Source organism: Condylura cristata, unplaced genomic scaffold, assembly GCF_000260355.1.
Source record: "Condylura cristata isolate star-nosed mole 26May11 unplaced genomic scaffold, ConCri1.0 scaffold00015, whole genome shotgun sequence".
Classification (NCBI taxonomy): domain Eukaryota; kingdom Metazoa; phylum Chordata; class Mammalia; order Eulipotyphla; family Talpidae; genus Condylura; species Condylura cristata.
The window spans coordinates 17,713,044-17,777,475 of NW_004567116.1; the positions used below are offsets into that span (position 1 = coordinate 17,713,044).

The window sequence follows — 64,432 nt, forward strand, 5'->3', positions numbered from 1 at the left end:
GACGAAGTACACTGCTGAGGGGAGCAGCAGGCCTCAGGAGAGGTCTGCCACACCATGTGGTCACCTCTGGGACAGGCAGGAAGCGAACACTTGCTGAAGTGGCTTTAGCTTCTCAGTGCAGTGCTTTAACCCGCTGTGCCACCAGGGAGGGCCCCCAATACTTAACCTTTTAAAAGATATACTTACTTATTGATGCATACAAGAACTGGGTATACCTGAGATGGGAGGGTCGGTGAGAAGGATTTTAAAGACAAAGTGGAGAGCAGGACAGGTGGATCTACTGAAATACACTGCTGAGGGGAGTAGTGGGCAGGACAGGAGAGGTCTGCAGCACCATGTTGGTTAGTTCCCCAGCTGTGGATTGAACTCATACTGCAGAGGCTAGGTAGCAGTTTGATAGTTTGACAGCACTGAGATAACCTGTGCCACCAGGGAGGACTGGAAATAATTTTTAAAATGTTCTGTGGAGGCTGACAGACTTTTGTTTGAAAGTGAAAGGCTCAGCCAGGACAAATGACTTATCTATTCCACAGTGTATATAAATATAGTGTTAGCACTAGCAGTGACTTGTAGCTATGCACCATTTTCAAAAAAATTAGGTGACTTTATGAATTTATACTTCTTTATTGGTGGGGAAGGGCAAAAGTTGTATTTAAACAAAAACACAAATATTTTCTGAGATTTTTCAATTGAAGCTAACTTAATCACTTGAGAAAGCGTGGACTCTGAAACACGTGTAGTGTGTGAGCATTTTATAACATGTTTTTGTGTAATACTTCAGTTTTTAATTCTTAAAAAAAAAACCAAACATTCTGATTTTGTTGCTTAAAAAAAGTTTTCATTTTAATGATCTGAGTTAGTAACAAACAAATATACAAAATTGTCTTTCACATTTCCATACATTGTGTTATGGACCACTTAAAACTCTGGACTACAAATGCAGGTTTCTTTGTAGCCTTAATTTCAATTATTGTCACATAAATAAAAGTGATTTGCAAAGACATGCATTTGTGAACATAGGTGCCAAACATTGTACATGTAAGTTAATGCACAACCAATAATGTACATTATTCATTTGTGCAGTTATATGCCAAGAGTAACTGACATAGAAGCAGTTATTCTGGGGCATTTCACACTATTTGAAAAGCATTTCTGAGAAACAGATGAAAGTACAATTTAAAACAAAAATTGTATTCTACAAATACAATAAAATTCACAACTTGCACATGGAAACCACTTTTGGGACTCAAAGCTGACTCATTAACCCAGCTGCTATATTGGTTTCTGAGCATATTTCCAATGTCATAGGTTGGAAAGTAACTTCCTTAATGGGAAAAAAAAAATATATATATATATATATATGAGTGAAATTTTGGAAACAGCACTAATGTATGAGTCACTATGTATTATGGTAACTCATAAGTAATTATAAATTAATACTTTAATAGAGGGTCAATTACTTAGAAACCGGATTATCATGGAAATAAGAGCATGGAGGCCCTGTCTCCAGCCACTAAACTGAACAGGAAATAAACAACATCAAGTGATTTTTTTTTTTTTAAATGTTAGTTCCAGATATCTGTTGGTAGGAAAAGCCAGTCTGTTTTAGAAATGTTTTCCTATGTTGTGGCAACATGTGCTTTACTTCTTTTACTACATACCTCTTAGTTATTTGTATGTTATAAATTCCAATGACCTGGCAAGGGATGTGATTGCTAACTAACTAGGATTTTATTCAACTCACACACAAAAAAGACTAATGTATGGTTTTCATAATCAAACCTCTAAGACTTGGGGTTTGATGCCTTTGCCTATGTTGAGTCAAATGAGAACATGGTGGAAAACAATTGTGTTTCATCCAGGAATATCGCAGACTTGGCCTGATACTGTGAAAACACTTGTTTTAACTTAAATGAGTACAACTGGAAACAATTTGAGGGCAACAGTAGTTGAAAATTTTCTACAGGAAACTTAAGATCAGCTTTAAGGAAACATGTCTGTTTTCCATGGGTCTTATGGAAGATAATCTGACTAGTAAGTTTAAACATGCACTTCAAAGTTACCAAAATACACGATGGCTTTTAAAAATATTTAAGTCATTAATGATTCAGGAAAGTAAAGAGAAGTTATGTAAAGATAAATATTTATAACACTTTCTTAGGAATTGTAGTTATTGTCTCTTCATTTTGGAAAGAAACCAATTCTGTCCAGAGTCAGTATCAGAAAATATGGCTGCTTCCTGCTCATTCAGATAGCAAAATTTATTTTATCATACTCTGCTGATATTCTCTTATTTGAGTTAAGACAAAAGGAATCCAAGTGGTTACTTTTGTTTTTGAAATAAGCTGCCAAAATGGTTAAAAAAACAAACAAACATACAGAAAGGAAACAATGAACCCTTAAGTGAAATTTCTACTAATGGGTATTTTGTCTGATGGCAGGTACAAGGTTTGTTGGATTAAGGATTATTGCTTTTAATAAAACCATCAGAAATAAACACGCAAGCTTAACTTAAAAAACCATTTTCAACCAATGCTATGTTTTATTCTCAAATCAAGTCACATGTTACCTTCAATTCTTTGCCAGTTTACTGAGGTTGTTATTAAAAATCTGGGCATAAGTATGTCTTATTTGGGCACCGGGCAGTAACACTGCTTTCTTGCTAAGACTTAAGGCACTAAATGGTGGTAAAATAAACAAAAGTATGATGATTAATAACTTCTTCAGATAGATTCTAAAAAAGGAGATCATTTAGGACACTAGTAAACCTTTTTCTCAAATAAGGCATCCTGTTGGCAAACACAAATAAAACACAAGGTCATGTTGAACCTAGTACATTCACTGTCTCAGCTAATCTACTTGAAATACTAGCTATTAAAACTAAAGAAAAGTTACAATAATAGCATGTATAAAGGTTGGAAAGGCACCAAAGGATAACTCTACTACTTCCAGTTCTAAGAGTTAGGTAAGCTGTGTTTAACACTGCATGTAGTCTGATTATCAATTTTGTTCTTTAGGATGTATAATGTGGTTAGAATTTTATTTCAACAAATTGGTTAATCAAGTGCAAGTTTAGTAAGAAATTTATTTTCATGAATTAGGAAATTACTGCAGTGTATAACACATCCTCATTCATAAAGCTAAACTAATTCTGGTATTGAATGCATATTCTGGATAACACTGAAGCAAACCTGTATAAACAAAAATGGTTACCTCAAGGTAAAATTCACAATGGAAATTCAATATATAACTAAATAAGATTTACTGAAAACGAAAAGTGTAGCACAGATACATCAAACATAATCATAATCACATTTTTCTTGTGAAAAATACAACTATTAGTGAAATAAAATGTACATTTGAAAAAATTTCCAAAGGAAAAACGGTATAAAGGAAAATACTTTTCTTTATGATAGGGAAAACAGTATGTTGTTGTTGTTTTTTTTATCACAATATAATTTGACACAAAAGCAGTTATAGAATTGCACCAATTCCACATCCAGTTTCCTGAACATGTTAAGAGTAAGAGGAGTTCATAAAGCAGAATGAAGTTTCTGAGTTTTATATTTTAAATTGATGATATCCTCATACACAATGTCACATTACATTAGATATGTTTACATAATATACAATACTTTGTTTTGTGGCCAGACATGAATGCATACATATGCTTTCTGCCACTTTTCTTTTATTCTGGTACTCAGGGGAAAAAATCATCAAGTTAACTTAAGTGTTATCTCTCTAGCAATAAAGAAAAATTATATTTAGTGCATGCTTTATAATTTTATTTCTGAAAATAAAACTCAGTTATCCAATGGTTCACAAAATAGAAAAATCAGTCAGATAAAAGTGTGGTGGATGTCGGTCCATTTCCAAAGGACTGACTCCCTGGGTAGCACCACTGTCCTTTAACAGAGGTCATGATGCAAGTTCCACGATCAGGCCTGCAGGAGACCACTGCCTGATATTGTATGAGGTCCCAGACCCTCTTTGACAACCCCTCTCCGCCATTTCATTAGTGCTATGAAATAAATGGGATTTTTGTGGAAATGTTAGGAACATCTCTGCTGTACATGATTTAGAAGTTCTCCAAATTTTTCAAATAGGTCTTCCACCCATTTTACATTTTTCATGCAAAGTTGAACAATTTCTTCCTGTCCTAAATCTTCATTTTTTTTCTGCACAGAAGAAATCTAAAATAAAGATAATTGTCATATTAGCTTATACTTAGCACTTTACAAGTGGTCAAAACTTTCTCAATTCCTTCTAATGGTGTTTAAAGACAACAAAATGTGGAAATTAATTCTGCATTTCAGAACACTGTGAAATAGTCAACTATTTTGCATGACCTTTTTTAATTTCCTCCTTTGCTAGTAAGATTTTTATGAATATCTTTCCATACCAATACCAAATATACCAGGTATAATCTTAAGCCTACTTAGCCCTTTTTAATTGGAAAAAAAAAAAAAAAAGTGGTTGTCAGAAAAAGCGTAATGATTACGTAATGATAATATGTAATCATTAGAAGTCTCAGGAAATCAGTCTTTATAGCACTCACAAAATGGTATTACTGTCATATATTTTTTTTTGGCAACAAAGTTATGAATACTTAAAAGTTGCAATTAATTTTAAGTCATTTTTTTCATTCGGCACCCACATTTCACTGCAGTTAAGTGGGAGGAGTTCATTCAAGTGATAAGACAGTGAGATAGCAAAAGCATAACTAAAGTGATTTAAAGTATCATTATGAGAGAAGAACATACAATAAAGTGTTGTTTATTATGGTGATGTGAATGAAGCAAGCACTAACAACTTAAAAACACTGCCACTTATAGCTCCTATAAGATGTGGTAAGCCTCAGTTTAATCTGGGCACAATATGTAACAGAGAGACTCACAACAAATCTTTCAGAATTATTTACAGGAGAATACAGGACCATATACAGAGGCCCACATATATATAGTTAACAATTCTCATAAAAAAAAAAAAAACGTTCTACAATCTATTTAGGTTTGGAAAACTTCCCTTTTAAAATAAACGGGAAAAAATTACCTCATCTTTACATATCAGATAAACATGATATTTATAATGATGGAGTGAATGATACAAAGAATACAACTGTATTTTCTCTGGATCAACAGCAAACTCCTATAAAGAGAAAAAAGTTTATAGATTATTTCATGGAGCATATGGGCTAAGAATACTTTTATGAAAATACTTTTGTTAAGTATTTACAAGTCTCAATGGAAATCTTAAAAGTGACTTGTATGGCTAATAGCATTTTTTAAAAAAGATTTATTTATGCACACAAGAACTGGGGTGCAAGCTGGAGGTATGGATGTGGGGTGAGAGGATTCACCAGAGACAAGAGTGAGGAACAGGACAGGCGGATGTGCTGAGGGGAGCACTAGGGGAGACAGAAGAGGTCTGCTGGGCCATGTGGGTTAGCTCCCTGGACGGCAATAACTTGATAGTGCTGATACTTAACTGCCTGCACCACCAGGGAGGCCTTAACAGCTTGTATTAATATGGGCAAGAGGTTTGTTTGAAGGGGAGGAAGTTAAAATTTAAAATTTTTATCCTTTTTGTTGAATATAAATACATGGTATTTAAAATTTTTGCTTCCCCGTGTATAATATTAGTAAGACTGATACCATACTGTACATATTGTTCTGTAACTTTAGTTTTTATAACATAACATATTTCATCTAACTGAAGCTTAAGTATTTTTCAATTTATTTTGTATATTCCTCCTCCCATATAAACAATAAGGAAAGGGCTTTTTGACCATTTTTCATTTGTATTCTTGATATGGAAAGAATGAATCAATTTATCCCATCTTTTAAAAAAATACATAGTATTACATTATCTGGATGGATTTTTAATTATCTAATCTCCCACTGCAAACAATTCTGCAATGCAAAGACAAAGATTTTTATGTACTTGTGAATGTATTTCTACAGAATACTTTTTTGATATATTCTGTAGTTCATCTTATTCCCATTGGGATTAATATGTTGTTAAACTTTTCTGAAAAGGCAGTAATACTGTTTAAAATGAATGAAATTAAAGTGTGAGTATTTTGCTGATATGGAATCAATACTGAATCTTCTTATGGAATATAGTCTTATTTACTTATCTGTACACATTTGTATCCAGTGGCAAAAAAACCTGTATCAAAACACAAACATGGACATGGGGTAACCTTACTTATTAATCTATTAAATAAATATTTGTGAGCATTCATGGCTATACTGAGTCCCTGAATCAGACTGAGTCCTTGTTTCTTAGGACAGACCTGACCATTCCTACCTGAAAAGGCCACACATTTAACAATAGTACTTGTTTCAGTGATATAAGCAGCAATTATACTAAGAAGGGGAAAAGGTATAATTACATCAATTAATATACACTTACTTGTGCAGATTTAGTGGTTTTAGAAGTCCTTAGAGTTTTCTTATTATAAGCTTTGCCATTCATTTTGATTTTAGAAATAGCAGATCCCCCGTTCTTTGCTTTAGAGTCTCGAGTAATTATTGTCAGTTCAGGAAAGCTTTCCAAGGCATTCTTTAAAATGAAGCAAAAATAATTGACTTTTAGAAGAAAACTGAATTATTTCTAGATTCAAATTTCTTTTTTAATATAGGGGAAAATACATAATGTGAGGAGATACTGATGGTGTATGATAAATATATACATATACAGAGATGTACATATTCAATTGTAAGCCTGTTAAACATGGCCACAAATTTTTGCAGCTCCTCTTATTAAGATGTAGAAACTATCCCCATCCCTTGAATCTGGGCTAACCTTATAACCTGCTTTAGGAAGTTCTTTCTAGTAATGGTTCTTCTGGCTTCAAGGTAGGGGAAAGAGGGACATACAAAAATCTCTCCAAAGTTCTACCAATTAAATCACTGTCCGGATCCTGAAACTTGGCCTAGTCTTGCTATAAGAAGTCATCTGATCCTGAGATGAGGATGAGAACAGAGGAAAACATGAACCACTGTGATCCTTCCCTGGCTTCCTCAATTCTGTTACTTCTTTTGATTACAGGAAAAGTGGTTGTGAGATAAGGTTGTAAAACAGAACTTGATGAATTTTCTGACCACAGTGACATAGTGTCTACCACTTAAAATTTAGTGGCCACAGAGCAGAACCAACTCTATTCCATTTTTTTAAAAGCCAGTGACATTTTATGACTTTACCTAGTTGACAAATCCTAATAGGAAAGCTATAACTAACTGAATATTTGCAGCTAATTTTAACCAGTTTGATTCTGATTTAAATTAAATTGAGCTACCAGTAGTTATTATTTCGACAGTAAATGGATTAAGTGCTCCCATTATATTATCAGAATAGATTCTAGTTCTTGTTTGATAAGCTCAACCTTTTTATAAATAGTTACAACCTTGAAAGTCACTCTTTCAAATACCTAGGAATTCCCAAATACCTGGTATTGTGTGCCACCCCCCACCACAGTACATTTTAAACCAGTAACCTAATACTTTCGGAGATATATGTATATAGGAGAGAACTAAATTTCATTTAATAGAAGGAATTTTTGGCATATCCTACCAGAGTAAGCTATCATTAGTTTCTAGTTTTATTTTCTTTATTGGAATATCTGTGCTTTTTATATAAAACATGGTGTTTTCCTTATAAAACATGCCCAAGCTTAAAAAAAATTGGGGACACAAAATTCTTTTTACAACAAATGGAATTTAAAGACAAAAAGTTGCATTCTAAATTTGGAAACAATGAACACTAGTCAATGGTGATGAAAGGAGAAAATTTAAACGAGTTAATAAATGATACTGCAAGTTTGTACGTAAATTTCAGAGAAAAGAGAATATCTTTAACTTCAAAAGGTTTTAGGATTCCTAAAGTTACCAAAATTTTTATGGGAAATGGTGTTAATTATTCCTAAAGAATAGAAAAAAAAATCTCTTATAATCTATTAGTAATATTTTATACACATATTCTAACTTAATATTCTAGCTTTGAAATGCTAACTGCTATAAATAAAATTAATCAAAATTAATGACTAATTTAAAAAGTATTAATTTTGCCTTTTGCTGTGCAAAAAAAATATGAAAACTAATTCTAGTTGTTCAGTTTAGTGGTTTAGAAAACTAGTTTTAGTTGGTCACAAACTAATACATAACCTTCAGGTTTCTACTGAATATTCAATTCAAAATGTTGGCTCTATTTTAATATCAGTAATTAGATGACATTTCTAAAATGAATAGCCAAAACTGGTCACTTTTAAGGCTTAATAAATCTTTCAAAATATATACACAACTAATAACTTCCCTTGTCTTTAGAAAATAGGATTATTTCCCAAAAGAGTATTTCATTTGAATATTGCATTCAAGAAGAAATTACTTGACCATAAATTAGCAGATCAAATTCTTATTCTGAGTATGGCCTCTGACTAACTTTCCCCAGTCCTCTGAGAAGTGTATGTTAATGAAGAATAGAGTACTACTAGTGTAGTCTGTAGTCACTTAACTTTAATTTCGGAGCTTTAATTTTCACCTAGCTAAAAATAAAGTCAATTTTCACTATTATACGGAGTTAGCTCAGCTAAAACAGGGAAGTCATAAATCTGTACACATTACGCAAGGAAGGTGAATGAAAGCTTATGTTTACAAGAAAAACTTGCAGCAGTTTTACTGACAATTGTCAGGATTAGGATGCAATCAAGATGTTCTTCAGTAGGTGAATAAACTGAGGTACAACCATGAGGTATTATTCAGTGCTAAAAAGAAATGAACTATCAAGGCATGAAAAGACATGTTAAATATATTCTATTAAATGAAGGAGGCCAACCTGAAAAAGTAATACTGTGTGTTTTCAATCATGATTTCCATAAAATGTAAAGATATGGAGACAGTAAAAAGATCAGTGGTTGCTAGGGGTTGGTTGAATGAAGGGTGGAAAAAGGCAGAGTACAAAGATTTTTAGGGTAGTAAAATTATAGTAGATACATGTGATTATATGTCTGAACTCATAGAATGTATAATACCAGAGTGAACCACAAGCTGGAATATGAGTTATAATGATGTTCAGTGTAATTTATCAACTGAAACAAATTTAATTCAACACTGTGATGGGAGAAATTTATAATGGAAGCTATTCTTGTTGGGGACAGGGGCTATACAGGGATTTTCTATTTAATTTTGCTGTGAATCTAAAGTTCCTCTAAAAAATTGTCTATTAATTTTTAAAAAGCTATCCAATATACATATAATCAAATGATTCTAAGTGACATGGTATACTTTGAAAAAGAAAAGCTGGGCATTTCTATCTACTAAGTAGCATCTATAAAATGTTTCTGACTTAAGTGCAGAAACTCAAAATGTTCTACATTTTTGATAATACCAAAACCAATTTATAGTACCATGATAAACTATTAGAATTAAACATATTTTCTCCCATTATATCTGATCAGTACTTTCTCAGATATTGGGTAAATCAAATAAATAAATGGAATTTTGATAACTATGCTAAGAAAGGCCAACTATAATTATAGATAAAATGTAAACATTTAAAAAAAATTTTAGAAAAAGATTAGAATATGATCATTTGAAGGATGAATGTTCAGAAAACATTTAGAAATTATTACATAGAAAGAATATTAGATGAACATAAATGCCTGAAAAATGAATTTACACAGTGAAAAACAAGTAACACTAAGAAGTTACTCTATAAAGATTTTAATTTTAGTAAATAAATAAAAACAGAAAACTGATTCACAATTAAAAAAATTCAAATTACTGGTTGGGTGAAAATTTTTATAAATCTGAAACTAACTCATGAATTTTCCTTCTCACTACATTTAAGATTATGATTGCCATTGAGTTTTGCTAATAAACCATCTGATGGAAATACCTTGAATGACTGATCCAAATGAAGATTCAAAAGAAGTCTCTTTCGGTTATCATTCAACATGCTATCTATTTTTTTCATATGAGGCAAAAGTAGCTCATCTAAAACAAAATAAAAATTTATTGGAATAAAATATACCACAACACAAAAGCTTGTTAAAATTCCAACTTTTTGTATAACTATTAATATATTAGGACATTAAATTCATTAGTTTAAAGTACTGCTTTTAAAATACTGTCATACATATACTTCAGAAACATCTTTAATGACACATCACCCAATGCACAAGATAAACAACTAGGACTACATCAAATTAAAAAGCTTTTGTACAGCAAAAGAGACATTAATCCAACAAATAGACACCCCACTGATTGGGAGAAAATTTTCTGCACACAATACTAACGATAATGGACTGATTATAAATATCTACAAAGAGCTGAGGAAATGCAACAAAAACAACCCAGTCAAAAAAAAGAGCAAGAGTTAAAAAGATACTTCTCTAAAGAGGAAATTCAAATGGCCAGCAGGCATATAAAAAAATATTCAATATCATTAGTAACCAGGGAAATACAAATCAAAGCCACAGGAGATACCATCTCACTCCAGGGAGAGTGGCACATAGTAAAGATCCAGCAATTCCACTCCTGGGCATTTACCCCGAGGACCCAAAAACATTAATTCAAAAGAGCACCTACACATCTATGTTTATTTCAGCACTATTCACAATAGGTGAGCTATGGAAACAACCCAAATGCTCCAATATAGATGACTAGGTTAAGAAGAATTGGTATATATATACAATGGACTATTACCCAGCAATCAAAAAAGATAAATTTATGCCATTTGCAGCAACATGGATGAGATGGAAGAGATCATGCTCAGTGAAATTAGCCAGAAAGAAAAAGAAAAATATTGGATGGTTTTTCTTATAGGAGGAATGTATGGGAGCCAAATAAGAAATGGGAGAAAAGTGATTATAATAAGTAAAAATCAAAATCAACAGACAACTATGAACCAAAGACATTCTTTGGGGAGGGGAGAGGAAGAAAATGGATCAAAACAGGGGCGGGAAGTGCACAAGGGACTATGGTATGGTACACTGGTGAACTGGTGGTGGAAATTTCTTGGGGACCATACATGAGACTCTAAAGCATATGTTGTATGAACAAAAACAAGAAACAAAAAACCCAAAACTGTCATGAAGCTTTCTACCCATAGCTAAGTTGAAAACAGATTAATAATAACAAGTGGTAAAGAAACAGGGAGGCATGATGCTAAGCCCTGGATTTAATCCTGTCACTGCTACTAGAATTGATTAATGGTAGCTTTGTGGTCAACGGGCAAGTTGCCCTATTTCTTCAGACTTCATTTATCATCTGAACAATAGTATTACAAAACACAAATTTTCTCTAACATTCTAAAATTTTGGGGAATGAAAAATGATTAAAATCCAATATAAAAATCACAAGGGAAGCATCAATATAGTTATTTTAGAGAAGGAAAGAATAAAGGTATAATAAAGATTCCTACCCAAAACTTTGTAATTCCTTTTTGATCCCTCTGAATATTAAGCTCTTTTAAGAGAAACACTTTCAGAATGTATATTAATTATTTTGGTGTCATTTTAAGTAATTTAGGTTACTAAACTATTCCTTAGTTTATCAGAATAATGTACTCTATAATACTAATTACCTTTAATGACCTTTCTGAAAATGCATATGTAATCCTCAGAATCTGATTCCTAATTTTAATTAAAGTTGAATAAAATTACTTTATATATTGGAATACAGCACAGGTACACTGACCAGTGAAAGACCAGCTTGCACTGAAGCAGCCACAGCTTGGCTTAGCTTCATAGTGCAGCTCTCCAACCTGCTGTGCCACCAGGAAGGGCCTGAGGAAAGCTTTCTAAGGTCACTGTACCACACCAGGTGGCTTCTTTGATCTTTCCAGTAGTGCTTACATCTATTCAAGTATGGTAAGAATTTATATTTCACAAAACAACTTTTGAGTATTTATGGATTGTTTAAAAAACTATCAAACACCCCCCTTATATTAAGAAAAGAAAAATAAGAAAACTATGGTAAACAATAATAAAAAAGTCATTAGAAACTATCCAGGAATTATTATCATTATAAGGAAATGTATAGTTTATTATGCAAGGAATTTTGAATGAGAGAATATATATATATATTTTTAAGATTTATTTATTTACACATACGGAACTGGGCTACAGGTCAGAGGAGCAGGGACACTGAGAGAATTCACCAGAGACAGAGCGGGGAACAGAACAGGCAGACTGATGAAGCACACTGCTGAGGGAACAGCAGGCAAGGAAGAGAGGTCTGCTGTGCCATGTGGATCACCTCCTGGACCAGGGATCGAACTCTCACTGAACTCTCACCTGCAGTGCTGTATCCTAACCTGTTGCACCACCAGGGAGGGCCCACAATTGGGTTTTAATTGTGGTTCTTCTATCACTAACTCATTCTGTAACTTGGGAAATACATCTCACTTCGTTGAACCTTAGTCTGTAGAATAAATCTTTTATGATTTATCTTATTTATGCATATAAGAGCTGAGGTGTAAGCTAGAGGTGTGAGGGGTGAGATGTTTCACCAGAGAGGGGAGCAGAACAGACAGATTGAAATACACTATTGAAGAGAGCAATGGGACAGTCTTGTGCTGCAGGGACTTGTGCTGGAGGGACTGCTGATAGTTTATGACAGTGCTGAGACTTAACTCCTTACACTCCAGAGGGTCCCAAAATAAATGTCTTAGACTAGATAATCTCTAATGTCTCTTCCAGCTCTACATGATTTTAACATGACTAATGTATTAATTACTGTCTGATAAAATAGTAAAAAGCAAATAACAAAAAACAATGGACTAGAAGTTAGAAGACTTTGAATTTTAATCCTCTCTGCTACTTGCAAGCTGTGGACTCAAACAAGTTTCATAATCTCTTTAAGCTTTAGCAACTTCATCCAAAAAATGTCTGAGTTCTGACAATAAAATATGTTAAAGAGGCCCTCTCTGGTGGCACAAAGGGTTAAAACACAGCACTGCAAGCAAGTCGTAGCCACTTTGATTCAAATTCTATCCCCACAAGGTGACCCACAAGGCGAGGCAGACCTCTCCTAATCCACATGTTGCTCCGCTCAGCAGTGTACTTTTGTCAGTCTACCTGTTCTGCTCCCCACTCTATCTGGTGAATCCTCTCACCTGGCCTGCACCCCAGTTCTGTATGCATAAATAAATCTTTAAAAAAAGGTAAAAAAATGGAAATAGTAAAACAATATATGCTAATAGGCAGTGCTGTTGTAGTATATCCTTACATTCTTTGTTAAATTGTTTAATCTTACACAATAGAAGGGTAATGTAAACTGGCTCATCATTCCTTTTAGTTGTCTCTGGTGAATGCCATAGTAGCTGAAGAGTAAATATTACTGAACATCACTAGATCAATAAATTACCTATTTCATGTATCAATTTCACCTCTAATTTATTATAAGAAAAATCTAACAAAGAGTATAAGGAATATCAATAAACATATACCAATGTATGAATTATCTTTCTACTAGTTAACTAGAAAATAACTACTTGTGACGAATTATTTACTGGCTACAAATATCAAATGTTATTCTTCACACCATTATTATCTGGCTCATCTTAAAAATTTGTGAAAAACAGAGTATGTTAACATCTGGACCTGCCACCCTGACACTTAAAATATTTTAAAGATTAGAAACTCTAGAATTGAAAGAAACAAGTGGATAATAACATAACTTTTCCATGAGTAGGTATCAAAGTATTCAATATAAAGTTGTATATGTATTCAGACAATTCATGAAAAATATGATTATTTATATTATAGTCAACAGATTATAAATTTAACTGGCACTGTACAGGTGCATAAAAACACAAACCTATGTTAAACACATAACAGATAAGAATTTTTAAATCCAAAAGAACCACCAATAAAGTACTACTTATCCAACTGTACCATTGCTCTTCTCCAAGGCTTGCATTGTGTCAGGATCCAAAGCAATGCTAACAAGCAATTCCATGTAGCTCTTAAAGGTTTCCTTCATTGCTCTTGTGTTCAAAAAACGAGTGACAAAGGGAACTGGAGGGTCAAGACCTGGGAGAGTAACAAGATGAAATATTTAATATTCTTTAATGACAACTTTAAAAGCACTTGTCTGTAAGAGTTGATAAGCAAATAAAAGGCTGCAGACGGATGAAATTTCTTCAAATTCAAGGTTCACCTACCCTGCCTTGAAAAACACCCTGGAAGAGATTCTCAAAGCTGATTTGTGCCTCACAATCACTGGAGAACTTTTAAAATAATACAGCAGATTGCTGGACATTTAAAGAAACCCTTCATGTGGACCTCCCTGGTGGCACAGGGGTTAAAAACTGAGCACTATCAAGCTGTCACCAGCTACTGTGGTCCGAGTTAGATGCGATCCTTGATCCTTGGCCAGGAAGCTGACCCACATGGAGCAGCAGACCTCTCCTGCCACACCTGCTGCTTCCCCCAGCAGTGCTTCAGTAGATCTGCCTGTTCTGTGCCCCCTTTATCTCTGGTGAATCATCTCACTCTCCACCCACATATCTCCACCCTGCACCCCAATTCTTTTATGCATAGACAAATCTTTAAAAAAAAAAATCCTTCATGTGTTACTATAAAATTCTGGTCCAGAGCAAAACAGTTTAAAAAATGTGTATATCATCCTTGCACAGAGACAATTTCACTCAAATTCAGTGGCAAGAGTTGCAAGATGAGAAGTTTCAATGTTTACTGTTTTTTATTCAATATACCACTCCTATCACAGCATTTAACTGCAGCTTTTAGAGCACGGTTAATTGAGACCCCTAAGGTCCTTTTGGTGGATTTTGATGTTAAAACTGTCTTCATTGTAATATTAAAGTGTTATTTACATAACTTTTCCCTCTCTGTGGATATCTGTAGAAGTAATGTTAAGTAAAACTATTGTGCCTTACTTTGGAAGGGTCAAGACTGACACCGTCCTAAGTAGCTATGTAGTTTGCTATGTAATTTGTCTTATTGCCATGCATTTGAAGAGGGAGAAAAAGCTTCCACTTAATGGTCCTTGCTAAATCAGCAGAAATCACTAATTGCATAAATCTTTATTCTTAAAATTCTGTGTAATATATAGGGGGCACAAACATATGAAGTGTAATGGTGATCTCCAGGAAAAGCATATATATGTATATGAGTGACTTTTACCCCCATGTAACACTTTTTATCTGAAGAAATGACTGACACACTATGGTTATTCAGAGTTAAATACTCTGAGGCATTTTCTTTTTAAAAAAGATTTATTTATTTATGCATACAAGAACTGGGGTATAGGCCAGAGGTGAGGGGGATGAGAGGATTCACCACAGATAAGGAGCAGAACAGTTGTATCTACTGAGGTCACACTGTTGAAGGGAGCAGCAGGCCAAACAGGAGAGGTCTGCTGTGCCATATGAGTCAGCTCCCTGGTCAGGGATTGAACTCATGTTGCAGTGGCTGGAGATCGCTTGGTAGTGCTCTTAGCCCCTGTGCCATCAGGGAGGCTCTTGAAGACATTTTCTTAAAAGTTAATGAAGTGAATCTGTCCCTTCAAGGAAAGCAATTAACAGTATTTGTCACCAGTGATAAAATCTGAGGTTTTTTTTTTTTTTAAAGATTTATTTATTTATTTATGCTTACAGAACTGGGGAACAAGCCAGAGGCACAAGGGTGGTGAGAGGATTCACCAGAGACAGAAGTGGGAAACAGGACAGGCAGATCGACGAAGTACTCTGCTGGGGGGAGCAGCTGGCGGGTCAAGAGAGGTCTGCCGTGCCACGTGGGTCACTTTCGGGGTGGGACTGACTAGCACTGAAGCGGCTGTAGCTAGCTTGCAGTGCTGCATCCTTACACGTTGCGCCACCAGTAAGGGCCCATGAGGTTTCTTTTTTTTATTTAATTATTTTATGTTGATTTTGTGAAGAGCTGGGGAGTAGGCCAGAATTGCGGGGGGGGAGGGGGGGGTGAGGTGGAAGGCTTCACCAAAGACTGATGGGGGCACATGGACAGATCTGTTGCACCATAACAGGGTTTCTGTGAGCTTTAATTCCTAGGCTACCAGAGTCCCAAAATTTGAGGTTTCAAGTGAAAAACTGAAATTCTGGACAATTTGTAGTTACTACTGACAGCTCAACAGTTTTCCAATATTTAAACACTTATTAGATCAGTGGTGGTATCAGCAAATGTTACAAAATTAAATATACAACCAAAATGTAAGAAGTAAAATGCTTGGAAGAAAATATAGGTGGGTAAACCTTCATGGCTTTAGCAAAACCAAAAAGGTAAAATTAGCTCCCTCAGAATTTCTAGTTCTGTGCATCAAAGGACATTATGAAGAAAATGAAATGTCAACCTACAGAGTGGGAGACATGTTTCTAAAATCATATAAGGATAAAGGTTTATTGACTAGAATCTATAAAGAAATCCTACGACTCAAGAACAAAAGCAGAAATGACTCAGAAGGTGGGCAAAGGATTTGAAAAACACTTTTCCCAAATAAGATAAAAAGCCAACAAACCTATGAAAAAATGTTCAGTATCATTATTCATGAGGAAAATACAAATTTAAAAAAATCATAATGACTCCATATTCATTAGGATGGCTAATAGTCTTCCTTGCTACCCCAAAGTAGTTTTCGTATTTGTTATGATCTGGGAGATTATTTTTTTGGGTCTGAGAATGCTGTCATTATTAATTTATATGGAATAAAAGCATTATAAGACCTCTCCAAAAAACCATGACATCAAATCAAATGCTTGATGTTCAGCTAAGACGGGAAACCTGTAGTAAACAAACAAAAATAACAAGTATTGGTGAGGATATGGTGAAATGGAAGTCCCCCCATGTATTCACTGACAATTGAACAGTTAAACGATGTAAGCACTGTGTACAAGTTTGGCAGTTCCTCAAGAAGCTAAACATATATTAATTACCACATGAACCAGCATTTGCTAGGTATATATTCCAGAGAGGTGAAAACAAGGACATGAATTAGTGTATCTATAGAAGTGTTCATCACAGCATCTTAACAATTCAAAGACAGAAATATACCAAATATTCATTAATACGTCACAAGATAACAAGATGAACATATAGTGAAAAACACGCAATGGAATAGTATTCAGTCATAAAAGAAGTGAAGTTCTAATACATGCTATTACATGAATGAACCTTGTAGTCAAATTCAGAGATAGAAAATAGACTCATGATTCACAACAGCTGGGAAAAGGGGATAATGGAGCGTTATTATTTAATGGTTACCAAATTTCTGTTTGGGGTGACAAAAAAGTTATAGGAATAGTGGTGAAATTTTGTATAACAATGTAAATTTAAAAACCCTGAGTTGTAGTTATAAATGATTAAAATTGACAAATTTTGTTGCATGCATTTTCCCATAGCTTTTTAGAATGTTAAAAAAAATGAAATGGAACATGTACACCAATGAGCTAATATTTTCACGTGACCAAGCAATGATGTTATAAAATCACTCATGGATTAAAGATAAAATCAAAGGATAAGACAAACCAATAGATTTTTAATATATTAAACAAAAAAGTTTAAAGTTTAAAAAGTTCAAGAAACTGCTATTTATTGTTAAATGAAAACTATGAGTTAGCAAATAAATTCATAATTTTCTAAAAAGATAATTAAGCTATTCCCTCCCATTTCCCAACTATATGGCTTATATAAAGCTGGGGTTTCTTCATGTACTTTAACCAAAATGATGTATTAATGAGAAACCAAAAGTAGAAACAAATATGAAAATGTTACTCTTCCACTAAAAACTTTCAATTTAGGAAAATAGTTTTCTAAAAAAAAAAAAACCAAACAAACAACAACACAAAACTTAGTTTAATGTTTAACGGATTTAATTTAAATAAATATTTAAAAAATTTGTCTAAATAATATTTGGCAAATGTTAATATATATATTACACATAAGCAAAAATATTTTGGAATCTTTAATAAATCTGAAGATTATAAAGAAGTCCTGAAAACCATGGGCCTAAAAAAAATCTATGTTTTATATACATACATACATATACTGCTTTGAAGACCAAAAAAAGTTTGCTTAACTGTTGGTGACACCTAGTGGTTAACTCAAGTTGCCAATGGAAAAAAAAAAATGTATCTTGATTGTCATTTGAGGAAGCTATATAACTGAGTGCAAATTCAGAACCTGAAGTTTTCTATTCTTATGAATAGGCAGGCATTCAAATTGTAAAAATTATGTGTATCTTTTTAAAAATAGTATTTATCCATTTATGCATACAGAACTAGGGTACAGGCCAGAAATGTAGGGGTGGTGAGAGGATTCACCAAAGACAGATTGGGGAGCAGTGCTTGAGACAGGAGAAGTCTGTTGCGCCAGTGGGTCACCTCCCTGGCCAGGGAATCGAACTTATGCTGAAGTGGCTGCTGCTAGCTTCATAGTGCTGTGCTTTAAAGCACTGCACCACCAGGGAGGGCCCATGTGTATCTTTAAAAGAAAAAAAAATATTTATGCATAGAAGAATTGGGGTACAGGTCAGAGGAATGGAGGTGAGCAGATTTAACAGAAATGGAGTGGGGAGCATAAAAGGTGGATCTAGAGGAGCAGCAGGTGAGGCAGGAGAGTCTGCTGTATCACAAGGGTCAGCTCCCTGGCTAGGGATCAAACTCATACTGCAATGCCTGCAGATAGCAACATAGTGCTGAGACACAACCCCTTGCAGCACCAAGGAGGCCCCTTACGTGTATTTTCTTCTATAGGTACTCACAGCACTGATTTTTAAAAAATTCTGATATGTGCACTTTTAAATAATTCATAAGTAGCTTAAAAACCACACATTTAAAGTACACTTCTGAACTGAAGAATTTCTATTTCAATCCTATTTCCACTGAAATGTTTATGACCTTCTCCCAACCAACAGTACTTGTATCAGAAACTATTCTGAATATCATCTTCAATACCCATTTCATCATTCAAGTTCTGTCCAGATTATACCCTGAATTTCTCTTCTCCATCCCTACTGCCACTACTTAGGTTCACACCTCATATTTCTAACTGAACTATGATATCTATTTCAAATTTTATAATGATTCTCTCTACTTAGATCCCCTCTAAGAGTTCTCCTTTGTTTATAGGATCACAAAATTTTCAGCCTTAGCATGATATACATAACACCATCTCATTGTCTTCATTTTCTCCATCTATTTTCAAGTTTATGCTTTAGAAGGAGTCAGTAATCCTTTTCTAAAGGGTCAGATGGAAATATTTGGGGCTTTGAGGGTCATATGCTCTCCTCACAGCAACTGTTCCAATTCTGCTACAGTAGCGGGGAAGCAACTATAGGAAAATATCATTTGAATCAGTGTTGCAACAAATTGATTACAAAAGTAGGTAACAAACCAAATTTGGCTTAGTGGCCATAGCTTGACAACTTGTACATAAACTACTGAACTGCTTGAAATTTCTTGCATATGTTACAAATTTGATAGCTAATGAAATGTGCTAGTATATAGTCTTGGTTTTTACAACTACTTCAAGTTTTAATTTTTTTTTAAAAAAAGATTTATTTATGTATATAAGACCTGGGGTACAGGCTAGAGGTATGGGGGGAGGTGAGAGGATTCAGACTGGGAACAGAACAGATTAACTGAAAAACACTGCCTAGAGGAACAGTGGGTGGGGCAGGAGAAGTCTCCCTGGCCAGGGATCGAACTTGTGCTGCAGTGGCTACGGATAGCTTTTTAGTGCTGTGCTTTAACCCGCTGCACTACCAGAGAGGGCCTGCAAGTTTGAATTTCTAGTACAGTAAATTTCAATGGATATAACCTAAATAAATGTTTTTGTTTGTTTGTTTTTTGATATCTTCAACAGACTTTATGAGTGTAATAGGGTTCTAAGGTAACAAGTTTGGTGACTGCTTAGCTATTTCAATCTTCAATTTTATAAGAGAAAACTAAGGGGCAGAAAAGTTATCAAGCTTATTACTCTGTAGCAACTGGCTGGTTAGTGGCAGACATATACATGTTTGGAATCATACAGGGTACACATATATAGAAGTATGTAAATATGTAATATACATCATGCATATTAGAGTTGCTGCTTCTTTGTCTTCTACCATAAACACAGAGTAAGTTTAGAAGTAGGGGACTCTTTTTAATTTTTTTCAGTTCACTGCTGTTTTTACTTTACAAGGTTAAATGTGTGGGCAAATGTGTTTTCAGTTAGTGTGTTCAGGGAACATGAACTTATTTTTATAAAAGTGTAAGAAAGACTTACTAGGTAGCCAAATCCTCTAATAAATCAGTAAATAAATTTTGAATTGTCAGCATCACTGCACCTCTCCATTCATGTGGGTAATCTGACATTAAGTATTCATTTCACATGGAAAACTCACCCTCGTCATCAGTACTACTAGAATGGATCTCAGGAGATGACTCAGACTGGGATGATGAAAATTCTTCTTTCCATTTCTTCCGTTTCTTTGGTGGTGGCTCAGCCTTTACTTTTAACTGTTTAACTTTGGGTTTCGTGGAAGGGGCTTTTGTAGTTGTAGTTTTTGGTGTTTGAGGATCAGAAGTTTTACCACTATTACTTGGCTTAGACTGAACAGTTCTGTAATATTACAAAGATATCATTAATGCATTTAAACTCTATTAAAATAAATTAGACCATATAATGAGAATTACTGGTGTTAAGTTTAGTTGTTACTTCACTAACATCTCCAAAATAAGTCCAAATCCTATATATATATATCCAACAGTGATTCTCCTGAAACATTCTCTCTTTAACTACTGACAGTGAGTATTCACTTATTAGATACTATTAATTCAATCCTACTTCTCTCACTTTACTCTTTTCCTCCCACTGTGAACTCACATTCCAGAGTATGGAGGCCATACAACAATGGGCTCAAGAAGTTATACATGATAAACCTTTGGTAGCCACTTCAGGACATGATGACCAAAAGCTCTCACTGGCTCTGGTGTTGCCAGGTTTTGCTGCAAAAGACTGCCCTGGCACCCCTCAGAAAGATTTATTGTATGTTAGTTCTGGAGATTTGGGAGGATAAAAATCCTATCATAAAAATGGCCATTGCCATTATGTTGGACTCTTAATTACATTAGACTTTCAAATAATACTAGACTGAGGACATCTAGGATCACACTGTAAACTCTATGTAGACCACAGGGAGTATGCAGAGGACAGGTTATCTTCCAGATTCATACTCCAGATAACAGAGTCACGTTATATATAATTCTACTGTACACTTGCCTACTAAAGTACAAGTTTCAGCTTTTTCTCAAAATTGATGTTTACATCTTGAGTGGGAAATAAAGAACAGATTTCAGAAAGGCTAGCTTACTTCAGGTTACAAAATCTGTAACTCCAATTTTTTGATTCAAAAAAAATTTTTTTCTTTTACTACAGTTGGGTGACAGTAAAAGGTCTCAGGGAGAAAAAAGAGTTAACCATTCCACCATGGCTAGCCATAAGCTTTATAACTCTTGTCTCAATACTTTGTAATTCTTTACATATACATGACATTACAAGTAGTAAGCCTTGCAAAAATCATAAAAATACATTCATTACACATTACCATAAATACCTGACAGTTTGTGAAGACTTATTTCTTGGCTTTTTAGAACACACTCTAACATATTCCTTTTTGTTTGTGTTTTCAATGAACTTCACATATATCCTTTTGTATTTACTTTTAGCATCTCCAAAGTAGCCAAGGTACTAAAGAAACAAACACTGTGTTATTATATAATTATACACTTCATACATAAAAGATTACTTTGTCAGTCCTACTGATACTGAAAACCGTAATTCTTCAAAATGCAGCTGTGGCCAGGCTTATTTCACTCTGAATCCAAAATGATGCCAGGTTCATTTCTTTCTTTTTTATTTTTTTTTTTTAACAGATTTATTTACTTATGCATACAGAACTGGGGTACAGGCCAGAGGTGTGGGGGTGGTGAGAATTCACCAGAGACAGAGTGGGGAGCAGAACAGGCCAACTGATGAAGTACACTGCTGAGAGGAACAGCGGGCGGGTCAGGAGAAGTCTGCTGCGCCATGTGGGTCACCTCCGGATGGGACTCAAACTCATGCTGAAGTGGCTTTAGCTTCTTAGTGCTGTGCTTAACATGTTGCGCCACCAGGGAGGTCCCCAGGTTCATTCTTAACTGCAAGTCCATACATGGAGCACTCTCATTTGGCTAATCATCAGGTACATACTTAAATCAATGGCTAATCATCAGGTACATACTTAAATCAATGTCATTAAACAACTACATTAGTACAAAAGAATGACTTCTGAAAAATCAGGGTATTTGGCAGAATAATCAATAAAAGAAAGCTTCTGGACCCATTTGACCTTGTCAAAGTCTAACACTAATTCCTTTATTTAGATTCAGCAAGATTATAATTAAATTTTAAGTAGCTGGTATTTATATAATGATTTTAATTTTAGATCAGTTTATCAGCGTATTTGCATGCTGAAGTTCAAATTTTATACTCTTATATATCAGAAATGCTTAATATAAAGTATATTTGAATTTAAAACATTTTATATTTCCCCCCGAATCACCCTCAGCACGGCTAGTGTAAAAAAAGCATTTTACTTACACTATTTGTAGCAGCAAATTCTCTTTGCCCATCTCGAATTTCAGGAACAAACTTCTGTAATAAAGCTTTTTGTACTTTCCAAATAGCTGGAGGTTCTTTCCCTGTTTTTAAAGCTTCCTGTAATAAGCAGAATTACTTTTATAAAATAGCAACATATTTATATACTCATAGAACTGAAAGAAACCTTAGAGTTAGCGCAATCTTTTATTTCTTACCTAGTTGAATTCCCACAATAATTCTTACTAAATCTTTTTACCAAATTTCTACTTAAATTTGTACACATCAACATGCAACAAAGTAGTCCAATACCCCTTTGTTTGGTTATGGCAAATTCTCCATATGATACTCTCTTATACTACTTATGCCATTTTGTAATATGTACATATTCAAAAAAAAAAACCAGAAGCAAATATCCTAAAACATTACAAGCAGTTAACTGTAAATGAAAGGATAAAAATCTGAATGTTACTTCCCTCACTAACATGAAATGCCATTCCTCTCCATCCCAAAAAAGTCAAAAGCAAATGAACAAAAACTGAGAATAGATTTTCTTAGAATTTTTATATGAAATTGTAACATTCCCTCATAGTTCTACAATTTCAAATTATGAAAACAAATCTAATTCTACTTTCACATTATACTCCTGTTACTTAAATTGACATCTACTAGTGTGATTTATTAACACTTATGATAACATGAGATAATGACATTTTTGCAGTTAAACAAGATGTTATAAAAGTCACCATGGAGGCTATATCATAGGGCATGGCACACACACTAAAGTAGGAAATTTATGCTTGTGAAAATTCACATCACCTTAAAAGTCTCTATGTCTTCGATCTTTACAACAAATTCATCACGTTCTCTGTATTGACCTTCTCCTCCACTTTCTATGTTCTCTTCATCTGTAAAACCTTCGATGGCAACAGCATCTTGACCTTTTGCCAGCTGGTCTGAAGGAAGACCATCAAGGTCAATAGTTTTTGGATGTTCTGTAGAGTTTACATTTTCCAGGATATTTACTGTAGATGAAGTAGAGTAGAGAGAGTCTTGCTTAACTGTACCCACAGTGGTAGAGGAAGTAGTAGCAGAACCAGTAGTACTGGTAGATGGGTTAGTAGTTGCTACCTGTAGGGCTTCTGAAACTAGACCAAGCATATGCAAATCAGTAATACAAATAATTCAACATTTACTTGTTTTCAGTAAAATTAGCACAGTTTAAAAAGACTTGATTTTATGCAAAGTGTTTGAAATCATGAAAGTCACAGTAAAAAATTAAGGGATAGCTGTTAACTTCCAAGAATCAAAGTGGTATTACATCTCAAAGAGGATCAGACCGTGAACCTCAATCGACATGTACCCAGGTCCACTTTGGTAGAACTTTAGTAGCACAAAGATATTTAAAAAGAATAGACACACAAAAATGACACAAGATAAAGGATTAGCTGACCAAAGCTGCGAAGAACTCCTAAAACAAGAGCCAATTAGATATGGGAAATAACCCCAAAATACTTAGAAACTCCAAAAAAAACCTTGTGTACTAAAAATAAGACAAAATGGACAAATTCCTGGAATGGCACAAATTAACAAAAAATATTCAAGAAGAAATAAAACATTTGAGCAGACCAGTAGCAGACCAGTAACAGAGAAATAAATGAATAAGAAGCTACCACATAAGCACAAGCACTGGAAGAAATGCATTCACAAATGGATTCCAACAGTTAAATAAGAACTAATGCCAATCCATTATTTAATTTCAAAAAATAGTTGGAAACACTTCTATACTAAGCTTCTGAGGCCAGTTTCACTTAAACCAGACCAAAAAAAGAGAAAACTATAGACCAGTATCACTCATGAAATAAAATTCAGCAAAATAAGAACAAATCTACTAATCATACAAAGAATCAAGTGGGTGTTATCCTAGGAATGCATGCTCAGTTCAACATTTGACAAACACCTTATTACAGAACAAGGGACAAAGCCACAGGATCATCTCCATAGATGCGGGGGAAAAAATTGATAAAATTCAGTATCATGCATATAAGCACTTTCATGATTAAAATACTCAACAACCTAAAAACCGATGGGAATTTCTTCAACACCAGTGTGTGATCATGGCATAATATGGGCAAAAGCTGTCCCTGAAGAAAGTACATTCTGCTGTGAGTGATGGAAGGATTGAGAGGGAATCAAAACTCAACTTGAGGTAAATACAGAGATATGAGACACAGAAAAAAGGAAAAGCAGATTGCAAGGAAAGTAAGTGAACTAAGGTGCCTGACAACACACTAGAGCAAAATTTTAGCTAATAATGGGAGAGAAGGGGCTTGAGGGTCCTTCAACAGTGACTAGATAAGCCAGCCTACTTGTTCCATACTCCAAATTAAAAACTACCCTCATATATCTATTAGAGTTAGGGAGGTATTAAATGGGATTTTTGGAGTTCAAAGTCTTTATATCATCCAGGGCAGTAAGATATTAACAGATTTTGAGAAGTTGCAAACATTAAAATAATTCCTATTATAACAAGAAAAAGAACAGAAAATTTAATAAAAATAATCATGGTGGTTAGAGTAGGTAAAAATAAAAGACAACACAAGGCTGACCATGAATTAATTATTGAAACGGAATTATGCATAAACTGCCTTAATTATACCAATCTTCACACCATTGCTTATGTCTGAAAATATACTTTCATAATAAAATGTTAAGCAAATATTTTTTTGAAAGAATGTGTAACTTCCAAATTAGTAGAGGGGAAAATGTATTAATACTCTATGATACACAAACAATAGTGTTTAGTGATGTAAACATAGGTGGTAAAGTTGTAAAGGAAAAGATTATATCCAACTCAAATACTGTTTAGTTCTAGAGGTTATGAGTTGGCTTTAATTTAATACTCATTTTCATAGTTTCTTACTTTCAAATAAGTAGCAACACCATAAATTTTCTCCTTTGCCCCACACTTTGGCACATTCTATTGGTTTCAAATTTTAATGCTCCTCTGTCACTATATGTGAAATGACACAAATGAGTTTTATGACCAGCAATTTTTGCTTATTTTCTAAATGGTTCATTATTTCAGTTGGGTTTCCTTTTCAAGTCATGAGCTATTCAGAAATTTTAAAAATTATTTTTATTTCTTTGTTTTTTATTTCTGCTATTCTTTGATGAAATTACAGCCTTGTGATCAAGTAAGATAGCTTGAGTTGTATTGCATTTTCAAATTTTTGGAAATTTTGTCATGAGTGTGTTTTCTTTACATATTTTGTATTTCCATGACTTCACAAAGAAAAATATTCTGAAAGAAAGACAACAGAAATGTGGTAAAGTATAATAAAATGCTAAATATTAGTGTGGCAATATTAAAAACAGAAATGGGAAAAGATTTTTATTATGATAAAAGGTAATTTAACTAGTTAAATTTTATGCACCCAATTATATGGGTTCAAAACACATTAAGTAAATAGTATTAGAAAAACAATAAAACACAGTTGGTAATTTTAACACACCTTTTCCAGGAATCAACAGATCAAGCAATCTAAAAACAAATAAGCATAGGGAGGATTTTAAAAACCTTTTTATTATTAAAATTTTCAAACATACACAAAAGTAGAAAACACTCAAGTACCATAAGGCAGCTGAAACAATGCTGAAAATTTTGGTTTATTATACCTCTTCCATTGATATGTTATCCCTTTTATATTTTTTGGAATACTTAAGGCAAATTCCACAGGCCAGTCATTTACTTCTAACATGCTCTTATTACTGTTCTTTATTATAGTAAACATAAAATAAGATATAGAAGGCTCTGAACAAATTACCAAATAAAATCTAATTAGCATTTGCTGTTGGTGGACTATTTATAAAACTGGACCATTTGCCAGGATAAAGATTGGTGTAGCCCCTATAAAAAAGTGTGGCAGTTCTTCAAAACATTAAAAATGATCTACTATGTAATTCAGCAATATCACTCCTTGGTGTGCAAAAACAGAAATCTGAAGGGATACACACAAACACTCCTCTATTGTTCATGAACTGCCTAATGACAGACAAATGGATTAAGATATGGTATATAGTCACTATGAAATAATACTCAAGATATATAAAAAAGTGAACTTTTGCCATTTTGCAACAACATGGATGAAATGTGCGGTGGCGGTGGGGGGGATTGGTTATGCTAAGGGAAATAAGTCAGAAGGAGAAAGACTAATATTGAGTGAATTCAAAAATACAGTCAAGAAGAAATAGAGAAATTTAATGGTTCACTATCAAATAAACTGAATTTATATTTTTAATTTCTTAGCAAAGAAAAGTATGTCCAAATGGTTTCCCTAGTACTTTCAACCAAGCATTTGTTGAAGAAGTAATATAACCCAGTCTCTTGCAGAAAACAGAAAAGGAACACTCTCCAGTTAATTTATGAGGTCAGAAAAAAAATCAAACACCAAAACCAGACAAAGTCATTACAAGAAAAAAAACAAAAACAGAATATTCACTGTGAACATAGATGCAACAAGTATTAGAAAATTGAATGCATCAATGTATAAAAATGATAATATATCACAGTCAGTGGGATGTACTCTGGGGGAATGCAAGACCAAATACATTTGAAAATAAATCAAATATAGTCATTCACCATGCAGATTAAGAAAAGCACATAATCATCAGATGGAGAAAAAGCATGACACAATTCAACCTTCATTTATTATAAAAACTCAACAAACTAGGAAATATAAGTAACTAATGTGATAAAAAGGCATGTGTTATAGAAAAACTATAGTTACCATCATACTTAATAGTGAAAGATTCAGTTCTTTCCCTCAAAGATTAAGAACATGTTCAGGATGTACAAACTCACCATTCTTCAAAGCAGCATACAGGAAGCTCTAAACTATGTGTTAAGATAGGAACAAAAAAGACATAAGATTGGAAAAGAAATAAAACTAACCTTATTTGCAAATGATATTTTCTACATTGGAAATCCTATGGAATCCTCCCTCCCCAAATCCTACAAAAACCAACTTATGCAAATTCACAGATCTTAGGATCAAGATATACAACAAACTAAACATTCTTTTACAGTCTACCAACTAATAACTGGAATTAAAAACTTTCTGTTGCAGGCATCCCTGGTGGTGCAGGTTAGTCTCAGCACTGTCAAGCAGCATGAGCTTGATCCCCAACAGGGAGCTAACCCAAATGGCACATCATACCTATCATCCTGTCTCACCCACCACTCCCCTCAGCAGTGGGTTTCAGGAGATCTACCAGTTCTGCTCCCCACTGTCTCTGGTGAATCCTCTCACCACAGTGGCCAACACCCAGTTCTTCTATGCATAAATAAATAAAATATTTAAAAATAAATAAGATATTTTAAATTGAAAAAATTTCCAGTAATCTCTGTTCAATAAAAGACCTGGCAGTGAGGACTAGATTGATGGTGATGATTTTAACTGAAAATGAGAAAATAATAGTTATCTATAAGAAACTGTTTTAGACCCATGTTTTCATACAGAGATTACAGCCCAGTGTCTACTGAGCTTAAAAAAGAAAGAATTCTAGATAAAGAAAACCTATTCAAAAGTTCAGAGTTATAAAAGAGGGTTCACAAGTCCAAGTTGTCACAGAAGAGGGAAAAAGGAAAAAGTAAAATGTAGAAAAGACTAAAATGTAGAAAGGGAAATTTTTTTTTCATATTTATGTTTTTACTAGGAAGCACAAAGAAGTACTTCAAAATAGAGCATAACAATCAATTTTCACTTTTTACAAAGACAAATTGATGACAATGTGGAGGATGGGCTGGTACAGAGACTGGTAAGAAGTCTGTTACAATAGTCCAATAAGAGACGATAAATTCTTGCAGTTAAGAAAGCAGTAGGTATGGTAAAAAGAGAGCTTCAAGGAACTAACAGTAGGATTGGGCTGATGTTGATGAATTTAACTAAAAATGAGGTAATGGCTATCCATAAAAAACTGATTTTACTTATTAATTTTTAACTGAAGTAGCATTTTATTACAATATATGTTTCATGTGTATATCAATGGAAATCAATGTGTATCTACTACATTAAGTTCACCACTCAAGGTCGCAATACTGTCATTCATCATATTGTTGTCCCTATACTCACCTTAGGTTAGTGTTTTAGAAAAGACATTACAAAAGATTTGTTCTACAAATGCAAGAGGGAATGTAACACTAATTGCAAAGCACTTTTAATTGGGGAAGAAAATAAAACCTTAGCTAGATTAGCAACATCCATGTCTTGACACAAACAGTGGCTTTTCATTATGCTAATTTCCCTGTATAACAAATTGAGATTTTTAAAGAAATGTATTTACATTTACTCTTAAAGATTAGTGGGATATCATTATTTCATATCACTTTAGTAGTTAAAGGTAGTCTCAAAAGAAGACTATCAAGAATATCACCAAATAAGGTTTAATTCTTAAAATACCACTCTATAAGAGAACTCAGCAGGAACAATGACTTTCGAAACAAAAACTTCAGTTTAGGTTCTAGCCCTGTCACTTAAGTAGCTGAACAAACCTGGGCAATTCACTTACTTCCAGTTCTACCACCTCACTTGTATAATGGAGATAACAATGCTTATCAAAACAAAACAGAACACTGCTAACAGTTCCTGATAGAGACAGTAGCTATTATACTGTTATAATTTTTTTCTTAAAATAGTGTTTTTATAATTAACCTGTCAATTATTTATATAAAGCAGTACTTCTTAAGTTGTTCTAAATATTCCCTTAACCAGAGTAAAATGGAAAAAACATACCCAATAATTTGGGTATGTAATTTGGGGTCATCACAAAAGGTTTAAATTTTATTTATATTAACTGTATGTTGTATAATCATATTTAATAGCAAAATGTTATCTTGGAGTATAATTGGAATACCAAGAAAATATGCTTGTTTATACTATAAAAAGCCCCCCCCCAAAAAAGCCCCCCAATACAAGGCATCATACCCAAGTACCTCAAGATGTCTCAGATTAAGGAATTCTGGAAAGTATACTGTGTAAGTTATGTTGCATATAGCAAAAAAAACTAAGAAAAACTGAACTTTCCTATAGGCAAGGAACATTTAAAAAAACATGTTCCTAAGATACAAACCTATGCATTTCACCCTAAAAATTTATTGCAGACCTACTTCAAGCTAAACCCAGAAAAATCATGATGGTAGTAGTGGATTATGTAGGTATGCAGGCATGTGTATACACACACACACACACACACACACACAGAAGTAACAGTGGAAAGCCATATTCATGAGTCTAAAAACTTTACCTGTTTTTTTCTTTTTATCAGAAGTAGCATCCAAAGTAGTTAAGGTAGTAGAGGCGCTTTTATAAATATCATGACTGCATATTCCAGAGTCATCTTCATCCGAAGAAAATGATGATAAATGTTCCAAGTTTTTAAGATCATTATCAACTTTTTCCAATGGACTGTTAATCCCTGTTTCAGATACTAAAGGTATGGGTGTTGTAGATGAAGTCTTTGGAAGTGGTGGGGGACAAAATGTACGAACAATCTGGGCCCCTGGTCGTCTAGTCCTATTAGGCATTCGCACAGCAAGGGTAGAAAACTGCTGCTTGGGTCCAGATTTCAGAAAATCTAAGAAAGAGGCAATAAATCCTGTTTTAACTTCTGGCTGTTTTTCCTCTACTTCTTTGATCTTCTGTCTCATTTTTTCTTGATGCTGATAACCATCATGACAGCTTTCTGAGGGAGGAGGAGCATATGGCAAGTATGTATCTGTTCCCCTTGGATTCTGACGTTTGCTATGTGTAGGTCTTTTCAGCTGTTTCTGATTACTGTTCTCTTCCCCTTTAGTTTGCCCTTTTCCTTTAGTTTTTTTCTTCTGAAGGCTAAAATGAATTAAATCTTGGTTTTCTTCTTCAATCTTGACACTGATTGCATCCCCAGGTTGGGCCATGTTCAACAGTGCAAGAGTACTCCTCGTTGGGTTCATAGACACACCATTGTCATCACCCCCTAAAGTGAATTCACTCTCTGATGTGGCACTCTCTCCACTTATACTTCTACTACTAGAAACAATCTCTTGACTCCTGCTATTGTTTAACGTATTATCAACAGGAACTTCGTTATCTTCTTCAGATTCATGATTGGTAGCAGACTGCTTCTTGAATGGACCAGCACTTTGCTCTTGGACTTCATGACTTGGTCCAACCACTGGTGAAGTTATTTTAGATGCTTTATTTTGACCAGGTGTGTCGATGTGGTGTTGATCCAGAGATATTTTTGATGGAAGGCTAGGTACTGGTGGAAGGTTTACAGTAACCTGATTTCCATTTAAGGAAATATCACTTATATTCTGTGGTTTTCCCACTGTAGTTGTTATAGAGTTAAAATCTGGAGTCACATGCACAGCATCTAATGGCTGCTGAAAATGAGATTTAGAATCACTTTCTTCAACAGCTGGAATGGTTTCATCTGAAGTTGACTTGGAAAAATCAGAAGGTGTAACCCCACAAGCTGCTGCTGTAGCTGCTAAAATATCATCCACATTTGATAAAATATTTCTTTCATCGCTGAGAAGCATTGCCTCTGGGAAGCATATTGAACCAAGAGAAACAAACTGATTCTTTGACTCATGTTGACTTGTTTCACTAAAATGGCCTTTTGTTGTCAGATGCTGCTGTAATGGTTTTGAAGACTCAGAGAGGTCCATTTTCATAATTTCAGAATTTTGAGGATGAAGTTGTTGCTGAGAATGATCACCATTGCTCTGAATAACATGACCATCAATTTGAAGGAATGGATGCACTATTTGTTGTGGACTTTGAACACGCTGTAAAGGTGCCTTTACTTGTCCTAAACCTGCTTGCAGTATCGATTGCTGAAGAATTTGTAAATCACAGGTAGAATCTAAAAGGACCTGTGTATTAGGAAGAGATGCCTGACGGCCATGCCCTAAAGCATGACTTGGAATTTGAATCTGAGATGAGGCATTAATAATTTGATCGTGCTGTTCTTGGACCTTGGCTTCATGTACCTTATGAAGAGAATGCTGCTGGTTTGGGTCTTTAGAATTCAATCTTATTTGTGGAGTTTGCATTAAGTTAGTTGTCTTCTTAATTTCAAGGGTAGCTGCATTATTGACTTGACCAATTTGTTGGTTCATTTGTGTCACTGAACCAACCATGGTTTCTTCTTTTTTTGATACTTGTAAAGCAATCCCAACAACTTCATCTTCAAGACGGGAATTACTTCTAATTACACTCTGAGAATATCTGTCATCTGCCTTTGATACTTTGTAAGTTGGTTCTTGAGCATTAATTTCCCCATCAGATAGCCTTTGGGTTGATGACTCAAGAGATACTTGTGGCTGTAAGACCTGTAACTCTTGCATTGGAAAATTATCTTCTTGCTTTGAAGATGTATACACAGTTGAGTCAAGTTTTCTTTCAGCATAGGTCTTTGGATCAGGAGAAGGTATGTTATTCTGTAATGTCTGACAATGAGTAGAAGATGCAAAAGATGATGGCTGGACAGCAGGCAAAAATTTTTGGGACTGGGGAGATGATGACCCTTGATTTTGAACATTCTGGGAAGAATGCATAGAAATATAATTTTGAGTTGGGCTAGAATCTGGCAAATTCTGGGCCCGAGAGGCAGAAGAATAAGAGAGAGAAGGGGGTGTTAACGTGAGGGACTGCCCTGAAGCATATTCTGAAGGACTAACAGCTGATAAAACTTGTGATTGAGATGAATAACTAACCTGTGTCTGGCTAACTGGTGATAAACCCTGAGAGTGACCAGATGAATAACTTTGCGACTGGCTAACTGAAGACAGATCTCTTGTTTGAGCAGGGTAATTCTCATTTGTAACTGAAGATAATACCTCTTGCTGATTAGATGAATAATTAAGTGTCTGATTTTCAGAAGTCATAGTCTGAGATGACCCAGAAAAAGTCAATGTTTTATATAAGGATGGCAATTTTTCAACTTTGCTGGACCTATAAACCTGTGAATGAACAATAGATGGAACATTATGTGGCTGAACTAAGCCATAATTTTGAGACTGACTAACTGATAAAAGGCTTGGTAGCTGCGCTGTAGAATAAATTTGTGCTTGGCCTGATACTACAGAACTCTGGTTATGTAAAGGTTTGGAATAGCTTAGTGTTTGTACAGGAGGAATAATATTTTGAGGTTTGGGAGTCTCAGTTGATGTTAGTGGTTGTTTTGAAGAACAGCTTTTTACTTCTGTAGTAGAAGGATACCCTGATGATGGAATTACAGATGAGTAAGACTGAGCAAGTTCCACTGAGACCTGGGAGGTCTTCTGTTGCAATCCTCCATTGCTCACCTGAGTAGAATCTCCAATAGGACTGCAGGATAAAGGTGACTGCCTGGTTGTTTCCTGAAAATTGGCTACACTTGTATTTGATAGAAAACTATGTAAGGAATGTTGTGAGCCAGTCAGTTGTGCCTGAATAGACTGGGTACCTGAAGGCCGCTGATGGTGTTTAATAACACTACATTCTCGAAGAAGAGCTCTTTCAATGGAAGCAGTAGAACTAGTAAAGAGAGCTGAATTGTAAGCTTGAGGAGTTTGCTGGGCTCCCCCAAGTGCTGAAGGCAACAAACTAAATTGGGGTTGTAAAAGATGGGGTGCAGACTCTTGAGCTGAGCGATATGTTGAAGACTGGGGTGGTATGCTGTTACTTAATGCAGAACTGCCCAGGCGTTCAAATGCCAAAGGGGTTGGAACAGTTCCCTGGGAAGTCTTGATTTGAAGCAAAGGGTCATGAGGACTTAAAATTCCATTTGATGTAGTGTTAAAGGTTGAATCCTGAAGCACCAAAGGTGAGGTGGTAGCAAAGTTCCTATTGCTGAAGGTGGTGGGATGCTGATAAGTAGAAAGGGCAGAAGGTGGAAGTGTTCCAGTGGTTGGCAGGGGTCCAGTAACAAACAGCTCGGTTGCTGCTGAGGAATGCATACCTATGAAGAGAAAGCAAAATGATCTTCATGCAGTTACAACATAAACACCTATATGTGCATTTTCTTTTTTAATTTTTTATGCATACAAGAACGTTGGTATAGGTCAGAGGTGTAGGAGTGAGAGGAGTCACCAGAGACAAAGTGGGGAGCAGAATGGGCAGATCTACTGAAATACACTGCTGAGGGAAGCAATGGATAAGACCGGAGAGGTCTGCTGTGCCATGTGGGTCAGCTCCCTGTCCTGAGATTGAACTCATATCACAGTAGCTGGCAAGAACTTGGAAACACTGAAACTTTAACCCCTGTGCCACCACGGTAGCCCTATATATACATTTTCATAATAGAAACAGCAGTGAGATTAACAGTGCAAAGTTTTGGATCTCCCTGGTGGCCTAGGGGTTAAGTCTCAGTGTTATCACCGCGACAGCCTGAGTTCGATCCAGCCAGAAAATCAACCCACATATGGCACAGCAGGCCTTTCTTATATAACCTGCTGCTCCCCTTAGCAGTGCATTTCAGTAAATCCACCTGTTTGACTCCCCACTCTGTCTCTGGTGAATCCTCTCATCCCTCACCTACCCACTCCCCATACCTCTCTGGCCTATACCCCAGTTTTTCTATGGGGGAAAAAAAAGTGCAAAGTTTCTTTTAAACAAATATGTGCATTTTAAAAAATCTCCCAGTCGCTTCCATTTCAAGGTTTGATTTCCTATGAACAACTTCCAATAACAACAGATGCATAGTTGTCATAAAAGGTTGATAAGGAATTTAGTGTGGTTGAGATGTTTAACATTTTAGCCACATATACCAGAAATAAAGGTGTGTATACAGCCTTGTGATCCAACAGTTCTACTTACAGAAATTAATCCCATGGAAATATCTGCATGAGCTATTCATTACATATTAAAAACCTAAATATCCATCATTAGAGGACTGATTAAATAATTATGGCATATCCTAACAACACTGTTGCTATAAACATTAATTAAGTGAACATATATATTTTGATCTACAAGATAAAAAAAGTAAACACCAAACTATTAATTCCTCTCTAAAAAGTGGTACTGTAGTTTGGAATTATTACTTTCCACTTATGTGTCCTTTCAATTGTTTAAGTTTTTTGTGTCTGTGAGCAGCCATCAAAAACAATCTGGGGGCGCCTCCCTGGTGACACAAGGGGTTAAGTCTCAGCACTATGAAGCTATTGGTGAGCACTACATTATGAGTTTGATTTCCCACCAGGGATCTGTGCTACATGGCATAGGAGACCTCTCCTGTCTTGCTCACTGCTCCCTTCAGTGTATTTCTGCCTGTTCTGCTCCCCACGTTTTCTCTGGTGAATCCTCTCACCCCTACCTCCACCTCTGGCCTATACTCTAGTTCTTATATGCATAAATAAATCTTTATAATAAAATTGTATTTCCTACCATACTGAAAAAGAAAATAATATATACAATTACAAAATAAACAATCTGACGGGAGAAAAAAATTGAGAATCAAAATGTGAAAAACAGTAAAGTATAGATAAATGGAACACTATATTAATGTTAATTTTTTTCATTAAACAGAATTTTAATCTGTTCAGTTTTTACATAACACTAATGATGGAATTAGACCCAAGATTATTTTTTTACCACAACTAGAAAAATACATGTTATCACTGCAAATGTTGTGATTTCACTTTAAATATCTTATCTTTTTATGTCAATTACACCTCAACAAAACTGAAATTTAAAAAATTTAATCTTTGTGGTTTCCCTGTTGCCCACTGCTGAGGCCTGAGTTTGATCCTTGACCAGGTGCTAAGCAAACCACATGGCACAGCAGAACTCTCCTGTTTGACCAGCTGCTCCCCTCAGCAATGTATTTCAGTAGGTTTGCCCGTTCTGCTCCCCCACTGTCTCTGGTGAATCCTCTCACCACCACCTACCCAACACCTACAGCCTATGCAAGAAAAAAAAAAATCTTAAAAAAAAAAAAAAACTTTAATCATTGCTTCTTTCAAGTAAACAGATTACTTAAATTGCCATATAATAATTTCACATCTATCTTTTTAATTTCAATTTGTTAGTACTTTAAAAGACTGTTGAAACTTAAGTTCTGTTACTAACAGTTAATTCTTGAATTTTGTCCACCTGAGAAATGTGAAAAACTGCAAGTTTTAAAGTTCACTGGGAAATCAATAATTAACATCACTTTCAGTCACATTACCATAATGACAAGGCAATTAAAGTATGTATATTTTTATTAGAAATTATACAGAACTTAAAAATTCTAAAAATCAAGAATCACCTGTCTGCCAGGATGGAGCCCTGAATTGTGGTAAAAGAGTAGTTCCTGAAGAAGCAGCCTGAGCAGTTCGGGTTTCAACAGCAGTGAGAAAATTCATCACTGAAGATTCTTTAGTATTAGTGCTGGCACTGTTCACACTAGTATCAAATATTCCAGAAAGACCTACATTTGAAGATAAAATATACCAAAATAAAAATATTTAGTAAAATTAAGTTCTGACCTCATTTAAAAAAGAAATCTCTGAAAATGAGACCAAATATTTTATAACCCTAAACTTTTTAAAAACTATAAATATTAGTTTCACCAACTTTATTTATAATTTAAAGTCTACAAAGATGCATAAAAAAATGACTTCCAACTAATTAACTATGCAGCTGTTCCTTATCAGTAAAAAACCAAGCTTTTAACCTCATTTTCATGTTAACATTTCCATTAGAACCGCTATACCCTGCACACACTCATAACCCAACATGTGAAAACTGATGTTTCTTCAGTTACTAAATATACCAGATTCATGTTGTTTCACAAGGAAATTTTTACCAGTTGGCTGAGGTGTGGTAGCATATCCAGAAAGCTGATGAGAGGCTGCAAACGTCTGTCTCTGAAGAAGATCTGTTTCAGGGTGTGAGGGATGTCCTTCTTCATAGCTTAAGCTAGAATAGTTAAAAAAAAAAAAAATCAGTGACCAAACCCACAAAGCCAAATCATTAAGATAAAAATATTTCTAGTAGACAACCAAAATCTTCAACTAAATTCCTGGCCTACAGATCAGATGACATTTTCGACAATACTGTCAAAATGAGTATTATACACTAGAAAAAAAATAACATGGCATTTCCTTAATTCAACTTTACCTCCAACAGAGTCGTTTTATTTGCAGAGTTAACATGAGATGAGAAGAGCAATATCCTAGAAAATAGGAGAGCGGAATTCATTGTCTAAGCTCTACTTCTGGCTTATAATATCACCTCAAAAAGTTAACTCAATTGATACTGGACTAAATTTTATCTGTATGAAAAGAATCTAGTCAAAATAATCTCTAATGTACCTCTAATCCTAACATTCTATGGAGTGTCAGTTAATTCAAATAATAATAATATTTCCCAATAACACACCTAGAAAATGTCAGATATTTTTCTCTCCTTCATTTTGAATATCTGAAATACTGAAATAACACATTAAATTCTATCAGTCAAGATTAAAATTCAATACTAAAGTCAAGCAACCATCATTCTACTTTCTGCTTGTGAATTTGATACGTCTGAATGTTTGGTCAACCCATATTATCACTAACTTTCGCTTTTATTATCAGTCTTCAGCTCCTTTCACTTAGCATATTTCACAAGCATATCTGAAATACAACATGGTTATACCACTACTCTTCCATTTTATGGCAGAAAAAGATCCCATTGTATAGTCATGCCACTTTTGTTTAGCCACTCAGGTGATGAAATTTGGGTCATTTTCACCTTGGACTACTGTGAGTAATATAGTTATGAACATTTACATACAAGTTTTCATGTGAACTTGTTTTTAATCTCTTGAGACTATACCTTGGATTACTGTTGAGTTATATGATAACTCCATGTTTAACATTTAGAGCATGGCCAAAGTATTTTCCAAAATGGTTGTAATTGCTTAACTTTTTTGTTAATACTTGCTATTTCTTGTGTTTTAATTATAGTAGCCATTTTGGAGGTGTAAATAAACTGTTATCTCATTGTGTTTTTGATTTGCATCTAGGTAATGATGCTGACCATCTTTACACAGTCTTACTGACAATTTGTATTTCTTTGCACAAGTCTATTCAAATATCGTGCCTATTTTTAAAGTTGAGTTGGCTTTTTATTATTGAACTGTAAGAGTTATTTAAATACTCTAGGTATAAATACTTAATACACTGACTTTAAGAACTATTTCCCATTCTGCAGATTATCTTTTCACTTTATTAATGTTTTCATTTGCAGTATAAAAGTTTTTAAATTTTGATGAAGTGCAATTTTTTTTTTTGGTCACTTCTACTTCTGATGACGTATCTAAGGTCCTAAAGATCTATGCCTGTGTTTTCTTTAAGAATTTTATAGTTTTAATGTTTACATTTAAGTTTGTGTTCCATTTTGGAATAATTTTTGTATAGATGAAGTAGGAATCCAACTTCATCCTTTTGCTACTTATTTCAAGTACAATTTGAAGGTCTTTAACTAAAAGACGCCTCCCACCAGCCTTTTAAATTATGACAACCATGCTTCACATTAAAACAATCCACACACACACACACACACACCATATCATACTTCCTTACTTAATGAGAGTATAGACAGTAACACCCCAATAGCAAAAAGCATGTCTAACGCCCAGATCTTAGTTTCTAATACCATTCTCTTATAAAAGAAAACAGAGCTCCCTGGAGGAATGGTTGGTTTTAGAACTGTGCAGGAAATACACAAAATGAGCCTAAAGTATCTTCCAGTGCCAGAAAGCAAGAAAGTGCTTAAAGAAGAAAAAGCAAAGAGAAGGCATAAAAATGCTACTATTCTAGGGATTATGTTATGTAAAGAAACACAACTCAGAAGGCAATTGAAAAGCTCCCAATAACCAAAGGAGGCAAACTTTGAGCAAATAAATTAAGTAGTATTGAATTGCAACCCAAAGTATAAAATATATATCTGAATCTTTACTGATAGAATGACATGATTAAATAAGTAAATATCAATACAAAAGAAAAATCAACCCCACATCGTTCTGAATAATTTGTGTAAATACTTTACTCTGAAAGTGTAGATGGCACATAAGTGACTTCATTTCAAAGGGGACAGACCATATGGAAGGGGAATAAAAGAGTCACTTTACAATGAATATATCTAGTCAACACTGTCTATACAACGCAGTGATAATGCTCAATGTCAACAGTGATAAATCATGTTGATAAGCTGTGCCCTTTATATGATGTGACAAAAATGACCCAGCCTCTTTGCTCTCCCTCTGAAAAACCTGTAACTCCAGTTTGACCATGAGAAAAACTGTAAGGCAGATTCCAATAGAGAGCATTCTATCAAATACTTAACCTGTACTCCTCAAGCCTGTTAAGGTCATCAAAAGCAAGGCAAGCCTAATAAATAAACTGTCACCGACAAGAGAAACATAATAAACAAGATGAATGTAAAATGGTATCCCTGGAAAGAAAGGAAATCTGAGTAAGCTATAAACTTTAGGTGGTAATAATATAGTAATTTTAATACATGTACCATTAGAATGTAAGAAACTAGTAACAGATGAAGGGAGTTTACAGGAATCCTAGTATTGCTTTATGAATCTAATACTATTCTCAAAAAAAAAAAAAAAAAAAAAAAGCCTGTACATTAAAAAAAAAATCTATAAACCATGTCAAACCTGAACAAACTCCTTTAAGAATAATAAGAGAATCTGTAAAAATCTGTTGTTTGGGTTTTTGTTTTATTTTTGTATCAACGCCAATAATTTCTTCAGTAGGCAAGACCTAATCATAGTACCTAGTGGTCTCTCCATTCCTCTCTCTGCAAAACAGTTATCTTATGGTTTGCATCCATGAATCAATAATACCAGTCTACTCCTTGGATAGCATATTCAAATCTATAATATTTAAAAAACAAAACACACCCCAAGTTAAAAAAAAAAAATCAGTTAGCAAGGGTCCTCCCAGGTGGCTCAACAGGTTAAAGCACAGCACTAGGAAGCTAGCCAGACCCTGCAATGTGAGTTTGATCCCTGGCGAGGGAGGTGACCCAAATGGTGTGGCAGACCTCTCCTGTCTCGCCTGCTTCTTCAGTGTATTTCATCAATCTGTCTTTTCTGCTCCCCGTTCTGTCCCTGGTGAACTGGTGAATCTTCTCACTGCCCTTGTACCTCTGGCTTGAACCCCAACTGTATGCACAAATAAATCTTTATTAAAAAATCAATTAGCAACATATTTCATGAAATATGCTAAATCCCGGGTAAGCAAGCCAGTACTTGCATGCAAGTAATAAGTTACTTAAGCACTAACTGAATAATTTTGTCTTAAGTAATATATAATCTTTTCTCTGTTAAAGAATTCGGACACTGGAAAAACATACACTAATATAAAAACTGAATTCTCATTAAGCTTTGAAAATGTTGCTTTATTCTGACATATCTACCAATTTTTCATAACTAAAAAACTGGATTGAGTTTTAAGTCCCAGATGCCAGTCCTGATTCTGCACATAACGTGTTTCAAACTTCGCAAAAGCACACAATTTATCAAGTCCCAGTTTTCCTATGTTCTTATTTTTTATATTCTTTTAAAGAAAAGATGTATTCATTTATGCATATAACAACTGGGGTACAGGCCAGAGGTACACCCTGGGTGCAGGGTGAGAGGATTCACTAGAGACAGAGTGGGGAGCAGAACAGGTGGACCCACTGAAACACACTGCTGAGGGGAGCAGTCGGCAAGACAGGTGAGGTCTGCCATGTCATGAGGGTCATCCCCTTGGCTGGGGATATAACTTTTGCTGTGGTGGCTATGGTTAATTTCATAGTTTTACACATTAACCCACTGTGCCACCAGGGAGGGCTCCTGTATTTCTGATATTCTGAGTTAATCTAAGTATGTTTACTCCATTAATCACAGTAGTCTTTAGTACGATAACCTGTTTTTTAAATTGAATAAAGAAATAAACAGTGAGCTCTCTAAACTTTGTGAGTGGAATTCTAGCATTCCTGTCTGTCCCACTCATATCTAAATACCAATATTTTATTACTTCTTATTTTGTTTTTGTTAATCATAGTGAGAACTCTATACAAAAACATGAAGCAAATGACTAATCCGTCTATCAAAAATATAAAAATGTTCTTATTAACTGTGAGTATAAAAAAATTTCATAAATCTTGAACCATGTATTGGCTGCAATAAAAACACAGGCTTTGCAAATATAGACATTAAGACAAATCCAGATCTGACTTTAGCTTCAAGTTGCAGAATTTGTAATCACATAATCTTTTTCTTTCTTAGCTTTGTCAACAGTAAGAGGATATCAATAACCATTTTCATAAAGTAGTTGTGAGAAATGTGTTTTTGAGTATTTTATTGCACCTAAATGTAGTAAGGTATGTAATGTAAATGTAAAATATAATGCTTTTATATAACCATATTTACTGACTACCTAATATGCTAGGTAACAAGATACAGAAATAAAGAGGTATGATAATAACAATATGGCAGAATAGGAAGGTCTTAATAAATCTCTCCTTTAAATATAACTAGGACAAAAATGATTTTTGCTCATAGGAAATTTCACAGGTTCACGACCAAATGAAGTACTTAAACTACATAAACTTAACTCTAAAGGTTGATGGTTTGCTGCAAGTGCCAAAACGGAGATGAGGGAACTGTAACTAGGGTATCAGTAATACCAATAGCCAGGGACTGATAACCTGAATAATCAACAGCTAGGGACTTGACAGACTTAGCAGGCACAGATATTGTGCCTGGGGAACTTTTTCAACGAGGTGGCGGAGTGTGTCTGTGTGCGCACACGCGCACTAATCTTCATGCACACAAGCACTAGGATAGTTATTTTATTCATAGAAAATCATGCTGTTGGGTCCTTCCTGGTAGCAAAAGGGGCAGCACAGCACTGTGAAGCTATCACTGCAGCACAAGTTTAATCCCTGGCCAGGGAGGCAAGCCAAATGGCTGACCACTCCTGTCTCACCTGCTGCTCCCTTCAGCAGTGTATTTCAGCCAGTCTGTCTGTTCTGTTATCTACTCTGAATCCTCTCACCCCAACACCACTGGCCCATACCCCAGTTCTTGTATGCATAAATAAATCAATCCTAAAAAAAAAAAAAAATTAAACAAACAAACAAAAAATGAAACCAGGCTGCTGGTAGTAAAGGCGGTAGGAATCCCTTTCCCTTTGTATGGGGACATCCAAGAGTTGGTGCATAGCATGCATCGTGAGTTGCATAATGGAGTAGAAATGAGACAGGATCTTGGAATTAGAGCTAAGCAGTGCAGAGTATTGCTCTGGAGAGCAGGGGAAGAAGAGGCAATGTAAATCTTTGCCTGGAATAACCCTCCCTCCTCACCAAGATTGAAACTGTCCAACCCCCCAACTGCCAAGTTAAACAAAGAAGATAAACATAAAGGCACAGTGCATTAACTAGAAAAGGCAAAGAGGCAACAGAACAAGGAGCATGTGAACACAAAATGGAAAAGTTAGAAGAGAAGAACAGTCCAGAGATCTAATAAAGGAATACAGGACTCGGGCCTCCCTGGTTGCACAACCGTTTAAATTGTAGCCACTACAGGAAAAATTTAATTCCTGGCCAGGGGGCAGGCCAGCATGGTGCAGGCATACCTCTCCTGTGTGGCCCACTACTTCCCTCAGCAGTATATTTCAGTAGATCTGCCTGTTCTGTCTCTGGTATACCTCCCACCCCCTGTGCACCTCTGGTCTGCACTCTCGTTCTAGTATACATAAATAAGTAAATAAATAAAAAAAAAAAAGGAAAGATACAGGATATGAGGACCTAATAGACAAAGACTTTAGAATAACTATCTTAAAGAAAGTCAGTGAGGCCCTAGCAGTCCAATCAAACACAGAAAGCAGGTTCAGGATCTTAGAAAAAAAGATCAGGAATAAAAAGATTTCTTCACTAAAGCAGCTGAACATATTTTAAAAGTATAATAAAATGCTGAGTCAAATGAGAATATGCAAAACATAAGTAGACTTAGTAAGCAGACAAGCTGGGATAAGAGAAAATTTCAGAAATTAAGATACAAATGTACAAATGAAGTAGAAGAAAAGTAAGATTTAGAGAAAATGAAGACACTCAGAAATACCAGTTTCCATTGGAAGAAAAAGGATAATGGATTTTGAAAGGTGAAGAAAAGGAACACAGGTATTTTTTAAAGAAACAATAGCTGAGAACTTCACAAACCTAAAGAAATGATTAAACATGGATACTCAGAAAGCCTACATAACACTCTCATTTCTAACTGCAAAATGACCTCTACTCCAAGATACAGCATTATTAAATTATCAAGTCAACAAGAAAGAAAAAAACACTAAAGACTACTATGAAGTAAAAGAATGTACATACAAAGCCTCACTCAATCAAACTTCCATCAGATTTCTCAGGAGATAGTCTCAAGGGTAGAAACGCATGGAAAGACATTTGTAATTCTAAAAGGTAAAAACTGTCAGCCAAGAATACTCTATCCTTTAAAATTATTAATTAAATCTGATGTAGAAATACTTTCCAAACAAAAGCTAATAGAATTTACACAACTCTACCTCTCCTACAAGAAATATTCAAAGGAGTTTCTCTACATGAAAATAAAAAACAATGATAAACAGTATATGGAATCAGAAGTATAGTATAAACAATAAGAACATTAAGGGGAGACAGACAAGGACAGTCTGTATAGTTAAATGAGAATGTATCAATGAACACAAAAAGGGCTATTTTAGATATATAAAGCTTGATAAAATCCTCATAACAACTAGAAGACAAAAAGCTAGAATGAAGATACCTAGAAGAAAAAAATGAAGCAACTGACAGACCTCTATGGAGAGCCATCAAAATGAAAAGGCAGGTAAAAACAGATGGAAAAGAAATAACAGAAAGCTAAAACAACCAAAAGAAAGAAAAGGATGACAGTAAATAAGCCTTATATTTTATAATCACCCTAAAGATAGTCTGAGCTCACCAACTAAAAGAGAATGAGAGGTTGGATTTAAAACCATGGCCTTCATATTATGCACACAAAAGACTCACAGATATAAAGACAAACACAGACTTAAAATACATAGTTGGAGTTCCTTTTCCATGTATTGTAAAAAAATAAGAATTAGGAATTTGTACTATTGGCATGAGCAAACAGTTATTCACTACTTGGAAAAGAAACCAAAACTGCTATTAAAGGTAATTAAAACAAACAAACAAATAAATAAATAATACAAGGTTAGAGCAACGTATTTCAAGCCAGTAACAAACAAAAAAGGCAAAACTGCTATTGTCATCTGAAAAATTTAAAAAAAAAAAAAAAAAGCAAGGCAACCAGGCACAAAGGCACTATATGATGATAAGGCAACAGTTAATCCAGAAGCAATGTAACTGTTGTTAGCACTTACACACATAAGTGAACCAAACAATATAAAATAAGTATTAACAGACCTAAGTACCACATTGGCAGAAACACAATGACAGTAAGGGATCACGAAATAAAGCACTTATATCAATGGACAGATCATCCAGACAAAAAGTTAACAAGGAATTAATGGCTTTAAATGAGGCAATGGATCTGATGGATTCAATAGACAGCTATAGAACCTTCTATACCAAAATAAATGAATACCTTTCTTCTCAAGTACATATGGAATAGTCTAAAAGATAGACTGTATATTGGAAAATAACATCTGAAAATATATTAAAATTGAAATTACATCAAACATCTTTTCTGATCATAATGTAAATCTAGAAATCAACCATAAAACAAAACCTGGAAAAATCCCCAAACATGTTGAGATTAGACAAGAATGTTTGAGTAACTCTTGGGTCAATGAAGAAAACCAAAGGAAAAATGAAAATTATCTAGAATGCCAAAAAGATGAAGAGACAAGTTACCAGAACCTAAGAGATAACACTAAATGCAGTATTAGAAATAAGTACACAGCAATACAGGCCCATATAAATAAACAGGAAAAAAACTCATTTTATACTACATCTAAAGAAACTAGAAAAAATCTAAAAAAAAAAATCAATAAAAAGGGGAAACTATAAAAATTAGATGGAACTAAGCTAAATAAAAATAAAAGATAATACAAAAGATCAGTGACACCAAGAAAGGATAAACAAAAATCAGTACATACTTAGCAAGGTTCACCAAGAGAAAAACCCAAATAAAATAAAACACATCATAAGCGAAAGAGGTAAAATTACAACAGACACTGAAGAAATACAATGGATAATTAAAGGTTACTATGAATATTTATATGCAAGTAAACCAGACAACCTAGAAGAATCAACACATTTTTAAAATCATACAACCTTCCAATACTAAACCAAGATGCAACACACAGTTTGGACAAACCTGTCACAAGCAGAAAAACCAAAAGCCTCCTTAAGAACAGAAGTCTAGGACTAGATGGTTTTGTTACTGGAAATGCTGGGTCTTGATGCCTGTCATTACAGTTGTAATGAGCAAAAACACAAACTCAGTTTATAATAAGTAGATAACTTGCCAGCAATCTGAAAATGGTAGGCATATCACCCTGAAGAAGTCATTCACCAAAATAGGTGGTATAATCAGTGTGGAAGAGGCATGGAATCCAGAGACCAAACTCACCTGAAAGAAACGGACAGCCTCTTATACCACAGAAAGTGCCAAAATCAAACAGTCCAGAGAATCACTCCACACACCAGCCCTACAAGAGGTTCCTGAATGGCTCTACCTGCTGCCTGCCTCACAATTGCTCCTGGGAAGCTGAGTAGCCTGGTCTGCTGCAGTCCAGGAGCTCATATCCTTACCCAGGAAAAGGATATGGTTGCAGAAAAGACAAGGACTGTGGATGATCACTGATCTATGCCTTACAGCAAGGGAGGAGTAGGAGTGATCAGAGCAGGGGAGGGAGACACAGGAGAGCTGGGGGGTGGGGAGGGTACGTGAGTGGATTATGATGGGAGGGCTGCACCTAAGGGGGAAAGTAGCTATAGAAAGATGATGCATGATATAAGAAAATAAAAAAACAATTTATATTTAGAAAATGGGACTTTTTTAAAAGTGGATTTTATTGGGCCTCCCTGGTGGTACAGGGTTTTAAATCTCTGTGCTATCAAACAGTGGCCAGCCACTGCAACCACTGAGTTCAATCCCCAGGCAGGGAACTATCCCACATGGCACAGCAGACCTCTCCTTTTGCCAGCTGCCTCCCATTCTGTCTCTGGTGAATCCTCTCATCTCTCTGCACTTCTGGCCTACACCCCATTTCTTGTATGCATTTAAAAAAAAATTGTGTGCCTTCTTATATTCACAGCAGCGTTATTCACATTAGCAAGTCATGAAACCAATCTAAATGTTCATTGGCAGAATAGAAATTATGGAATGTGTATTCAAAGGAATACTACTCAGCCATTAAAAGACAAAATAGTGCCTTTGGGGACAAAACAGATGAATGCTTAAGTGATATGAGCCAGAAAGTAAAAAAAAAAGTTACCAGATGGTTTAACTTACTTGTGAAATATAGCCATAAAGAAAACAAACTGGCAAAATACAACAGGAATAATTCACACACACACACACACACACACACACACACACACACACACACACACACACAGTGAAAAATATGCTAGTTACCAAAAGGGATTAGTGAAGGGATAGAGGAAAAATGATAGGGAACTGACACTGGCGTTTTGGTGGATAGTGACTGAGGCATGTGCATATATGGATGTGTGAACTATACTCCAAAATATAGTTATGTAAACAATTGACAAATATAAAATGAGGGAAAAAAATAAAGAAGCATGAGCAAATAAATAAGCATAACTTGACATGAGAAGGCTTATCTCTAGGAAATAACTATTGGGAAAAAACTATCCAATCAAAGAACACTTTAAGAATTGAAAATATACTCACTTGATAAAGACCAGAAAAGATGATACATTAGTAGACTTGTAATTCTGCATGGTTGTATTGGGGGATGGGAATGAGTCACATTGTAGCCAGATTGTGGAAAATTATCACAAAAGACCTCACAATTTATCTTAAAGGGAATCAAGAGCCTCTAAAGAATTTTAAGCAGAGAATGATTAAATGATTAAATCTTTATTTGAAAAGAATGTTTGTTAAGCCAGAGGAGCTTATAGGCATCTGCTGTGTTTTCCCTCAAACTAAAACTCCTAATTCTTACTTCTAGAAGTTAATTATTAGTATTCTGAGATGAAACCCTGTAAATCTATCTGAAAAAGCTTTTAAATCAATTCTGCCATGTATCTGAACTAGAGAATCACTCCTGTAGAAAGATAATCAGATAAATGTTAGGAACAGAATAAGTTGGAAAATAGAAAGGTCAAGATCTAAGAAACTTAGACTACTAAGAAATCCTGGTTAAAAATTATGAGAACAGCACCATCACTTGTAACAAGTGATGTTTTTAATAAATTAAAATCACAATGAGATACTACCTCACCCCAGTGAGAATGGCACATCTTAAAACAACTAGCAACAACAAATGTTGATGAGGATGTGGAGAAAAAGTAACTCTTCTGCACTCCTGGTGGAAATGAAAACTAGTACAACCACTATGGAAAACTGTTTGGAAGTTCCTCAAACTGCTAAACATGGAGCTTCCATATGAACCAGCAATCCCACTCCTAGGTATCTCCCAAAAAGACACAAAAACACTGATTGAAAAAGATACCTGCACCCCATGTTTATTGCTGCTTTATTTACAATTGGAAAGGCATGCAAACAACCCAACTGCCCAAAAGTGGATGACTGGATTAAAAAGATGTGGTACATATACAACATGGAATATTACTCAGCAACCAAAACAAACAAACAAACACATGCCCTTTGCAGCAACATGGATGGAGCTGGAAAAGATCATGCTTAGTGAAATAAACCAGAAAGAAAAGGAAAAATACCGGATGGTTTCACTCATAGCAGGAATATAACAAACCAGGCGAGGAAATAATAATAATGAACAGCTATATACCAGATATTTCATGGGGGTGGGATGGGGAATGAGATCAAGAACAGTGGGGGGAGGGAAATGCACTGGACTATGGTGATGGCACATGGGTGATTTGGTGATGAGAAGCCCATGGGGATTACAACTGAGATGGAAAAATGCACAAAATGATGTAAAAATAAACATATTATTCATTAAAAAATTATGAGAATAGAAGAGTGGCAGTACACATTTGCAAATTCTTTTTGAATTATTTCATGTAGAAAAACTGGGGTATAGGTCAGAGATGCAGGAGGTGAGAGGATTCACCAGGAATAGAGTAGGGAGCAGTGGGTGAGATAAACAAAATTTTGCTGCTTCCCTACCTGGGTTAGCTCCCTGGTCAGGGATCAAACCCAGGCTATTTCGGTGATAGGGTTGAGACATAACCCTACTTCACCAGGGAGGCTCCTGACATTTGCAAATTCTTAAAAATTAGATTTGGTAATACTTAGTTGGTTAACAGTCATTTGTTGGAATCACCCATAAAGTTAAACAAATTTGAAAGGATTTGATTTTGGATGTATTAAGTTTGAAATAAAGGGTTCACAACAGATACTGTCAGAGATACTCAAAAATAATTAGTAAATATCCCCACTTAGATCTCAAGAAAGAAATCTGACCTGGAATAAAAAATTGGGAATCATTACCAATTAGGTTATCTTAAGTTGTAGAGGTGAGTAAAATTCCCAAGAATGTCTTACTGGACAGGTGGGTGGAGGACACAAGTTACACTATCAGAGGACACAGTGATCAGTGAGAGTCCCCACAAAGAGGGTATTAAGACAACCTTGTGCCAAACCAGAGGAAGCAAAAAAAAAAAAAAGCATGGAGGGTAATGAAGGAAGGGCAGAGGCAGTAGGGTCAGACATGAAAGACTTATGGATATAACATGAGTTTGATATTTTATTCCAAGTGCATTATTTTAAAAAAAGATTTATTTATTTGTGCATACAGAACTGGGGTACAGGCCAGAGGTGCAGGGCAGTGAGAGGAGTCACCAGAGACAGAGTGGGGAGCAGAACAGGCTGACTGATGAAGTACACCTCTGAGGGGAGCAATGGGTAGAACCTCTCCAGGTCTGCTGTGCCGTGTGGATCACCTCAGGGACTGGGGATTGAACTCACACTGTGAGGCTTTAACCCAGTGGCACCACCAGGGAGGGCCCCAAGTGCATTATTTTCAACCAAAAGATTTTTAGTATTGGAGTGACTAAATATATTTTTAGAAATGACTCTAGCTGTTATCTGATCTTAAACTAAAGTCAAAGGAAATTCTAAAATCAAATATACTTAAAAAAAAAAAAGATTTATTTATGCTTACAGAACTGGGATACAGGCCAGAGGTGTGGTTGGCGTGAGGATTCATCAGAGACAGAGTGGGGAGCAGAACGGGCAGAGCTACTGAAATACACTGCTGAGGGGAGCAGCAGGTGGGTCAGGAGAGGTCTGCCACACCTTGTGTGTCCGCTCTCCCTGGCCAGGGATAGAACTCGTGCTGCAGTGGCTTCAGAGAGCTTCATAATAAAGTGCTTTAACCTATTGCACCACCAGGGAGAGCCCCAAATACACTTTTTTTAATATCATAACTGCTTCCTCTCCATATTATTACCTAAGTAGCTCTACATTTTTAGTTAATGTAGTTAATTAAATGTAGTTAAATGATTTAAAAATAAATATAAAGGAATGCAGAGCCAATAAACTTGGCTACCAGCTGCTGACTTATTTCATAGCAATGTCCTTTAGTTTCAAACAGGGATTAAAAAAAATAACCTGTACTTAATTTTACTATGACCCTAAAAAAAATGTGATAAAAGTTGCTAATGATATTTCCTTCCCTTGAAAATCATGGAAGAGAGAACTGTATGATTTTAAAATGATGAAGTCTCAGGACATTATTATTGGCTGCTTTTGTTTATTCTTCTTTTTTTTTTAAGTTCCCAACCTCAATAAAAGCAAATTGTTTCAAATCTGGTGTTGCTAACAGATAACAATACATATAATACATAAGAGGGGAAAAAAGAATTTTATTATTATCTTTTTAGCAAACATTGGGTACTGCTGCTGTCCTTTTGCCATGTAGCTTCCCATGGTCATTCTGTGCTGCCCCAGCCCCTCAGAATACCATTCTTGCTGAAGACAATTCTCCCACTGAGCCTAAAACACTCTTGGGCAAGACAAATGATAAATATTTGTGAATTACTCTGCCAACACTCTTGCATCTCTAAGGTGTCTCTTCCACTTTGGTTATCTAATATATCAAGATATTAATGGCTATAACCAAAAAGACAGTAAGTTTTGACAAGAATGTGGAGACTTGAACCTTCACATATTGTTGGTGTGAATCTGAAATGGTGCAGTCACTTTGGTGGTTTCTCAAAAGTGTTTATGTGGAATTAACATAGCACTCATAAATTTTGTTTCACAGTATCTACCCTAAAAACATGAAACAGGATATACAAAGACTTTGATGTGAGTGTTCATAGCAGTATTGCATTACTTGAAAAAGTGAAACCCAAGTGTCCCCCAACTATGAAATGAGCTATTATCAAAATAAAAGATTGTTTTGTTAAAGTATTGACATATGCTACGAAAGACTGGATCTCAAGATTATACTTAATCACAAGAATCCAGACATAAAAGACTGCATATTTTATGTTTTTTTGAAGGCAAATTTATAAATACAGAAAACAGATTAATTGCTGCCTAAGGATAGGAGTGAGCATGGCGATTGACTACAAATGGGAATGGGATTTCTTTTGGTGGTAATAACAATGTTCAAAGAATTGACTGTAGTGACACTATGGTAGTATACAGATACTAAAAAATCATTGAATTGTATGTTTAGTATGGGAGAATTTCGTAGTATTTAAATCAAATCTCAGTAAATCTTAAATTAAAAACTGCTGAAAGAGTCCAGATTCTGGATTCAATATCTATGAAGAAGCAAGTTAAAATGTCTTTTGGTTGCTCATTTGTAAAACACCTCGGAGCATGGCTAACTCCTAGTACTTTGTACCAATAAGTTATTGTTAAATCAGTTCTGATTTCTTGAGCTAAGTACATTTAACTGCTATGCATCTTAATTTTTATGCCAAAAAAATCCATTTTATTTTGTATGAATAATATATTTTAAGTTGGTTAAATAGAAGGTGTTTTTGTTTTCACTAAGCATATCAAATAGTAGTGTAATATGGTTTTTCCCTGTTTAGTGGAGTGGTAGAGCTTATTCAAGACACATTCTTTCAGTTCCAAATGTAACTCACAACAAAGAAAGACAGATTTTGGCATTTGTAACAGATGCTCAAGAAAAGCAATGTCAAAGTCAAGGCAACTAAAAGTTTCCATCTGCTGCTGTCGGGAAATAAATGAAATGTGATGGTTAAATGGCATATGCTTAACTACATCCAAGATAACAAGAATCACCAAGGCCTAAATTGGACACAATTTCAAAATTTCATTCCATCATTTTTTTCCTTTTCAACTTTTTGGCCACCACCAAAAAGACAAAATTTTCACAGGCAATTTTTCCCATATCCATAATTTCTGTAACACTTTTCCATTTATGAAGTATTGGGTTGTAAGAAAAGTCACGACACATACTTACTTGAAAAACATAAAAAACAGGGAGGGCCCTCCCTGGTGGCGCAGCGGAATAAATCACAACACGAAGAAGCTTAAGCCACTTCTGCATGAGTTCGATCCCCGCCTGCCCTGGAGGTGACCACATGGTGCGGCAGGTCTCTCCTGACCTGCCTGCTGCTCCCCTCAGCAGTGTAGACAGTCTGCCTGTTCTGTTCCCCACTGGGTCTCTGGTGGCTCCTCCCACCCTCCGCATCTCTGGCCTGTACCCCAGTTCTGTATGAATAAGTAAATAAATCTTTAAAAAAAAAAAAGAAAAACATAAAAAACACATGACTTTTCTGACAACCCAGTTTTAGATAGTCAATTATGTTCCACAACACATAATAAAGTTTCTATTTCCACTAGTCAAATATATATGGATACTATGAAATGTTTTAACTTAGGTTCTTAACTGTGGCCCATTGTTTGTTCTAGTCTTTCCCTTACCAAAAACAACTTCTTGTTTCAGAAACCAATTTTTTACTCACATCACTAATTCTGTTCACTATTATTATTTAACATAATCTAGGTTTTCTAGCATTGAGTAAGAGAATCTATCTAAAGATAAACAACTTATCACACAATTCACATTTATGTACTACTTGTTATAGGCAACCATTTATACAGCTTTGGTGTAGTATAGGATCTTAGTAAGTTTTTAGACTACAGAACATTATTTTCAAGTTATTCAAAACCCAAAGTTATATTTATTTTGATATTCAACATGCTGCTGCTTCTTTCCCAAATTTTTAAAAATTAATTATAATTTTCCCAGTAGCTTAAAGGTTTCATACTTGTTTTTCTAAGGAACTAAAACCATTAGCCAAAGGCAAACAAAAATCACTACTATTTTATACTATTGGTTTTTATTTTTACTATAAATTTAGGTCTGTTATATTATTAGCATAAAATGCTATGTTATTATGCTATTCTAAAATTAACTTCAGATACCAAAAGCAGTAGAATACTTATAAATTGCTTTAAAAAATGCTACAATGGTGGTTAAGTTAAAAATTTTCAAATCTTTACCTTTCAGAGACACACTGAAATTGAAAGATATATATATCATCAAAATTTGCTTTGAGACAAAACAAATGCAAAGTGGGAAAATAGGTGGAAGTACAGATGATGCTAAAATAACACTAACATGGTGCACAACAGGTCATGATTTTTAGCTGGTATACTATACCAGTCTTTATGTATGTATGTTATTTAAAAGACTTTACTTATTTTTGTGTATTAGAACTGGGGTGTAGGCCAGAGGTGCAGGGGGTTAGAGGATTCACCAGAAATAGAGTGGGGTGCAGTGGGTGAGACAGGAGGTCTGCTGCACCAGATGTGGATTAGTTCCCTGGCTGGGAATTGAACTCAGGCAACAGCAGTGATAGGGCTGAGGCTTAACCCCTAGGCCACCAGCAAGGCCTGATATTAGTTTTTACAGACCAGTAGGAATCAAAAAATCTGAGGCCATATTAAAACACAGCTTAAAAATCTTAGAAGCAATTTTAAAGTTCAGATTCAATTTAAAACTTGTTCTTGCTTAAGAAAAAAACTACACATATAGTACAAGACAACAGTAAAAGACCACCTTCAGGTGTTTTTTTGTTTAAATTCCATCCTTCCAAATGATTCATACTTTTGTTCTGGCATCATTCCATTAGACCCTCTCAGACTAGCCAAATCAAGCCTTTACTTCAATAGTTCAATTGTCTGTTAAGTGAGGACAGTACCAGCTGCTTTACCAGAGTAATATCCATTTTGCAGTCTTCTATGAGAAATTGTTTGAAATGTTAAGTCATCTAATTTAGGCAAATCCAAGCAAAAGTATATTAGTTTATCCACATTTTTGTGTTTGCCAAGCTTCACTGAGTTAGACAAATCTGGTCTCAAGTTATTTAAATAGGATTAGTGATCACACAGTAATAAGAATGATGGCATTAAGTCACATGAAAATTTCATTATTTTATGTTTATTTAGACCCTACAAATGCTTATTGGTCTACCATTATCAGACAAGCTAACCTACACTCAGGAAAAGAATCTTATACTAATAGAAGCCAAACTTAAACTCTGAAATATTAGATAACAAGTCATAGCAGAACATACTCCAGCATTAAATATAATCATTAGTAATTATTTAACTTATTAAATAAATTTAACTTATTTATTTAACTTATTATTATGTGGAAGGTATGTGGAAAGTAAAAACCAAACAGTTCTAGTTCTACTGTCAAGAAACCCCCAAGTTAGTGGACAAAGACAAGCCATAAACAAAAAAAGAGAAATTTAATATCAAGGGTTGATAACTGCTATGAAGAACCCTAAAGCAGGGTACTAAGTTACACAGTGAGTTGGGAAGAAGGGACAATACCATTCTGCTGAGCAGTCCAAAAGTAACATTTGAAACTGCGTGTAGTGAAGGAGAAATTCAACTCAGATTATCTAAGGGAAGCGTGGGCCTTGAAGAGGAACCAGTCCAAGGACCAGGAGATAAAAGCATGCATGCAACCAGCCCATGTCCTCCAGTTTATCTTTTCATATTATACAATAGCCCCGCACAGAACTAGCATAGAACTAGCACTCTAACAAAATGCTTACTATCGTTCAAAAAGAAAAGAAAATGGACTGCAAAAAGGCCTAGAATGGACTGGCCAGACTGAAAAATTAGGAAATTGTGTGAGTAACAGTCAAGTAATAAAATGTCAGTTATTCACGTTACTAAAATGAAAAACTACATTAGGAACAATAGAATAATTGATTGTTTTATAAGCAAGCTTAGCAAAATCAATGGGTAATGATTTTTTAACAAAATTTTCAGTCTCATTTGGACTAGTGGGCAACAAACAAAACCAAAAACCCTTATTTAGTACCCTGCTTCTCAAAGTAGAATGTATTTTATTTCAAGAGATTGTTACATTTAACTTCTTGCTCAAATATCACTATTTCACCGAGCCTGCCCAATCCACTCTATTTAAATCTAGAATGCTTCCCCCAACGACCTTCTATTTATTCTTCCTTACCTTGATTTTTTTTCAGATAACTTAATTTACAAAGTTAAGTTTATTATTTGTCACTTGTCTCACTCTACCAAAGCAAGGGTCTTGGTTTTTTTCACTGATGTAATCCACAAGTTCCAGGACAGTGTTTGGCATATGAGAGGTACTCTGTGAATATTTCTAAAATTGTCATACCCATGGCAACAATTCATCTGATATAAACTCATAGACCCCATAATTTCTCCAAAAATTGTCAGGAACTATGCTCTAAGAAATAACTATAAAGGGCCCTTCCTGGTGGTCCAAGGGGTTAAGACATAGCACTGTGAAGCTCTCTGAAGCCACTGTTGCAGGGAGCTAACCCACATAGCATGGCAGACCTCTCCTGTCTTGCCTGCTCCCCTCAGCAGGGTATTTCAGTTGGTCTGCCTGTTCTACTCCTCTGTCTTTGGTGAATCCTCTTGCCTCTCAGCATCTCTGGCTGGGAGATATGCAAAACCAAACACATTAAAAAAAATAAGTATTAAGATAACTGAAGATATAATTTCCTGACATAAATAAAGTCTCAAGGATCCATCATCCTTCACCCAAGTCTTCCATCACTGATTTCTCTTTCTGATATCATTTGCCTACTCTACCTCATCCCCACAGCCAAAAGGTGCTCCCTGAGAGCCAGAGCAGCTTGTGATTAACAGTACTTTTCTGAATTCGTATAATGGGTTCAAATTCTACCTCTGCCACTGACTAGCAGTGTGACCTTGGACTAATTAACAGTTTGTGCTTGAGTTTCCTTGTTCATCGAATGGGCTAGTAGTCGTACCTATCTCAGAGTTGTGAAAATGAAATCAAATCACAAGTCATCATAAGAATTCTAACACTGTTACATTATTTATAATAGCTAAGTTGTGGAAGCCACCTCAGACCCACTGACAGATGTTTGGATAAAGAGGTATTTTATATATAGTCAATGGAATACTATTCAGCTGTAAGTTAAGATGAAATTTTGCCATTGTAACAAAATAGAAAGACCTTGAAGGAATTATGCAAAGTGGAGATTAGTCAGGAAGATAAAGACAAATATTGGGGAATATAAGAAACAAAGCAAACGAAGAACAAAGCAAAATAAAAATAAACTAGTGGACACTGATAAAAAAATGAAATTCCTACAAGTGGAGTGGTTAGGGGGATAGAGAAGGGTAGTGGGAATATAGTGGATGGTAGAAGGTACTGTGCTGCTTTTTCTTTTTGTATTTTTTTCTTTCAAAAATAAAAATAAGTGAAAAAAATTATAACACATCCTGACATATAGTAGGTATTCAACAAATAATAATTATCACTATCAGCTAAGCAATTCCTTTTCATTCCCAGAAAACTTAATCTCTGGGATGCCACTGTTGTCTCTATACAAGTATCTATTCCAATTCCTAAATTCACCTGTCTGGTCTTGTCAGCTGAGAACAAATACTTTAAAGAAAACAAATGCACTGTAATAAAGAAAACAGATGTGGCAGTTAGGGAAAGCTTTTGAGATGATTTATTTAAGCACAGGTAAGAATGTAAAGAGGTTAAGATGATAAAACCTGGGTATCCTAGACAATCATCATAAGCATCACCTAAGAACTGGTTAGAAATGCAAATTACTGAGCCCCATCCTAGAGATGCTGATTTAGATACTCGGGCAAGGTTCAGCAATCTGGGTTTCAGTAAGTCCTCCAGATGAATCTGAAGGATCCTCACATTTCAGGACATTTAAGGGTAGACAACCTCAGAAGGCAATTACCACACTTGTTTTGCCTTAGATCTTTGCCCATGCTCTTCCCTCAGACTTCAGGGAAATGTTATTTCCTCAAAGAGAAAAGTTTCATTCATTTGTTTGTCTGACTCCCCAAAGAATATAAGCTCCATAAGAACTGATTTTGTTTGCGCTGACTCTGAGTCCCCAGTGTATAGAAGAGTGGTGATCAAAACGAATTAAGTGTTTTCTATACATCATCATGATCCTTCAGTAACCAGGAAAAAAGTACTCCCTTTTATCTTTTAACATGTACCTAGGTGCCCACAATTTTAGGCAATTTGACTTTTTAAAAAATATTTATTTATTTATGCATACAACACTGGGGTACAGGCCAGAGATGCAGGGGCAGTGAGAGGATTCACCAGAGACAGAGTCGGGTGCAGAACAGGCTGAATGATGAAGTATACTGCTGAGGGGAGCAGCGGGCGGGTCAGGAGAGGTCTGCCACCCCATGTGGGTCATGTCCAGTGCTGGAATCAAACTCATGCTGAAATGGTTTTAGCTTTTTAGTGCCATGCTTTAACCTGCTGTGCCACCCGGGAGGGCCCACACAATTTGATTTTTAATGTCTGTCACATCTCTCCCTTCCTTTATTACTTTATCATCTGTTACTCCACCTTCTCTGTGATGGCTAATTTTATGTCAACTTGACTGGCCATGCAGTGCCTAAACATTATTTCTGGTGTCTGTGGAGATGTTTCTGGATTAAGAAAAGCATTTGAATCAGTGTACTAAGCAGAGTGCCCTACCCACCAATGCTGGGTGGGCATCATCCAATCCACTGAGGGTCTGAAATCAGCAAAAGGAGGAAAATGAAAGAATTTGTCACTTTTTTCCAGCCTCACAGCTTGAGCTAAGATATCTCATTTTTCTTGCCTTCCCACTAAGGTATCATATCATGTGGGTTCCCATAGTCTTCAGGCATTAGGATTCAGACTAAATACCAGCCAACCATTTTTCCTGAGTCTCTAGACCACAAATGGCAGAGCAGTTTCTAAAATCAGGAGTCACTTCTTCAAAATAAAGATACTGTGCCTAGTAGTAACATTATTTCATTCATTCACAGAATGCTTAATCAGTATGTACACTGTGCCAAACATTGTTCTAAATGTTGATAATAAAGCTAATATTTATATGCTATCCTGTATATTGGACATCATTTAAACTCTTCTGAGTTGTCATTTAGAATCCTCAAGAACTCTAAAATTTATCCTCATTTTACACAATAGATTGTCAGGCACAGAGTGATTACAACCTTGTTAAAGATCATAGTGCAAAGGGTGGAGTCAAAAAGTCAAAAACTATGACTAGCATTTATGCAATCAACACTATTCTAAATTGTCTTCTATAGAAGTAAACAAGGCATGTAAGATCCCTGTTCCATGGAACATGCATTTAGTAGGGGTTAGTGGTATGGGGAAAGATAGAAAGAAATGATAGATAGAAAACAAAATAACCTCAGAGTGATGTTATGAAGAAAATAAAACACTGCTGTAACACTGTGATGAGACATTAGGGCAGTCCTAGACCATTCTACAAAGATTAACATCTTGGAGAAGATCTGAAGATCCATGAGAAGGAACAAGAAAAATTCAAAATTTGAATTTGACCAGTGAAGATTCCTAAAACAAATAATCTTCATGTTTCAGGAACAGAAACAAGGCCAGCACAGCTTAAGGATGATGGTAGGACTGGAATGATGAGGTAGAATTACCTGAAGCTCAGATCATGTAAGGTCTTGTATGCCATCATAAGGATTTTGATTTTCCTGAATAATGTTAGAAGGTTTTAAGCAGAGTAATGACATTACCTGATATATATTTTTAAAATTAATTCATGCTAAATAAATTTTAAAAGGTCTAAAAATAGAAGCACAAGGAAAGCAACAGGAAGCAAATGCAATACTCCATGTGGGAAATTATAAGTATAGATATCACACTAACAGGGATTGTTGAGGGAATGGTTATGGGAGGAAAGGAATGAATCATAAATGGCTCCACCATCTTGACCCTGAACCATAAAATAAATATTATTTACTGAGGCTGGGAAAATTAAAGGAGACCAGTGGAAATTAGGTTAATGATCATGCCTAGAACATATTGTATTTGATATACATATTGAATATCTTAAGTGGAGATGACAGGGAGGCAGCTAGAGCTATAGTGAATCCAGAGATATAAAACTGAAGTCATTTGATATATATGACAATTCACCTAGGGTCAATGGAGAGAAGAAAAAAGGATGAAATGCCAGTGAATGGCCATTCTGGACCCTTCATTCAGAAACCAAGTAGAGAGGCAACAAGTGTATTAACTGTCGCCATTCTCAGTCATAAATTCTGAGACAATGTATTTTTCATTTTTGTGATTTTTAGAGAAACTTAAAAAAGTTCGTTCAGGCCCTCCCTGGTGGTACAACTACTTCAGTGCAAGTTCGATCCCCGATACCAGAGGTGATCCACATGGCAAGGCACCCCCCTCAGCAGTATACTTTGTTGATATGCCTATTCTGCTCCCCACTCTGTCCCTGCTAAATCCTCTCACTGCCCCTGTACCTCTGGCCTGCACCCCAGTTCTGTATGCATAAATATATTTTAAAAAGTTCATTCAGTACATTTTTTTTTCTTTTTTAAAGATTTATTTATTTGGTACATACAGAACTGGGATACAGGCCAGAGGCTCAGGGGCGGCGAGAGGCTTCACCAGAGACAGAATGGGGAGCAGAACAGGCAGATCGGCAAAGTACACTGCTGAGGGGAGCAGCGGGCGGGTCAGGAGAGGTCTGCCACGCCATGTGGTCACCTCCGGGGCGGGCATCGAACTCATGCGGAAGTGGCTTTAGCTTGTCAATGCAGTGCTTTAACCCGCTGCGCCACCAGGGAGGGCCCCATTCAGTACATTTTAACGAGTATTTGCCATTTGACTTTTCAAGACTTCACTGCAGAAATACAGTACTTAAGAATAAAGGCAATAAAGTACCTCCCATATAATAGGCGCACAAATATTTACTATATTTTGCTAGACAAATGTTATTAATTATTGTTCCAAAGAGTGTATCTAGGAAAGGCAGAATGCAAGCAGACTTATATCCACCCTTACACTTCTAACCAATCATACACTAAACTCTTCATCTTGGTCCCTATTAGAAGGCAAAGGGTAAGACAGGGCAGAAGCTGCATCAGGAAGAGAAAAGCTTCCCTTCCAAATGCCACATTAAAATAGAGTTTGGTTTTCATGTCACATGGAATATTAAGTACTAACTATATGCCAGGTACTAGAGTGAATACTAGGTGCATAGCTGTAAAAAAACAAAAAATTTTCATTCCAGAGAGGAAGATATGTGTTACAAAAACAGCATAAAGGTTTATCTAAGAATTACATAAAAATAGTGTGAAAACATACAAATGCAGAAATTAACAGGGGGCAAGCCTAGACCGCAGTGGGTTCCTATAAGATACTTTAGGAAGTCAGGTTGGGAGACAGGGAAAAGATGAGTATAATCTAGGTGAAAGTAACAGCATATATTAAAATTTTAAGATAGGATGATCCAAGAAATTTGAAGTGGGCCAGTAAATGTAGGACCACACAAGGTCCATATAAGAGAGATTTAAAAAACTTGACCTAAAAAGGTAGGAGTAGCCATGGGAATGTTCTAAGCAAAGGAGTAACAAGACCCAACCGGTAGACTTCTTGTTTTAAAAACACTCTGGATGCTTCATGAAGAACGAATTGATGGAAAGAAAGGTTCAAGATGATTTAAAAGGCTACTACAATTATCCAAGTGAAAAAATAATGGCAGCCTGAGTTAGGATTGAGCAATAAAAACAGAAATAAACAAATGTTTTAAAGACATATTTTAGAGATAAAAAAAGTCCTGGGGCAGGGTCTTCCTGGTGGTGCAAGGGGTTAAGTTTCAGCAATAGGAAGCAATCAGCAGCCATTGCAGCAGGAGTTCAATTCCCCCACAGGAAACTACCCATATGGAGTAGCAGACCTATCCTGTCTTATCCCCTGCTCCCCTCAGCCATGTATTTCAGTCTATCCACCTGTTCTGCTCCCCAATGGATCTCTGGTGATTGCTTTCACCCTGAGTAATTGAGCACATACAACTCCCAGCTCCCAGGTTCTGACCTGAGCAACTACATGAACAGGAGGGGAAAAAATGTCCTTTATATACCCACATAAAGATTCAAACAAGTAGCTGACATATGATGAGGTGCTCAGAAGAGATTTGGGCTTTAGGTACATAAATGGGCACCTCCAAAGATGGTATGGGCCATGGGCATGATGTAATGTCCTCAAGAGGAAGTAACAAAACAACCAAGAATTTATATCACTTCCAAGCCCTGAGGAAACATGTACAGATCAGAACAGTAAGAACTAGTGAGGAATAGGGAAGAGAGCAGCGGGCCCCAAAAGGAAGAGGAAAAGTGCTATGGAAGTAAGAGCAAGTATCTTTCTATGAGGAAACAGATGACCATTGATGGCAAAGATAACTGAAATAAGTTCATGAATGATGGAGACTTCCAGACCAGCCTACAGAAGTTTATTTAACTCACAGTAGGTAGACTACAGTACTAAACTATCTTACCTTGTAGTTATACAGTTCAGGAATTAAACAATGCAAGATCAGACCCACGATACGGAAGTTTAAATCTCAACTCTATTATTTACTTATTTGATGTTTTTATGCCTCAGTTCCCCTCTTCATAGAAGGGCGGTAAAGACAATACCCATGTAAAAGGATTTTTGTTAGAATTAAATAAATGTATATTTATTTACAAGAGCTAGCACAAATTGTTCAATACATGACAGGTACTATTGCTTACAACATTGTTTCTATGGTAAAATAATTTGTGAACATGGTAAGTTTGTTAGAAATACATTTTCACTAATTTGGGATCCTCCACATTCCTTACAAATTGTGATATTTCAAGATCTTTCCCTAAAAATCTAGAGGGAACTCTAGTTTTAAAACTTATTCCAAATGTCCTTCATAAAATAATTATTTTGGTTTTTGGATGGGTACCTGTTATACTTACAATACATTCCTACTATAATTAGAAAAACATATTAGGGAGTCTCCCTGGTGGCACAATGGGTTAAAGCACAGCTCTACAAAGGTTGTGACAGCTGCTTCAGCACAAGTTCCATCACCGGCCAGGGAGCTGACCCACATGGTCAGCAGACCTAGCCTGTCTTGCCTGCTGCTCCCCTCAGCAGTGTACTTGGTCAATCTACCTGTTCTGTTGTCCACTATCTCTGGTGAGTCCCTTTACTGATCCTGCGTCTCTGTATTCCAGTACCCCAGTTCTGTATGCATAAATAAATAAATCCTTTTAAAAATACATATATTAGGAAATTTTTTAAACTGGGTAAAAACAACAGATTTTTTTAAGTTAGAAAGATAAAAACCAAAAATCTTATTGTAAAACATTTGTATCTAGTCACTTTCTGGTGCCTGTATATCTAAATACAAATACCTACAATCACCATGATGAGACAGCCCAATTCTTCATATTCTCTATAAGATATAAATATCAGGTTAAAGAAAAGTCAGCAGGTCTGCAGCTTCCTAATGATAGTCTTATTTCCCAAAGTATGTAAATGTATTTACCTAAAACAGTGCCAAACAATTATTTCCAACTGCATGGTGATAGGCAAAGATGATATGCTCATTTGGTCACTAAAACTAATCAAGAACATTATAAGTGGAATTTTACATGATCTCTTCTTATACCTGAGCATCCCATGTAGTACCCAGCAAGTAATATATTAATACTATTCAGAAATCTCTCTATAAACCACATTTAAGGTAAAAAGTACGATTTTCACTAGCTTTTATATGCATTTATTAAAGTAGTAGAAATACTTAATATCAGATGGATCTGTTATCCCAAAAAGTATAGTTTCAAACTCATAATTGTTTACCAATAATTTTTTCCATCTACTGATGAGAATGTTATATTTCAGGAGTGAGTAAAGACAAAGTAGGATCTTTGATTTCATGTCAGTAACAACTGAATGTTATTACCATCTGTTAGTTTCAGAATAGGTTACTAGGAACAAGGTGACAGACAGGCTAATTCTTTATGGATAAGTATCCATATTACATCATCACAGTATTCATTTGCACCTTTAAGAAGAAACTGCCACAAGGGGGACAAAAACATTCAACTGATACATGAATTATGAAAAAACTATTTTTAATGTTATAAAATATGAATAGGCTTCTGAAAACAATACTTAAAGATAGGGCATATTTCAGATTCAGTATTTTCATTGTTACTGAATTTAGAGGACATTATGTAGCTCCAGGAATAATATGAGGTACAATTAAGAAATGTGTGTAGCCCTGTACAGATGGCCTAATCCTAACACAAAATGTTAACAAAGCAAGTTGGTGGGGGAGGGGGAAAGCCTGCATTTTTCCTGGTATAATTTAGCTGACCCCACTCCCAAAATATATTTTTTAAAAAAGAATGGGCTGGGGGTTAGAACTTATGAATGAAAACTTCCAACAAATAAAATGTGTTCTATGGATCTACTTACTGTTTTCAAATGTGTTTGGGAAGTCATTCTGTTACTTTGATAAATAGTATTTGGAAAATATGACAAGTAGATTTAGTTTCTTGCCTCAGAAGTATTCTGCTAAAAGAAATAATAGAAAAAACTAGGTAGCACTTTATTTCATTTACCTAATAAAACATTCTTTACTTAACACATAAATATTGCTTCATAAATAACTACCATTGCTGTTTACTGGAGAAGTATCATAGTCCATGCAAAAGCTACCTGAAGGTATGATAGCAAAATTATTAACAAAGAGAAATAATGGGAAAAGTGCTATTTTTAAATTAAACATAAAATATCTATTTGTAAAAGTTATGATTATTTGTGAAAGGTAATTATTTAATTCCAAATTGGAACATCCCATTATTAATTTTTAAAATCTTAGCTCTTTTAAACAAAGGATCTAAAGATTTCTAGGAAGGCTTATTTCCGTTCTCTTGAACCAAATTTTTCTCATTCTTTCACAATCATCCCAAGGTACTATCTAAGACAAAGACCAATTACTTTCCTCACAATCTCCAAAACATGAATGTGGAACTTTCATAAAAACAAAGAAAATTACCTAGTACACTGTAGTAAATAAAGTAAAAAAAAAAAGTTCACTTTTGTAGTGACAATAATGAAGAAATCTGAGATATCATAAAGCCATGCAGCTTCCTGTTGGTAGCTGAGGATGAAGTCATTAGCAACCCAGGATTCCCTGGTCCCCTTGTAATCAGAGGCTGCACCTACCAGATTCTGCATTGTTCGGCAGAGGTGGCTTTAAACCACCGCGCTCTGTTCCGTCCAAATTAGACCACGCCTTCCAGTTATCATTCAAATGAACCGTTTCTCAGTGTGGCACTATTACACATTTCCCGCGAGCTTATATATATAAGAGTCAACATTTTAGATTCCCTTGATCATGCTGGAGCAAAGATGAACTCTTGAACCCCGCGCGACATAATGAACCCGAGCTTCAGAAGCCGCGATGGAGAAGCCTGCTTGGTTCTACAATCTTTATGGAATTCACCGAACCCCCACCACTCCAATTTCCTTACAACTCTTAAGTCACCCCGAGACTCCGAAGGCAAAGAAATCCCTTACTTCCTGCTGTTGTTAAATGGGGAGGAAACCCAACTGTAACTCTGAACGCATGTTAGAGAAATAGCTTAATCTTTGCCACCAGTGCAAACATATGTCACCCAGCCCCAGTGCAGCATTCGCGCCCTGGCAGGCCCCCTCCCGGGCCCCAAGCCTGAAGGTTCTCCCGCAGCCGGGTCCTCCCGGGTCCCGCAATGTCAGGGACGCGAATCGGCGCCTCTTCCTCTCCCACTTCCCCACCCTCACTCCTGCGGCCCCCAAGACCGCATTGTCGGGCACCGAGGTTCCAATACAATGGAATGTCACTGCCCCGAAAAACCTTGGCACCCCGGAGCCAGCCCTGGATCTCCGGGATCGCCGAGTTCGGCCACGAACCCAAACTTCACCATGTGAGAGCCCGGGACCCGCAACTCGCGGCCAGCCCTTCCTTTACCCTCCGTCCCCGACCAGCCCCAGGCGCGATTCCAGCACAGGGCGCCCCCACCCACTCGGAGACCATCCCACTGGAGTCATCAGCCGCTCTCCCGGAGGGGGCGAGGGCGAGGAGACGAGTGGCGGGCTCCTCGCCGGGCTCGGACCCCTGGGCGGCGCTGCGCTGGGGCGAAGGCCCCAAACACATCCCCGGCCTTGCCTGGCCCACCACGACCCCGCCGCCCACCCTCCCTACCTGGCCTTGAGGCTGGGGCTGCTGCTGCTGCTGCAGCTGCTGCTGCTGGCGGCGGCGGCCGCGGCTCGGGGTTCGT

At 35.6% G+C, this 64,432-nt stretch overlaps 1 protein-coding gene across 3 annotated transcripts; it reads right to left on the reverse strand.

Moving 5' to 3' along the window:
- Positions 1–3,393: 3,393 nt before the first annotated feature.
- On the reverse strand, positions 3,394–36,529 carry QSER1 (glutamine and serine rich 1). Of its 3 annotated transcripts, none has more exons than XM_012725727.1 (12): positions 36,422–36,511; positions 35,882–36,043; positions 29,906–33,589; positions 23,420–23,625; positions 22,604–22,720; positions 21,579–21,712; positions 20,367–20,584; positions 13,901–14,038; positions 9,898–9,995; positions 6,418–6,567; positions 5,053–5,148; positions 3,394–4,193 (listed from the first exon to the last, which is right to left on the reverse strand). In XM_012725727.1, the coding sequence occupies exons 2-12, from the start codon at positions 35,976–35,978 to the stop codon at positions 4,053–4,055; spliced, it is 5,079 nt and encodes a 1,692-aa protein (XP_012581181.1). In that variant the 5' UTR covers positions 35,979–36,043; positions 36,422–36,511; the 3' UTR covers positions 3,394–4,052. The 3 variants fall into 3 exon arrangements, with proteins under 3 accessions (XP_012581181.1, XP_012581182.1, XP_012581183.1); XM_012725728.1 differs by having other exon boundaries at positions 3,550–4,193; positions 23,420–23,748; positions 36,422–36,529; XM_012725729.1 differs by lacking the exons at positions 3,394–4,193; positions 5,053–5,148; positions 6,418–6,567; positions 9,898–9,995; positions 13,901–14,038 and adding an exon at positions 15,949–16,762 and having other exon boundaries at positions 23,420–23,748.
- Between the last annotated feature and the right edge of the window lie 27,903 nt (positions 36,530–64,432).

Coding starts and splice junctions, on each gene's coding strand:
- QSER1 (XM_012725728.1), bottom strand. CDS start 35,978: ATGAATTTTCTCACTGCTGTTGAAACCCGAACTGCTCAGGCTGCTTCT. Junction 33,590..35,881: donor GGCTCCATCCTGGCAGACAG/GTGATTCTTGAT, acceptor TTCTCTTCATAG/GTATGCATTCCTCAGCAGCA. Junction 20,585..21,578: donor AAGTCTTCACAAACTGTCAG/GTATTTATGGTA, acceptor GTAATATTACAG/AACTGTTCAGTCTAAGCCAA.